Source organism: Arachis duranensis, chromosome 8, assembly GCF_000817695.3.
Source record: "Arachis duranensis cultivar V14167 chromosome 8, aradu.V14167.gnm2.J7QH, whole genome shotgun sequence".
Taxonomy (NCBI): domain Eukaryota; kingdom Viridiplantae; phylum Streptophyta; class Magnoliopsida; order Fabales; family Fabaceae; genus Arachis; species Arachis duranensis.
The window spans coordinates 24,905,512-24,975,214 of NC_029779.3; the positions used below are offsets into that span (position 1 = coordinate 24,905,512).

The 69,703-nt window shown below is 35.2% G+C and overlaps 5 protein-coding genes across 8 annotated transcripts; 3 read left to right on the plus strand and 2 right to left on the minus strand.

The window, feature by feature from the left end:
- Nucleotides 1-11,576: 11,576 nt before the first annotated feature.
- LOC107461371 (RNA polymerase II C-terminal domain phosphatase-like 4) lies at nt 11,577-17,423 on the minus strand. The gene is made up of 10 exons (XM_052253291.1): nt 17,200-17,423; nt 16,754-16,880; nt 16,438-16,636; nt 14,516-14,658; nt 13,794-14,058; nt 13,264-13,444; nt 12,417-12,706; nt 12,122-12,307; nt 11,995-12,030; nt 11,577-11,876 (listed from the first exon to the last, which is right to left on the minus strand). The coding sequence occupies exons 4-10, from the start codon at nt 14,656-14,658 to the stop codon at nt 11,577-11,579; spliced, it is 1,401 nt and encodes a 466-aa protein (XP_052109251.1). The 5' UTR covers nt 16,438-16,636; nt 16,754-16,880; nt 17,200-17,423.
- Nucleotides 17,424-31,759: 14,336 nt separating this feature from the next.
- Nucleotides 31,760-34,442, plus strand: LOC107461531 (AP2-like ethylene-responsive transcription factor PLT1). Its single transcript, XM_016080053.3, has 7 exons — nt 31,760-31,983; nt 32,067-32,463; nt 32,553-32,635; nt 32,752-32,760; nt 32,848-32,936; nt 33,016-33,140; nt 33,235-34,442. Exons 1-7 carry the CDS (start codon nt 31,875-31,877, stop codon nt 34,097-34,099), a joined length of 1,677 nt encoding a protein of 558 aa, XP_015935539.1. The 5' UTR covers nt 31,760-31,874; the 3' UTR covers nt 34,100-34,442.
- Nucleotides 34,443-56,816: 22,374 nt separating this feature from the next.
- LOC107461532 (uncharacterized) lies at nt 56,817-57,721 on the plus strand. Its single transcript, XM_016080055.3, has 2 exons — nt 56,817-56,962; nt 56,996-57,721. Exon 2 carries the CDS (start codon nt 57,003-57,005, stop codon nt 57,558-57,560), a length of 558 nt encoding a protein of 185 aa, XP_015935541.1. The 5' UTR covers nt 56,817-56,962; nt 56,996-57,002; the 3' UTR covers nt 57,561-57,721.
- Nucleotides 57,722-57,936: 215 nt separating this feature from the next.
- On the minus strand, nt 57,937-60,685 carry LOC107461463 (zinc finger A20 and AN1 domain-containing stress-associated protein 8). Of its 4 annotated transcripts, none has more exons than XM_021129112.2 (3): nt 60,532-60,657; nt 60,283-60,378; nt 57,937-58,887 (listed from the first exon to the last, which is right to left on the minus strand). In XM_021129112.2, the coding sequence occupies exon 3, from the start codon at nt 58,875-58,877 to the stop codon at nt 58,359-58,361; it is 519 nt and encodes a 172-aa protein (XP_020984771.1). In that variant the 5' UTR covers nt 58,878-58,887; nt 60,283-60,378; nt 60,532-60,657; the 3' UTR covers nt 57,937-58,358. The 4 variants fall into 4 exon arrangements, with proteins under 4 accessions (XP_020984771.1, XP_015935441.1, XP_015935442.1 ...); XM_016079955.3 differs by having other exon boundaries at nt 57,937-58,892; nt 60,532-60,656; XM_016079956.3 differs by lacking the exon at nt 60,283-60,378 and having other exon boundaries at nt 57,937-58,892; nt 60,532-60,685.
- Nucleotides 60,686-62,215: 1,530 nt separating this feature from the next.
- LOC107461503 (zinc transporter ZTP29) lies at nt 62,216-65,353 on the plus strand. The gene is made up of 11 exons (XM_016080019.3): nt 62,216-62,280; nt 62,383-62,475; nt 62,577-62,666; nt 62,796-62,877; nt 62,953-63,008; nt 63,153-63,209; nt 63,463-63,503; nt 64,189-64,256; nt 64,527-64,583; nt 64,676-64,793; nt 65,053-65,353. Exons 1-11 carry the CDS (start codon nt 62,263-62,265, stop codon nt 65,096-65,098), a joined length of 726 nt encoding a protein of 241 aa, XP_015935505.1. The 5' UTR covers nt 62,216-62,262; the 3' UTR covers nt 65,099-65,353.
- Nucleotides 65,354-69,703: the final 4,350 nt, after the last annotated feature.

Consider the following 69,703-nt stretch of genomic DNA (forward strand, 5'->3'; position numbering starts at 1 on the left):
GGAGTAGATGGTAGCTATTTTGTTTATTCTTTCTATTTTGGTTACCTCTAACAATCAAAGTGCTTTCCGTCAGACCACTACGTGTGCGATAGAGACGAGATAATCACAATATGCTTGATTTCGTTGAGAGAGAAGGGCAGCGAAAATCCCTCTCAAACTGACGACATTGAAGAAAATAAGGAGAAGAGGAAGAGACTGTGTTGGCTTGAGAGAGAAGTAGTCACTGCATGTTAAATCCCTTCTACAAACACGAACCGACGACGTTTCAATGCAATTTGGGCGCCAAATTAAAAACGACGTCGTTTTGGGAGTCCAGCCTGGCTTCTAGCGTGGCATCCGTCAATCCAAGTCATCTTTCTGTCACCGGAAAATGCTTCAGGGACGACCGTGAAACACTTGTGTTAAATTCGGGGATAATATTGAGGCCACTGCAAGCTTAAGGACCACTTTGAGGGTCGAGTGCAAGTTCAGGGACCACTCTGAGGTTTAACTCACAAAAAAATAATATGTATATGAATGTAATATCTAATAAATATGAATTTAATTTTTAGATGTTAGTTGTATGTAATTATGGATGTTATGTATATGTACGTATGAATGTTATGTATATGAACTTAGTTAGTATACAATATAATTATAAAAGCACATAAAAGCACAAAAAAAATAAATCAGTTTATTACCATACCTCATCAAAACTAGTGTGGTTTTTCATATTCTCGAGAATTGGTTGACTGATAACAACATCGTCGGGTGAGTCCGTCTGTTATTCAAATTCTTCATCAGCACCTTCTATCATAGGTACCATATTAAGGTCGAATTCGAATGCCATACTATTTGCAACGATAAACGCGACTTCTTGTAAAATTTCTTGATTTATACACTATCCTGCTTGCAATGGTATTATAGTCATGATTTTTGAATGATCATAATTAAATTAATGTAAGGTATATATTACAAAGAATCAAGTGCAAGTAAATGCCTTAACGGAAACAAAGAGTTAATGATTTTTTCGTTTCTCCATTCATTGATATTAAATGCCTTAAGGAAAATAAAGAATCAAGTGTAATTAACTCAATTAATGTATTTATCATTACCGTCCATTCTTATTATTATTATTTAATATATTCTTAAATAAAAATTAAATTATAAAGGGAATATTAAGTATTGATTACAAAAATGTCTAATAGTAAGGAATATGATATTATAATTAATATTATTAATAAGTAGAATTGATAAGAATATGATAAGTGGAATGATAAGAGAGTGAGATAAAAAATAAAATTGTTATTAAGTGATATAAATGAAGTAAATTATAAAAACTTTTGGCTAATTATAGCTGAAAATTTTTTGTTACTAAACTTTTTTCATTTTAAAAGATAATTTTTAAAAAGCTACGGTACTTATGTTTAGTAAAATTAAATTAAAGATAACTTTTAATAAGTCTAAGTACTATAATCGTGTTTGATAAAACAGTTTTTAATAATTAATAAAAGTAATTTTAAATATTTATTATTATATAAGGTAATATTTAATTTTGATAAGCGAATTTTAAAAAACTCCCTTTTAAATACAAATACCTCTTTAAAAAAAATTACCAAACCAAATCTAATTAAAATGAGAATTACGCATTTAATTAATTAACTTATTTTAATTCTTAGTGATGAATACATGTACAAATAATTTTTTTAACTAAGTTTAATCAAATTCTCACAAATCTAATAAAAAAACATGTACCTTATACATTATTGGTTTTATTTCTTTATACTTACTTCTGCAGCACAAAAAATTATTGGAGATCACAGTGCAAAAAACGTTTAAAATCATCAAATTTACCGGTAAAATTCTTAAAAAATTTGATGATAATAATATTACTGTCAGAATGAATCTAACAATATAAATGTCTATATAACTATTTGTCAAAATTGATGTTCATTGCTGTAAGAATTTTATAATAATAATTACTTTTAGAATGAATATTTTTATTTGTGATTATTGTCGAAAAAATTCTGACTATAGTTTTAGCGTCATTTTAATTTTTTGGCGCTCTAATTAAGGTTGGAATAATATTATTTAATAAAATAAATTAAAAAACTAAATAATATCGTCAAATTTATTTCACGCAAAATTTTATGATAATGTTATTTTTATAAAAACTATTTTTATTTAATATTTTTTAACTATAATTATCATAACTATAACCTAATAAAAACTAAATAATATTATGATAACTAACATTAAAATAAAAAATTATAATATAATTCGAAATAATAACCGCTAAAAATATAATAAAATAATCTCATCAATTAAAAAAAAGATATTAACGTCAAACTACACAAAAAAAAAACCCACTTTTTATAATCGTCGTCGCATCCTCCTCTTGATAATTTTGCTGCCGGTGCTGATTTGGCGACCTTGTGACTTGTGAGTGTCGGTGTTTGTGCTAGCTATCTGTTGCCACATGCACTCTATCTACTCCAATTTTTATCTGAGTTCTTGCTTTAAAGACTTTATCTCCTCATCTCGAATACCCTTAATTTCTGTCATATATATATGCAAGGAGTTCGTTGCATCTCTCTTCAACTAAATGAAATTAGTGACCGCTAATGACCATGATCCTGCAGGTTTTGAGTCAGACTATGAACCTACTAATACAAATCTACGTCTTGCAGGGTTGATCACCGAGGTGAAGAGAGCCCTAAAGGTGATAAAATCTAGCGCATCTGGGTTAGGCTCTTCCTTAACATTTTTTGTAGCTTGAACCCCAACTACATCAAAGATCATCTTATTGTATCTCTCAGGGTTACTCTACTCCTAATTTATGTCTTCCATATTTTTTTCTCTAACCAACTTAACCCTCTTTGACCAACCTTCAGTATTATTGGCAATAGGTGCAAATTGATTGATTTCCTACTCATCAACTTCTCCGTATTCAGTCCACACCTAATACCTATTCTTGAACCTATTATGATTAAGGTGCAGGGTTATATCCAAAATTCTTAGCCACTTAATCAACCGATACTTATAGCATGGACACCTAAATGATCTTTGAGAGCTATATGGTTTTGAACACATATGCAACAAACTGATCAACCCCCTTAAAGAACACATGTTTTATTCTTTTCTATTGTCTATTATCCCTCTTGTACATATACAAACGATGGTAAGAATCATTTTACCACAAACAACTTAAAATTCAACCAACAATACAACTTAATTATTAAGTTTTTTTGAAATTTCAGCAGAATTTTGGCTATAATCAGTGACTTCCACCAAATGTAATTTTCAACTTTTACAAGATAAACATGTCTTTAAAAATTTTAACGAAAATTCGTCAGAGTTTCTTCTTTATTCAGAGACCTCCACCAAAAATCTTTTTTCGTTTTCACAGTTTAAACAATTGCAAACATATAAAACAAACAACCAATACATGTTTTTTTAATTTTTTTTAGAAAATTTAGCAGAGTTTCGACTATAATTAGCAACCTCTATCAAATTTAAGTTTTCAATTTTTACAAATCTAACATGTCTTTAAACAGTTTTAACTCAGCAGAAATTTTTCTTAATTTAGAGACTTACACTAAAAAGTTTTCTTAGTTTTTACAGTTTAATCAATTGCAAGCATATATTAAACAAACAAACATTCAAGCAAATATAAAATCTTAACCATTCTAGGACACATTTTTTTGTTACTCCACAATTTTCTAGCAAACAAAAATTTCGAGAATGCGTTACTAGGCAAATTTTTTCGACGCAAAATTCAACGATAAAAAGTATGTCATTTTAATTTGAATACACGTCATCTGTTACCGTCAGATTTTTTGATGAATTGTTCAATTTGACAGTAAATCTAATAGTTTGAGAAAACTACCACGCTAACCGCCACAAAATCCAATGGTAAAACCACTGATAAAGGTCATTGCAAAATTTTACTGTTTACTGTTCATTTTTGTGTTGAGAAACTTATTGCATGTAGCATAAATTTATATGAAATAGTATGAGAATTTTTACATATAGCACATAAAGTTTTGCTGCAAATATATTTTTTAGTTGAGTGAATCAATATTTTAAATATGTGGTTTTTTAAAAATTTATGTACTAAACACAATTTCTGTATTATTTACCAAAATTTCTGTGTTGTATACCAAAATTTATATACTATGTATATTTTGTTGATTGAGTGTCAATATTTTAAATATATAATATTTTAAAAATTTGTTTAGATATTAAATTTTTTTGTACAATAACACCAAAATTTTAATATTGTACATTAAAATTTCTATACTTTATTTTTTGAATAAAAGAACGTCGTTAAAGAAGTCCGTATATATAGTATATACCAACAAAATTTAATTAGACTTAATTAAAAAAAGGATCCCGCTAGGGAGACAATGGACTATTTGTACAATGGCTATTGAGTTATGAAATGAACATCCTCTACACTATTTAGAATAACCATCCGAGTACAAGGGATAATAAACATCTTCTCGAAAAATTAGTTTAATTTTTAGATTCACCAAGAATCGAACTCTTGACCTTTCGGATCTAGCGCTTTAATACCATGTCATGATACCACTCATCCCAAAAGCTTCAGCTGATGGAAAAATATAACACTAATAATTATATCTCTAATACTCCATAAACCTCCATTGTACACATTGTATAAATATTTCATTGACTCCTCATACTTTCCCTTAAAAAAAAAGACTTAGTTATCCAACTTTATTGTTTAATTTATTTATCTAGTAATAGCCTTATTAATTTATAACGTGGTCGGTACATGATTTGAATATTATAGGCCTAATTTATCGTTAGAAGTGAGGTCAATGGATAAAAATTGTGTATTATCCTTATAAAAATTATAAACACACTAAATAAAAGTCTAATAAATCAAGGGAGTAGTCCATTTTTATCTCATATATAGGCTGTACTATTACAATAATAGGCTAAGTTTCCATAATTTCATATGAGCTATCCTTCCACACAAGGAGTAACATTGTTGAAGGAAACTTTAATTAGGCCACATCATAATGTCCTCTTTTTTTCCTCTATTTTATCTTCAATTAGATTATATATAGACATGTTTGATTTTTCTGGGTAATGCTTGAATCCACCTGGAAGGCTCAACTGAATTTGCAATGGATTATATATAATGATGAAGTAGAAGACAAACAAAAACAACTGAAATATCTGCTTTTTGCTGCCTTTATAGTTCCATTTGCACTACCGCAAATGGTTGAATCTTTGCTTTTCCATTCTTGTATTTATCTTTGCCTTTATTTAATTTCTTCTTCATCAATAATAATGTTATGGTTTTGGAGACTGATGTGTCATAAATGAATTCAAAGTGTATTATCATTACCAAGTTTTGTTGAGGGACATTGTAAATGGACAAATCATAGTGCATGCATGTGATGTGGCTGGGCAACATGTAGGCTAGTTTTCACTTTTCTTAAAAAATTATATTTTTTTTTGTGACTAAATAAAAAAGAAAAAATAGAGACAAAGTCAAATTAATTTGCTAGATTTATATCTAAATCTATTAGATGTTGAAGCTCACTCCATGGTTGGCTCCAATTCGAGTGAATGTCCGCGCCCGAAGCAGCTGCTTTAGCCATACAATCTACAACACTATTTGCATTCCTCTGAATTAAAAGAATAGAAACTCTCCAATCCCAATTCATAGCCTCCTGTATATGTTTTGCCAAATTTCATTCCGGAATATCTTTACCAAGCATTCTTTGGTTTACCAAGAAAAGAGCTTCTAAACAGTCTGTTTCATCAATAACCTCACGAAATTCACTTTCCCAAACAAGAAGTAAACCTCTCAAAATTGCATACAATTCAGCAAAAAGAATACTGCATATTTCGACTTTTCCAGTGAAACCTTTCAACTAACATCCATAAGAATTGTGAATGATACAACCAAAATCAGCATAGCCAAAAGGAGCAAAATAACTAACATCACAATTCAATTTAACAGAATGAAGTGAAGGTGGAATCCAATACAAACAAAACGAGAGAGGAGATAAAGATTGATGCATAACAAAAATAGTGTGAAAATCTCTTACTGAATTACGGATCAAACTCACCATTTTACTAACACTTCAAGAATTATCTATATTAAATAAGTCATGATTCCTACTTCTCCAAATCCACCGGATGTACTTTAGCCATAAAAGAAATGTACTTGGTATTATAGAGTACTCAATAATCATGGTAACTTAGTGTTGATTTATAATAAGTTGTATAGAATAAGAGTAGGTCTATCCCATATGGACATAGAGTACAAGTAAACTAAAAGAGATAGAGAACGAGGAGATATCATTCCTTTGAGTTATAGAAATAATGAACTTTGAGTCTAAAGCGCTATCAATTTTTAATAATTTTAACTATCATTTGATTATATAAATACTAAATTATAATTTATATGTATAATATACAAAAAAATTTTGTATTATATCAATAAATTTTTATACTCTATAACAATTTTTTTGTAGTGCAGAAGTGCAGAAAAGAAGAAATAATGATATATGTGTGCAATTATTTTTTTAGTTGGACTTGGGCCAATTTAATTAGACTTTAGTTATAAAAACACGTGTATATGTAACATCGCTAATTAAATATTTATGTAAAATTTTTATATTATCACTATAAGTAAATTTAATTTTTAAATATATATTACTAATAAAATAGTTTAACTACAACAATGTTATTTACACACTAAAATTAGTTATTAAAATTAACTATTATATATTTGTCTATAAATAAATTCTGCCTATGTTACATTTGCGGTACATAGCCGGTCCCAAACCCGGATAAAGGAGAAGGGTTGTGTTAGGCCTTCGGCAACCAACATAAAAATATAGCCGAACCCCCATGATATGAATCAAAGACATTATTGCGTTAAAGCTAGGTCGTTGCCCGGAAGCAACGCGCCGTATGACTCAAGTACGGTGTCAAAGCAAGAGCCGCTGCATCGGTGCCCGGATGTAATGTTAAATGAGCAAGGGTTCTCACGTTTTCATGAACGGACGAGGGTAAATAAGCTAGTTCACAAAGTAAAAGGTAAAGGTCGAAGCGATAGAAGGTTGAGATTTGGGACATGGAACATAGGCACTCTAACAGGAAAGTCCATGGAGGTGGTGGACACCATGACAAGGAGAAAGATTAACATTATGTGCCTACAAGAAACGAAATGGGTTGGTGCAAAGGCTAGGGAGTTGGATACTTCTGGTTTCAAACTTTGGTATACATGAAAGATGAAGAATAGGAATAGAGTTGGAATAATTGTGGATAAACAGTGGAAGAAGGACGTAGTGGATGTCAAGAGGGTGGGAGATCGGATCATCTCTATCAAACTTGTGGTGGAGGGAGGTGCTTTCCATGTGATTAGCGCCTATGCACCGCAAGTGGGTTCGGACGAACAACACAAGATAAGGTTTTGGGAGGATCTAGAGAGTTTGGTTCAAGGCATATCTTTGGGAGATAAGATTTTCTTAGGAGGAGATTTAAATGGCCATGTTGGGAGAGAAGTGACTGGATATGGGCCATGTTGGGAGAGAAGTGACTGAATATGGGAGTATTCACGAAGGCCATGGTTTCGGGGTGATCAATGCCGAGGGTAAAACTATTTTGGACTTTTTTTCAACCTTTGATCTTCTCATCACAAATACATGTTTTAAAAAGAGAGACGAACATCTTATAACCTATAAGAGTGGCATGACAAGCTCTCAAAAATCGACTTCTTCTTGTTGAGGAGAGTCGACCGGAAATTTTGCATTAACTGTAAAATTATTCCGGGAGAGAGTTTGACAACACAACATAGGGTGCTCGTCATGGATTTTCACGTTGAGCAAAAGTTGAAGAAAAGACATCATACGAAGAACCCAAGGACGAGGTGGTGGCAAATGAAAGGTAAGGAATAAAGAAGCTTCCTAAGACGGATAGGAGAAGAGGCAAAGTGGGATGAAAATGAAAGCACGAAAGAGATATGGAAGGAGATGACAGAAGTTATTAGAAGAATAGCAAAAGAAAGTTTTGGTGAATCTAAAGGAATAGGACCAAGAGACAAGGAGTCCTGGTAGTGGAATGCGAGTATACAAGAAAAGATAAAGATAAAAAGGGAATGCTTTAAAGAGTGGTCTTTATGCCGTAATGCAGATAACTGGGAAAAATATAAGGCGGCTAAGAAAGAGACAAAAGTGGCTGTAAGTGAAGCAAAAACAAGAGCATATGAGGGTCTCTACTAGTCTTTGGGTACGAAAGAAGGAGAAAAAAGTATACATAGAATTACAAAGAGCCGGGAAAGAAGAACGAGAGATTTGGATCAGGTTAAGTGCATAAAGGATAAGCATGGAGAGGTGTTGGCTCAAGAGGAGAAGATTAATGAAAGGTGGAAGAGCTACTTCTACGAGTTATTTAATGAGGGACAGAAGACTCTTCCAAGCCTGGGTGGATTATGCACAAGGGAAGAAGATCAAAACTTTGACTACTATCGAAGGATTCGAGACTTCGAGGTAAAAGAGGCTCTAAAGCAGATGAAAAGTGGCAGGGCAGTAGGACCTGATAATATCCCGATTGAGGTTTGGAAGGGTCTTGGAGAAAAATGCATCAACTGGTTAACCAAGCTTTTTAATGAGATTTTAAGGTCAAAGAAGATGTCTGATGAGTGGAGCACCTTGGTACCTATCTACAAGAATAAGGGGGATATACAAAGTTGCGGAAACTATAGAGGGATTAAGCTTATGAGTCATATTATGAAGTTATGGGAAAGGGTGATAGAACGGAGGTTGAGAAAAGAGACACAAGTAACAGAGAACCAATTTGGATTTATGCCAGGAAGATTATACCACTGAAGCGATATACCTATTAAGAAGGATGATGGAGAGGTATCGTAGTAATAAAATGGATCTACATATAGTGTTTATTGATTTGAAAAAAGCGTATGATAGAGTACCAAGGGAGGTCTTATGGAAGGTTTTAGAAAAGAGGAGAGTAAGAATCGCATATATTCGGGCAATTAAAGACATGTATGATGGGGTCACAACTAGTGTGAAGACTCAAGGTGGTGTGACGGAGGAATTTCCTATTGGTATAGGGTTACACCAGGGATCATCCTTAAGTCCATACCTTTTTACATTAGTCTTAGAAGTACTCACAGAGCACATCCAAGATCCTGTGCCATGGTGCATGCTTTTTGATGATATCTTCCTTATGGAGAGTCAAGGGAAGACCTAAATAAGAAGTTGGAGTTATGGAGAGAAGCTTTAGAAGTGTATGGTCTGCGCATAAGCCGTAGCAAGACGGAATATATGGAATGTAAGTTCAGTTTGAGAAAGGAAAACCCCAATATAGAGGTGAAGATTGGAGAAAATATCCTAGGAAAAGTTAAAAGTTTTAAGTATCTTGGGTGCATCATATAGAATAATGGAGAGATTGAACAGGATGTAAATCATAGGATCTAAGCAGGTTGGTCAAAATGGCGGAGTGCATCTGGTTTTATATGCGACAAAAAAGTGCCTTTAAAACTTAAAGGTAAATATTATCGCACCGCTATAAGACCGGCTATGTTGTATGGTATGGAGTGTTAGGCGGCTAAAGGGGAGCACGAACATAAGTTGGGTGTGGCAGAGATGAAGATGTTGAGATGGATGAGTGGTCATACGCGATTGGATAAAATAAGGAATGAAGATATAAGGGAGAGAGTTGGAGTAGCACCCATTGTGGAAAAGATGGTTGACTCGCGTCTCAGGTGGTTTGGACATGTGAGAAGAAGACCGATAGAACATCCAGTCAGGAGGGTGGATGAGATGGAAGATGGACAAAGGGCGAAAGGTAGAGGAAGACCTAAGAAGATCATCCATGAGATGGTCAAACGAGATTTACATGTAAACGGTCTCTCTGTAAACATAATACATGACAGAGTACAATAGCATCGTTTGATTCATGTAGCCGACTCCATTTAGTGGAACAAGACTTTGTTGTTATTGTTGTTGTATATTTATCTATAAATACATGTATAGTTTAATTTATTTTTAATATATTTTATATTTTAATGTATATTCTATATTAATGACTAATTTTAATATACACCTAATATTATTAATTTAATTATTTTTTATTTTTATAATTTTACTAAATTCACAATTAAATTCTTTCTATTTAAAAGTTTATAATCGAGTATTTATCCATGTAAGAGACACTGAGGGCAAGGACATGAAACACGCGTACACCATTAGTTTCAAATATTTGTTGGACACTTATATTGATATCTTAACAATTTATAGATATTAAAGTACAAATTTACCTTTTTTAATAGTTTTAATGTCTTTTCAGTTAATTAAAATATTTTAAATATTTTTTATTAATAATTAATTATATACATTATTTTTAAATTTTTTTATTTTAAAATAATTTTTTTTTGTTAAGATATAGTTAGATGGACAAACAATTAAAAAAAGTGTCATATTTAAAATATATCTAATAAGCAGATAATTTAGCAAGAGATATGTTATATATATAAGTGTTTTTATAGCTAAATTCAATTAAGTTGGTGTAAGGCCAGCAAAAAAATTGCACGCACTATTGTCTATNNGAAATATAACACATAAAATTTTACACATAACATAAATTTATTAAATATAATACATAAATTTTTGTACATAGCACACAAATTTTCGAACATGACACATTTTTTTATTGCATAAGTATTTTATTAGTTAGATGAGTTAATATTTTGATTATGTAATAATCCTCCAAAAATTTATGTGTGCACATCAAGATTCTGTACTGTGCTTGTGCTATACACCAAAATTTATATGTTGTGCGTATTTTATTAGTATAATATATAATTTTTTGCATATAATACATACATATTTGTATAACACATTTTTTTTGTACATAGCACACAAATTTTTGTTACAAATATATTTTTTTAGTTAGATAAATTAATGTTCTAAGTACGTAATTTTTCAAAGAGAAAGATAAAGACGATGAGGATCATAATGATGATAATAAGAGAGGATGTGGAGGAAAAAAAGAGAAAAAAAAATAAACAACAATAACATTAACAAAAACAAAAAGAAGAGACAGTGGCAGGATGACAATAATGACATTAAAAAAAGTATGAAAAAAGGATGATGATAATGACAATAATAACAAAGGAGGAGAAACAGGAGCGGTAGAAGTAGTGACGACGACAACATTAAAAAAAAGAAGCAAGCAAAAGAAAAGATGAAGAAGACGAGGAAGAAAAATGCACAAGGATTTAATTATGATATTCTTAAATGAAAAAAATAAAAGATAGATTCCCCGGTATATCTATCTAAAGTAAAATTACTTAAAACACCTCTATATTTACGTCTACTTCCATCATTATCATTAGTATAATATAGACTTAAAAGAAACTTCCAATTAATAGTTAATGGATTTAACTAATTTGTATGCTGAGAATATGTATTAAACTTACTAATAATAAAAATTTTAAATCTTTTTAATAAAATTTCTAACTCCTAAAATTTAGTATTCAGTATTCACAGTCACAGACAATACACTACAATTTAAAGATATAGAAAGAATTAAACAATTAAAATGTAAATCGCATCAAAGTTCTCCTCAGGTTGCTTTTCCCAAAAATAATTTGCAGCCTCTATCCATCGCGGATGAACCAAAAACCTCTTCTCTTTCACTGCCCACCGGGCCTTCTCAGTTCCGGCATCAGTAGCAACCACATGTGTCACGGAGGGGTCAAGTTCCGTTAAACAAGTGGCTCCCAACTGCTCAGCCATCTTCCAGAGTGATGGTAATGCTCCATGGAAGATACGGCTGAAAACAATCACGCATCCGCTCAAGACTTCCCTTCGAAGGGATTTCAAAACCTGGGGAAAATGAATTGATTGTAAAAACCAAACTAACTAATTGACTTAAGTTTCACATTAGAATTACAAATTAACCATAAATTTGCAATGAAAAAAGATATATGACCAACATAATTACCTGCCTTACATCTCGTTCAGCAATATCTTCAAGTTCCTGCAAAAGATTCACCACCACACAATTTTAGCTTTATATTAGAGATATCAAACTTTTTTTTTTCAGATTGACAAAGTGAAAAATGACATACATAAAAGAATTTGTAATGAATTTGTTTAAGAACTTTAAGGATTTTAGAGAGTGCTCCTTCAGCTTCATCTTCGTCACTCTTCAATTCAGCTAAAGATTTGCAATTGAAACCAAATTGCCGGCAACTTGAACCAAAAAAGTGGTATCTTTCCATCAGAATCAGATTATCTTTATGCTTCACCCATGCCTACATCATTAGCACCGACATTAAAATGGAAAGATCTTAGCACACATATGTCAAAGAAGCACTTGAATTAAGTAATTCAGCATTACTTGACAAGTGTCGATGCACTTACGTGTTCTGTATCATCAAGAATCACAACAGCACTTTCTTGCCCCAACACAATATCAAGACCCTTCTGATGCTTTTGAGTGCCATCATCTCGAGAAATCACCTTTGCATTGAAGTATTCTCCTTGAGGATCAAGCAGCTTAGCCATCTCTAATGCATAGGGTCGATCACCCATGGTGTATATGTACATCTCAAACATTTCACTTGCTTCTCTTAGAAATGTGCGGACAAAAGGCTTCAACTTGGTCATCATATGCATTTTCTCCAATTTGAAAAGGCTACTCTTGGAAACACCTAGTTGATTTATTACATATAAGTTCAGAAATGCAACATAAATGAAGAGCCATGAAAACCCACGAGGCCAAGCACATAGCGTCAAATAAAGTAATCAACTAATAGTTGTTAGAAAATACACACATCATAAAATGAAGACTGCAAGTGAGTCTAGATGACCCAAATTTAACAAAATACAAGAAATCAAGTTAGCAACATGCCAAACTATTCAACAATTTAAGAAATGCCAGTTTTAGAACATGACTTTAGTTTTATAGTGACACGCTATTCCAAAGATTATTATATATGCACCATAGTCCTTGCAATTGCAAAATAACAAGACATTTGTGTTTATCAACATAGTGACACACTAAACATGAAGAAATCATTCATATGTCCAGAAATTACCAAACAAAATCCAAAAAAGTATATCATGCCAGCATAACAATATTTGACAAACAGATATTCTGATCAGAACACAGCAGAACTATAGCATGCATCTAGCATTCACATTGAACATCAGGGTCTTTGATATAAAAAATACATATCAACAGCAAAGCACATCGAATGACATATACCTCCAACAGAATCTGCCTGGGAAATTAAATGCAACTCTTCAGAGTTTAAATGAGCAAGATGAGTGGAATTTAACAGAGTGTGATCTAAATCGAGGATCAAATAGAGCTTTCTACGACTACGCAGATTATTCGCATCTGTATTGCGCAGTCTAGATATCTCCTGATCATGAAGTCTCAGTCCCTGCAAAATACAGAAAATTTCCATCACTATGTTTTTGTGAACCAACTCAACCACATGGCTGATAAAAACCATGAAAAGGAATATAGGATTTCAGATATCCTAAAACTACGAAATGTATGTGCAGTTCAAAATCCACTAACTTAATAAATGTAAATACCTATAAAGCATAAAGAAGGAATTAACATGGAGCCTCAACAATCTAACTTGGACCTGATTCATTGTTTGTAAACTTATTGAATACACTAGCATATTATGTTTTACTTATATTAGGGACAATTATTTCAAATACACTAGCCAAATTTGTAAATCTACAAACTATTGTGCATCATTCCTTCTGAGATGTGCATACCTTGTGTATGTAGCCAAATGTCACACCAGATTCACCATCCAACTTTTGCCCACAACGTATGCACATGTCTCCAAATGAACCAAGATGTGAGCACACATCTTCTACAGATTCTCCTGCAATAACCAAAAAAAAAAAGCAAAAGCTACAGCACTTCCGAGAAAAGATAGTAACTAAACATTTAAAATTACCTAAACTCTGTTTCACGCTTCCTTCTGAAGTAGACTCCTCAGTTTCCTCGTCACTTTCAAACTTGCGCCTTTTTATTCTGCTTTAAAATTCATTGATTAAATAGTAGCCAAAATTATTAAACAAAAAAAAGGATCCATATAGATATATAATAATAACCCTCTAATGAATCATGACCTGATATATGAATATGTCTTCCAGGACATATACCTAATCAGATACCAAGGGCAAACTGCGGCTAAGATATATTGTAATGTGAGTAGTTATGAAGGTGTGGTTCCTTACTTTCCTTAAGTACTTAACACATACCATCTGATTTACGTAAAAGCAAAACCCTAATGTAACTCAACCCTTAGATCCAAGTCGTATCCAACTAGAGTGTGACAGCTAAAGATATTTACTTAAACATCAGGTATTTAGCCCTCTAATGAATCATGACCTGATATATGAATATGTCTTACGGCACATATACCTAATCCACAGCAATTAATTTGCGAAATTAACATATAAATTGTAACAGCTATAATAAGGATTACCTGACACTTTCCAGCTCATCTTGATTTTCAACTTCTTTATCGGATGATGCATCTGGCAAACTTGCAGCTAATGCTTCATCAAGATAGGCAATGAAGTCATCACTACTGGATGAATGTATCGGAGAGTCTGGTGCACCACTCATCTGCATCCAATAAACCAAATTACAAAGTAAAACCCATAAACAAAGAGATTCCACAAAACAGAACCAAATGGAAAAATATAACAGGACATCACACAGCAGCTAGATTCATAGAAAGCCAAGTGTAAACACAGATAATCTTCAAAGGCAACAAAGACCTACCATAAGATATAACAGTTCAACCATTCATGTATCTCTGCCTATTAGGACAAGGAATTTCATGACATGTATTGCAAATCATTCACCCAAGTGAAGTGGGGTAACAAAAAAACAACAGTCTCGAATAAAAGTTTAAAATAAAATACAAACCAACCCACCAAGCAACCACATTTCTATAATGCCAATCTGAAGATAATTATGCCCAAAAATACAAAATAACAGTGATATGATAGCATGAAGTACATGAAATATGAATGAATAACAATCCATAAACTATATCCAATGAGTAATTTGATTTCAAAGTCTGAGCAACTAAAAAAGTTCAACATCATTACAGCAGCAACAATCAACAATCAACAAAATCACTTCGTATTCACAATCAACAAAACCAATTCATAAACCAATTCAGCAATCAACAAAATCATTCATAAACCAATTCAACACTAAACAAAATCGGTGCATGTTCATAGTCAGCAAACCCAATTCTATTAATTCCCCCACCCCCAAAAGTACTCAGACAAAATAAGCATTGGTAATGTGGTTTTTCATTTATATTTTGTAAAGCAACATATCTCCAAACAGGATCAGTTTTTCCTCGAACATTAGAAGTACGTGATTGACTTTCGTTAGATCCGGGAGGAAGAGAAGGTTCATTCGAAGCCGAGTTATTCTCAACATTATTATTCCTAGGTTCTTGGTTGATACTCTTATGCATACCTAAACAGTACCAGCAATCCAAAATGATTTTTTCCAACTACAATTTACAATATCACAACCCACTCCAACCCAATAATCTCAAGTTCACAACAAACAACATCCAAAATTATTCAAAATTATTCACAATTATTCAACAAACAACAAAATTCAGTTTTGTAAAAGAAAAATCAGTTCAGTAAACAACAACAACAACAACAACAAAGCCTTATCCCACTAAGTGGGGTCGGCTACATGAATCAAACGACGCCATTGTGCTCTGTCATGTATCATGTCTACAGAGAGACCGTTTACATGTAGATCTCGTTTGACCACCTCATGGATGGTCTTCTTAGGTCTTCCTCTGCCTTTCGCCCTTTGTCCATCTTCCATCTCATCCACCCTCCTGACTGGATGTTCTATCGGTCTTCTTCTCACATGTCCAAACCACCTGAGACGCGATTCAACCATCTTTTCCACAATGGGTGCTACTCCAACTCTCTCCCTTATATCTTCATTCCTTATTTTATCCAATCGCGTGTGACCACTCATCCATCTCAACATCTTCATCTCTGCCACACTCAGCTTATGTTCGTGCTCAAATTCAGTTCAGTAAAAGAAAAATCAATTCAGTAAACAACAATTATTAAACAAAGTTCACAGTTCAGTTTTCATAGCTTCACAAACTTCACACTTCACAGTTCAGTATCACTATATCAGATTATCAGTATATCAGACTTCAGACTTCAGACTTCAGACTTCAGTGACTTCAGTTCACAGAGCTTCATAGATTCAAACAATTATTCAATCATACTCATTAGGGAGACAGAGACATGCAACAGTTATTCAATCAAACAATCATTGTAACGAGGGACAGAGACAAGGAGCAGAGTGACCAAGACGCCTTCAGTTCACAGTTCAAAAAATTACCTGAAAGCTCGAAGACGCCTTCAACAGAGCATGCAAGAGGGAGACAGAGACACCGAGTGACCAAGACAAGGAGCAGTGGTGGAGCACCTTCGAACCGAGTGACCAACAGAGCTAGGGACGGCGGCGGCGTGGCTGCGCGACGGAGGCTTCGACGTTCCCACGGTGGCTGCACGATGGAAGGGGAGGAAGCTTGCAAAGTCTAAGCATTATTTTCAGAACCGGTTTTCAGAACATTATTTTCAAAGTCTAAGCATCTAAATTAATTAAGTAAAGAAGGCAGGAGAAATTTAATAAAAGAAAAAATCCGAAAATTTACCTCATGGAAATCACTACTAGGGGAATGATTAAAATTTATCAGCTCGCCATGGGAAGTGGGCTCGGAGTGATGCAAAAGGGTGAGGAGTTGGCTAGGTTCCACGCGATCAGTTTCAAAGTCTGAGCATCTAAAAAATTTCGACATCATTACAGCAGCAACAATCAACAATCAACAAAACCAACTCGTATTCATAATTAGCAAAACCAATTCATAAACTAATTCAACACTCAGCAAAATCATTCATAATCAGCAAACCCATTCATAAACCAATTCAACAATAAAATTAACAACAACGACTTTTTGACCATTTCAGCAGTCCAAGTTGAACCTCTGCCATATTCTAATCAGATTCATAAATCAAACAACAATAAAATTAACAGAAATAACATCAATGAATCAACTATTGACGGGTGTGGCATCAGTAGCATCATTGTTTAGAGACACACCTGAACCGAATTAGGGATTTAACCGGCAACCATAATAGGTCTTTCTCCACCGGTTCGAGAGGGAGAACCCTAGCCTCAGCCTCAGCGGCAGGAAGCACAGCTGCAGGAAGAGAGGCAAGACGCGAGCACTGGAGCACACCAGGCGTTGGGTGCAGTAATGGCAGAAGAGCAGAATACGAGGCAGAGGGAGCAAGACCGCTGGCGACGAGGACGCGAGGGACGACCAGCGGAGGAGACTCGGCGACACGCGACCTTGCGGTGGATCCGGCGAGAGCACAAGTAAAATCTTTAATCAATTAAACATATAACATAATCTAAATTATAACTTAAAATATCTTCAATTATCGTCTTTAATTACAAAAAATGTTGTCCCGTTCTGTCGAAATCCGACAAAGCCCATCGATTTTTGTCAATTTTTTTTTCTTAATCGGTTCCTTGATCTATTCAGATTTATCTCATAGTCAATTTACCAGTTTTTCGATCCAACCGGCGGATCGGTCTGATTCTAACAACTACAGTATTTGTGTATTTCTTGTCAGAAAAGATACAGAGACACTAATAAGAGACAACTTTTTTTATTATTCTCATCAATTTTCCATAATTATATTTTTATTACTATATTTTTCTTCTCAAATTTATTGTATGAAAAAAAAAGAGTAAATTAAAATTTTATAATTTGTTTTAGTTTATCACTAAACAAAATACAAAAATGTGTTAATAGTCAAATTCGTCTATAAAAGATCACTCATTCTTCAAATTAGTCATTAAATGATTTTTTTTAGTCATATTAGTCCTTGAAAGATAAAACGTAAGTCAAATTGATTCTTTTGTTAGTTAGATGATAACGTGTCATGTTAAGTGTTACGTGGCATGATAACATGGTAGGTTAATGCCACATGTCACAAGATGATTGGTTAACGTGTCACTTGACATGTAAAAAAGTTAGGAAAAGTATACGTTACCAAGAGAGAGTCTGCCAACTATTACCAACACGTGATAAATTAGGATTAAATCATGATTAACTTAAATGTGGCTTTATTTAGTAGATGGGCTTCATGTTCAGCCCAACTCAAGTTGACAGATTTTGGCAGATAAAAAGTTGGTAACGTAGCACTACTGAAAAAGTTATTTAGATGTAAGTCATTTTCATTCTTAAAATTTTAAAAAAATTAATCGAATTAATCCTTATATAAATTTTTTTATTTTTTTCATAATATTAAATTTAATTTTTTTATAGTACTAATTTTAATATTATTTTTAGACTTTAATAAACAAAATTCTTTTTACATAAAATAGTAAAAATAATTAAATTATTATAAAATTATTTGTTATTTATATTTTAAAATTTTACATAAAATAATAAAAATTAAGAAACTCAATAATAACTAGACTACAAAATACATACTATTTGATACAATAAACCTAAACTTATGTATGAATTCTCACATTACTGGTAAACAAGTAGTTGTCTCTTTTCTTACAACATGACAAATTATATTGAGGTCTAAAATTTCTCAGATCAGAGAACAATTACAACTGTTTTAATAGTGACATTTTTAAAATTTAGAATTTAATTAATGTTCTCAGCAGAAAATTCAGAAATTAATTGCAAATATTAACATTCAAATAATAAAAAAAACACCAATTTTCTTTCTATAGTTCAATTTAGCCATTAATCAAGAATAAAGTACAAAAAAAAAACATAAAAAAGATGATTGTACAAGATAAATAATACATAATCAATAACTATGTAGTATGTACACATTGTTGGCACCCTTGTAAAATCATAAAAGAGTAAAGTATCGTTTTTGTCCTCAATGTTTGGGATAAATTTTAAAGTTGTCCCTCAATCGTCTTATCTAAGTCCCTACCATTTTAAAATTGACTCAATATTGTCCTGCCGTTAGTGATCCGTTAACAAAATTGACAGCGGGACAAAATTGAGACGATTTTGAAACGTTAGAGACTTAAATAGGACGAAAACGTTGTGGACAAAAATGATACATAGAAATAAATTTTAATTTTATCCTTCAATAATATTAATTTTTTACTATACATAGTATTTAATTATTTTTTAATCACATATAAGTAAATCACACTTAATTATATTACTTTCATTTTAAATAAATTAATTTTTTTATAATTTTACTCTTAAAGATTTTTAGTTATCATAAAATATTTGTAGAATGACTAGTATATAAACTTATAGAAAAGAAAAAAATAATATATATACAATAAAATATAAATTATACTTTTTGTCTCTAATGTATCAAAATTCTTTAAAATTATAAAAAAAATAAATTTATTTAAAATAAAAGTAATGTGATTAAGTATAATTTATTTAGATGTAATTAAAAAAATTGAATATTATATACAGTAAAACATTAATATTATTGAAAGATAAAATTAAATTAAAATTTATTTTTATGTATCGTTTTCGTCCTATTTAAGTTCCTAACGTTTCAAAATCGTCTCAATTTTGTCCCGTCGTCAATTCTGTTAACGGATCCCTAACGGCAAGACAACATTGAGTTAATTTTGAAACGTTAGAGACTTAAATAGGACGATTGAAATGTTAGAGACAACTTTGAGACTTACTCCCAAACATTGAGAACAAAAACGATACTTTACTCATCATAAAATTTGACTAGATGTTTACGGCTAGATCAGATAGAGCTTTTAATAGCTTTACCTCTCTACGAACATCTTCAATTGTTGTTGCCATGGTTGTCTGCCACAAGTCACATATTGATTCAAATATTTAGTCATAAGTGTGAGAATAAAAGAAAGGTTAAGAGCAAACTTAGGGAGTAAAATAAGGTTTGCAAAAAGTTTTAATAGAAAAGAACTTGTAAGGAGTTTTCGTAGGAGGATTTTATTCTCATTCATTAAAATTATAGCATAGATGATAGTATATATATTTCTGTAACAATGTAGTTGATACATCATAAAAAAAACAAGAAAGAAAGTTAATTCACATCCTATTTTCTCGTATTGGCTTTGTTATAGTCAGTGCATTATTGTGGGTAGTGTTCAATTTCATATTACTTTCTATTTATTAGAAGTCAAAATTCCGTTGCAGACTCAACAATTGGTATCAAGAGCCAACGTTATATTATTCATTATTTGAGTGGTAAAATTCAAATTTGAATATAATGACTTCTACTAGTAGTAATGTCAAAGTAGGCAAATATGAAATCAAGAAGTTCAATGGGAAAAATGATTTTTTCTATTGGATGATGCAGATGAAAAATCTGCTTATATCACAAAAGTTACACAAGGCACTAGCGGAAAAAAAAAGTCGGAAGGAATGAAAGATGAGGATTGGGAAGAATTAGATCTTGAGGCACGGGCTGCAATAATCTTATGCCTTGAGAGGGATGTTGCTTTCTTGGTGAATGAAGAAGCAACTGCAGCAGGCGTCTGGTTAAAGTTAGAGAGTAACTTCATGATAAAGACTCTAACTAACAGGATCTACTTAAAATCTAAATTGTATACATGCAAGATGGAGAAAGGCACCTCAATCCGAGAATATATCAATAAGTTTGATAGGATCATATCAAACTTAAAGGATATAGATGTGAAGGTTGATGATGAAGACCAGACACTCATATTGTTACTTTCATTACCAAAGTCCTATAAAAATCTGGTGCAAACATTGATGCTGGTGGGTGATACTCTTACCATGGATGAGATGAGGGCATCACTTTTAGCAGATGATCTACGTAAGGTTGCTACAAGTGTAATGTCATCTTCAAATGGAAGAGAGTATAATGATCAAGTACAAGGATTGTTCGCGGCTAGAGGAAAGACTAATGAAAGAGGAAAAGGTAATAAGCGTGAAAAGTCTAGGCCAAAATCTAGACCTCACGCAGAGAGAACATGCTTTAAATGTGGTGAGGTTGGACATTTCAAAGCAAATTGTCCAAATAAGAAGATAATTTTCAAGAAACAAAACAACGACAACCCAAAAGAAAAGCAAGAAGCAAGCTACGTCTCAAATGATGAGGAGGATTGTTACTCTGTAACAGAACAATCTTATGAAATCTTCAGTAAGTGGATTCTTGATTCAGGAGTCTCTCACCATATGTGTCCAAATAGGAAGTGGTTTATTATTTATGAAAGCATAAATTGTGGCACAATTTTAATGGGCAATGATCATGCTTGTAAAACTGTGGGGTTGAGTACTATAAGAATCAAGATGCATGATGGAGGAGTAAGAACCTTAAAGGATGTGAGGCATATTCCAGACTTACGGAAAAATCTTATCTCCATAGGTTTGTTGGAGAAAAATAGCTGCAAAATAGTTGTGAAAAATGGGGTACTAAAAGTTGTTCGTGGTTCTTTGGTAGTGATGAAGGGAGTTTGTCACGGTAATCTTTATTCTCTTTTGGGGACAACAGTCACAGGTGAGTTAGCAGTTGAAATCGGTGGAAGTAGAGATCAAACAAATTGCATAAGAAGATGGCACATGCGGCTTGGACATATGTCAGAGAAAGGTCTATCATTACTTTGTGGACAAAGTTTGCTAAAGAATATAAAGAAACCACAAATGGAATTTTGTGAGCATTGTGTGTATGGAAAGGCATAGAGGGTGAAGTTTTCTACAAGCAAGCATAAAGTAGAGGGTTGTTAGACTTCGTGCATACTGATGTTTGGGGCCCGGCTAAAGTTACTTCCAAGGGTGGTTCCAGGTATTTTGTTACTTTTGCTGATGATTATTCCAGGTATGTTTGGATTTACTTCCTCAAACATAAGAATGAGGTATTATTCGATACTTTTAAGCGGTGGAGAGCAATGGTTGAAAACCGAACAGGTAGGAAGCTGAAAATACACGGATGGAGCTTTCAAGGAGTTCTGTGACCGAGAAGGCATTACAAGACACTCGACAGTTAGAGAAACACCACAACAGAATGGAGTCGCCGAACGACTGAATCGTACGCTACTTGAGAAGGCAAGGTGTATGCGCTCTAATTCCAGGTTAGGCAGAGAATGGTGGATAGAATCGGTTGCTACAGCTCGCTACATAGTGAATAGATCCACACATTCTTCTCTAGATAGAGACACACCTTATAAGGTGTGGTCAGGGGAACATGTAGATTACGAAAAACTCACAGTCTTTGGATGTACAGCCTATTATCATGTCAAAGATAATAAGCTTGATGATAGAGCTAAGAAGGCAATTTTTTTGAGGTATCTAAGAGGGTTCAAGGTTATCGCCTTTGGAGTGTAAATGATTCTAAGTTTGTAATTAACAGAGATGTTACCTTTGATGAACGATCTATGGTAGCTTTGTCTAAAGATATGGTGCCAGATGATGGTGATGTTGAAAAAACTTCAAATACTCAAGTGGTGGAGATAGAGTCTAAATACCAACAAATAGACTCTAGTAATATTCAAGTGGAGCATCGTAATGCTACTCGAGATGACGCAAAGGATGAACTTGATCATGAGAAAATTCAGCGAAAAAATGCACATGCATTACAACAGCAGCAGCAGGATTTTTTGGCATCTACTAGGCCAAAGAAGAATTATAAATTTGTTCAAAAGTTTGAGTCAGACAAGCCTTTGAGACATTATGGGTAGGTAAACTTGGTAGATTATGCACTCTCAGTGGAGGATGATGAGCCGGTCACCTTCAAACATGCTATCAAATACGAAGATAGAGAGAGTTGGTTTGTCGCTATGGAGGAAGAGATGCAATCTCTTCATAAGAACAAGACATGGGATGTGGTCCCATTGCCCATGGGAAAGACTGCAATTGGTTGTAAGTGGGTGTATAAAAGAAAAGAAGATCCTACTAAGTCAGATGGTACAAGATTCAAAGCTAGGTTAGTACCAAAGGGATTTGCACAGAAAGAAGGTGTTGATTATACTAAGATATTTTTTTCTGTGGTGAAACACACTTCCATACGGGTGTTTTTAAGTCTTGTCGCTCATGGTGATCTTGAGTTAGAACAACTAGACGTGAAGACTGTATTTTTGCATGGTGACTTAGAGGAAGAAATCTACATGTATCAACCTGAGGGTTTCAAGGTTGAGGGTAAAGAAAGTCAGGTATGTCGCTTGAGGAAATTGCTATATGGATTGAAACAATCTCTTCGACAATGGTATAAGCGATTTGAGTCCTTTATGTTAAAACAAGATTTTTCCAGAAGTAATTATGATTGTTGTGTATACATTCGTAAGCTTCTTGGAGGTGATTATATCTATTTTCTATTGTTTGTAGATGACATGCTTATTGCCTCTAAGAGCAAGGTAGAGATAGATATGTTAAAGGTTCAACTTGGTAAATAATTTGAAACAAAAGACTTGGGTGCTGCACGAAAAATATTAGGCATGAAAATTAAAAGAGAGAGATCAAGCCAAAAATTGTTCTTGAGCCAAAGAGGATACATTGAGCGTGTCATTGAAAGGTTTAAAATGAAAAATGCTAAATCGGTGGTAACACCGTTGGCTCCACATTTTAGCCTCTCTGGTAAACAATCTCCCACAATAGTAGAGGATAAGGCTTACATGGAAAGTGTACCTTATGCTAGTGCAGTCGGTAGCCTAATGTATGCTATGGTGTGTACACGCCCAGATATTTTACAGGCAGTTAGCGTTGTTAGCAGGTTCATGGCAAACCCAGATAAGGCACACTGAGAAGCAGTCAAGTGGATATTAAGATACTTGAAGGGTACCATTGACACAAGTTTATGCTTTAGTGAAAAATCATGTCAAATCAGCGGCTTTGTTGATTTTGATTATGCTAGTGATCTAGATAGAAGACGTTCTACGACTGGTTATGTATATAAAATACAAGGTGCTCCAATTAGTTGGCGATCGATGTTACAAGCTACAGTGGCACTATTTACTACAGAAGCTGAGTACATGGTAGTAGCAGAAAGGGTGAAAGAAGCATTGTGGCTAAGGGGCCTTCTAGATGATTTGGGGTTGAAGCAAGATTGCGTGAATCTGAGTTGTGATAGTCAAAGTACAATTCATTTGGCTAAAAATCAGGTCCATTATGCTCGTACCAAGCATATTGATGTAAGATATCACTTCGTGCGCGATGTTATAGAGAAATGTAACATTTCTCTTATAAAAATACACACAGATGAAAATCCTACTGATATGTTGACTAAAGTAGTGTTAGGAAACAAGTTCCAACACTGTTTGAAATTGCTTAATATTATTTCATGTTAGGCATTACATGGAGAAATAGAGGAACTACGATTGGTTTGATCCTGAATAAGGGTACATAGGCAGTCATTATAAAATGATGCAACCATATATGAATACCACACTTTGATCGTCCAAAATTTGAGTAGATTTCAAATTGTGAACGAGGTGGAGAATTGTGAGAATAAAAGAAAGGCTAAGAGCAAACTTAGGAAGTAAAATAAGAGCAAACTTAGGGAGTAAAATAAAATTTGCAAGGAATTTTAATAGAAAGGAACTTATAAGGAGTTTTCATAGGAGGATTTTATTTTCATTCATTAAAATTATAGCATAGATGATACTATATATATTTCTGTAACAATGTAGTTGATACATCATCAAAAAAAAAAAATTAAGTCACATCCTATTTTTTCGTATTGACTTTGTTATAGTTAGTGTATTATTATGATTAGTGTTCAATTTCATATTACTTTCTATCTATTAAAAGTTAAAATTTCACTGCAGACTCAACAATAAGTCACAACAGTTAATCTTTTATGATAGGATGAAGTGAAAATAATACCATAGCTACATAAACATCTAAATTATTTAACCTGAATAACAAATGTATTTTGAGACATATTCTCTAAGATATTTCATGAAGTATGGGACAGAAGGAGTTGCTCCAATTGTTATGTAATTTGCAAATACAATAACTGCAAGTTCATGAACAGAAATTTTAAAGTTTAAAAGGAAAACATAGGTATTTTAAAATCTATAGAATGAACGTATAAAGAAAAAGATCAGATGAATAGTTAAAATAAATATCAATGTCTAAATTTTGAACTCAAATTTAAGACGGATCAACTTATGTTTAAGACCTCTTGTAAGACAAATTTATTATTATTACCTAGCTACCAGTCTACAACTACAATTAGTCCATTGATTATTCATGGTTAATTTTATAGTGTCTATTATTTAGTATTTAATTTTTATTTATTTATTTTTTAATTTTAAATATTTAAAAATAATTTATTTTATATTTAAATTAAATATTAATTTTTAAATTTTTTGACTAGTTAAATCATTTTTTAAACACCATAACAATCACTTCAAATCATTATTAATCACTGTGTGTATAGCATATGCTAAACTTTTTTCGAAGAAGAATTATATAATATTAATCCTTAATAAGTACAACAATAAGCATCTATCAAAATTGTAAACACGGGTTTCGCACGTGCATAATCAATTATATATCTACTTAACTAAGTAATATAGCACTACTGACATTTAATTAGTCTCATCACAACCAATATTTTTGCACCTAATAATATTACAAAAATATAAATTTTTTAAATTACAACAATTTTATTTTACTATTGTAGATTATAATAAAAAAATTTATAAAATCAAATTATTTTTAAAAAAAATCTTATAAAAAAAGGATTCCTATCATCTAAAAAGAATAAATTTTTTGTAGATAAAAATATTAAATAATATATAATTATTAATCACAATATTAATATTCTCTCTGAATTATATGTAATCAATTTTAAAAAGAAGAAAAGTAAAATTATAAATTAAAAATATAAGCGATGAAAATTAGAAACTAAATAAAAAAATTAAAAGGGTATGCATATAATAATAATCTATTTTTATTAAATAATATTATGGAATTATTTTTTAATTATTTTTTACTACAAATTTAATACCTTCCTTATAATTTTATAAATTTATTTAAATGATATTATTTTATTATTTTTTGTAGAATAAAAAAGTAGAGAGATCGGAGATAGATAATAAGATAGAAAAGAGAGAGAAAAATAAAGAATACGAAGACGAGAGGAGCTTGTTAATTTTGGAGGAAAATATTTATTTTAATGGTAATAAAATAATTAATATCTCGTGATGCATTTTGGTTTATCAATTTAGTAATAATATAAAATATAATTATAAGCTATATATAGAATGGAAAGGATAAAAAAAAAGATGAAAGAAGAGACTTTATTAATTTTAGAGGAAAATATTTTATTTATATTTTATTAAAAAAGTGTTATGTGACACATTTTATTAGTTGTTAAATTTTAATATAATATAGTTATATTTTAATTTTAATTTTAATTTTAATTTTAATTGTAATTAAAATAGAATAACATATTTATTTTAGTTGTCAAATTTATAATTAGTCATTAATAGTATGTATACACTAAAATTAATCATCTTAAATATATATTAAAATATAAAATATACAATAAAAATGAGTTAAATAATAACTGATTTTAATAGTTAATTTTAATATATAAATAATATTAAATTTTTATATAAAAATATTACGTAAACAGATTAAGTTTTTAATTAGTTTTTCTAAATAAAGTTATTTTTTTCCCTTTTTCGTCTGTTCTTCTTAGCAAATTAAAGCAACACAGAACATACAATTTTTTTTTGAATAATATACAAAGTTTCAAAATATGTATAAATAACGTAGAAATTAAATTATATATAAAATACAAGAATTCTACAGAAATAACAGAAAAAAATATGTTAAAGCAATATAAATAAGAAGAAAGAAAGAAGAAGAAAAAGGAAAAAGACTACACAGATAAAAGGAGAAGAATAAGAGGAATTAGAAGAAGGAAAAAAAGAAAAAAGACAAAAACAGAACAAATAATAAATTAAAAAGAGAAGAAAAAAGAAGAAGATATAGGAAATAAACATTTTTTTCTTACTAAAAGAATCACTTAACATAACAGAGAATCACATAAAAATCTGAGTCATCAATATAAGAAGAAAATTAAGATTAAAAAAGATAACTAACTATTAATTAAGAAAAAATTACTTTGCAATCTTTTAAATTTTGTTTATTATGTTGGCACAAATAGGAAAAAGGGTTACGTTGAAGCGAGAGATGTGGTAAAATGCTCCCTTATTGTGCTGCACTCTGGTCAAATTAGCCATTTCTTTATGTGCATATGTATCTATATATATATTTGGCGGGAAACGTGTGTCATCAACAATAGGTATTCCCAATTGTTTAACATACACTTCTCTGTCAGTCACTGAGACTAGCTCTCACTTATCTTATTAATTATTTGTTATAATATTTTCTCTTTTAAATTTTTGGATTCATATGGCTTCTCTGCACGCAGGATATATAATTATTGATAAGTTATTAATTTATATAGATTTGAATGTTAATCTGACAAACACACACACATATATACACCTAATGGAATCGTTCTTCTATCTCTATATAGCGGCGCTTAATAATTTTTACACTAGGTCTTCTGATCTCAGTCAAACATACATTTTATATATAATTGTAGGGTGCATGCATGCATGACATAAATGTGAGATTCTCTCATTCTCTCATGAGTAATAATGAAATTTCTCTTATGAATCCCTAAATTATTAACAATACTTTTTTTTTTATCACAGTTATACATACATATCTTTCTTCATAGCAAGGGAATATAGTTTATCTATAGAATCTACCAGCAATAGTAGAAGTGGCAGTTTCATTTATTGAAGGATGATGATGGTAGTTCTATTACATAATTATGATATTTTCTGGTCCAATAAACTAAAAATTAATTTATAAATTAAAGTTTTATTTGTCATTAATCAATAAATTTTGCATATATACGAAATAAAGCTCAAATTTAAAACTTGCTTAAGTATAAAATTAGTAAACTAATTACTAACTCAATCCAAATTAATTTTACTACTGCACTAAACATTGTTGAATACCAAGCGTGAGATATTAGTCACACATATTGGGCCTGTGGCTCCTATCAAACGAAATATTAGTAGCACATTGGAAAAAGGATAAGTAAAGAGTGGACAAAATATTTAATAAAATTAGTCTTTAATTTATAAAAAATAACATAATTATATAGATATAAATTTAGCAATAAGAACAACATTTTGCAATTTATTAAAGGAATAGATGTTATGCTATGATGTATAAACGTTAATATGAATATGGATAGGACACGACTTGGGACATTGACATGGATATGAAACAGGATACGATACGGGACATATTGACATGCAAATTTTAAAATCTTACGAGATACAAAAACATGATGAATACATATAAAATATAAAGTATTTTTAGATAAATTGTAATGATATTTTGATATTTTATTATATTAAAATATAAATTAATTTTTTATATTGTATTTAAATTTATTTTAAGAATATATGTTAAGAATAAGACTACATATGTTGACACATAATGGTATTTAAGTGTGCCCAAATATGTTCGAAGAAAAATTTTTTATTTTTTATTAAAACACAGTTAAATATAACAAACACGCGTGTTAGACGAGTATCAATAAATGTCGTGTCCAAAAAGCGTCTAATACCCAATTGTCAATGCTTCATAGATACTATGTCTACTATGCTGAGCTTATAGAATAAATTAAAACAAAAAAAATATATTTAAAGCTCATATTATTAGAAATTTATTACAAAAACAAAATAAAAAAAAATGGTGAGATATTTGTATGTGCTACTCCAATTGCGTGCGTTACGAGATCCAAGCCTAGGTTGAAACTTGTCCCACACTAGACGTCTACTACTTGAACATTCCACATAAAAAAATTTAGCTAGCTATAGCAAGCAAACTTATTATTAGACATTCCATAAAAATAAAATATATAGTAATATGCCATGTTCTACAATCATTTTTCATTCAGATTATTAGATCAGGATCAGAAGCAGATATGCTAATGCTATTACTGTTCATACATTAGAAGATAGATATGGTTAATTGATCATATCATCACAAGATCTGTCCTAGATTATTTGAAATAATGAACCCAAATCAAATCAGAATAGAATACAACCTTCTTCTAACGTGTGCTTGTGGGACATCAAAACCTGACCACGCACCCTAATAATAAGTATTTAATTAATTAATTAATCTCTTGCTTAGTGGGGTTTTGACCGGTTCGAAAACCGAGTGGGTGGTCAACAGATTTTTACTTGGGCGTAACAAACGAAATCCTTCATTATTCGAATTATTAACATTTTATTATTATTATTATTATTAACAATTTTAATTTTTTTTAAAAATTTGAAATATGGAACACAGCTTAGCTTTGTGTTATATATTTTGAAGAAGGAGTAATTTTTACTCTTAGTTAGAGTACTTTTAATATTTAATATGTCGGATTTTTGTAATATAAAATTGCATGTCCGTACCCATGCATCTTCAACACATGCAGGACTCGGGGATCCACAAATTGGGTAAATATTATTTCACGATCTTCACATACAACTAACCCTAATACATTACTTCAATTCATCTCTATATATATTTGCACATTATTTGAGTTGTTTAATATTATTCATTAAAAAAAAAAGTGTTGGTAGAGAGAGAAGGTCGGTTGTTAGTGTTAATTAACTTTACGTAGAGTCGTCGATTTTGATAGTAAGAGATGATTTGCAGAGTGTGGGAATGCTGGGCTTTCGGGAGTCATTTATTTCGTAGAACGAGGACGTGAGTTCCAATAAACCAAGTGGGAAGACACACACCCACTCTACATTCATTTTCAAATAAATATCTAATTACATACTCACTATTTGCTCTCTCTTTTTTATTCTTAAAAATAAATTTTATCATTTTCATTCTATTTTTTTTTCTAAAAATTATGTAAAAGTAAATAACATTTTTTATCAATGAGATATAACTCAAATAACATAATCTCTCCATATTTATTTAAGAGGTCACAAATTTGAGTCTTCCTATTTTTAATAAAAAAATCAACTTCTTAAATTTTGCCAATAAATTATAGTTCAAATGGCATAATCTCCCTATACTTAAAGTTAAATTATTAACAAAATATCATATTACATAATATAAATAAATGTATTGATACATTCACGGTTAATTTTGTAACTCAAGAGTTTGTATTTATTCTCTAAATTATCGATATTGTTCTTGTATTGTTGTTATGTAAGATATTTCGTTAATTATTTAATTTTGATCTTACGATATAACTATATTGAAGCGGGAGTAGATCCTCTCCAGTGAAAAAAAATTGGATAGTGTGCAGTGTTTAATCTAACCATTCATTATTCTCTTTCTTTTATTTATTTTTGGTCTCACTTATAGAATCAAAGATGAGAGATCACACTGAATTTTGTCAAGTGTTAAAAAAACTGAAAAGAATCCATTTTCTATTGAAGTTAAATATTTTTTTTTAAAATTCAAATAAGATACTTTAAATTAAATTTTAAAGACCAAAATAAAATTATATTCAAATATAAAAAACCAATTTAATATTATATCTTTTTATTAATTACTTGATAAGTTTTTGACCGATTTTTGAATGTATGTATTCCAATAGTAAAGAGTAACTATAGCCATTTTTTAGGTAAAAATGAAATGATAGGATTTAACACTCACACAAAAAGATAATTTAAGATAGCGCTTGTTTTAGAGCATTAGAAATGCGATTATTATAGTGATAGTTTAAAATTAAATTAGTATCTTTAAAAAGTGAGGACACATGAAATTGAATTTTTTAAAAATAAAAATTAAAAACTAATAATTTTTTTAAATAACCTCATTTAAAATTTATATTTTAAGTCTATTTTTCACTTTCACAACCTTTGTTTCTCACTTCCAATCTTATCCCACCTCTTACCCTACAAAATAAATATAAAACATATTAATTATTTAATTTTTTTAAAGACAAATATTAAACTAAATTTATTTATAAGCATGAAACACTAAAATAATAACATAAAAATACAAAAATATAAAATTATATTTGATAAATAAAATATATATATATATATTGTGTTTAAAAATATTGAAAAATAATAAAAATTAAAATACTAATAAAAGATATAATTTTTTTATTTTTATTAAATTTTTTTAAATCTTTGATATTAAAAATAAATTAAATTTTTATAATTTATTTTAATTTATTATTAAATAAAATATAAAAATATTAATGTTTATGTGTTTATTTTTAAAATTTTTATCCTTTTTATTCTGTTTTATCTCATTCTTAGAATCAAATACCGCTTAGGTTGGCAAATGGAATGGTAGGTTAGAAGAATGAAAATGAAAAATATAGGCTCCTAATATAACACTCGCTAGTGTCGTGTAGAGTAGATAATATAATTTAATAATGATTATAGGGAGATTATAAGTTTGTATTCTTGTGTTGGAAAGGGATGAGTCTACAAAAGGGGTAAAACAGTCACATCCAATTTGATTCATTTATTAATAGTTCTAATAATTCAAATTTAATGTAAATAAGAGAAAACGGAAGAGATCATGTATGTAATGCAATGTATCCATGGTGACTTTAAATATATATTGTGTGGCTCACTAAATGTTTTCCCTTTTCTCTTCACCACCCCTTCCTCTTCTCTCTTCTCTCTTACAATTAAAGCCTGAAACTTCAAACCTCATCACTTCACTATATATACTCCTTTAAACCCTACCCAGTTTTATTTATTTTCTTACACTAACCCTATAACTATTCTTCTATTCTGATCTTTGAACAATGAATTCAAACAACTGGCTATCATTCCCACTCTCTCCAACTCATTCATCACTACCACCTCTGGGAACATTGGTGAATGACAACATCGATAACTCCTTTCAAAATCATGGTACTATGTTTTGTTTTGTTTTGTTTTGTTTTATGTGAGGTGATGATATATATAAACATGATGATTGTGTGCACTAAATACAGATTGGAATCTGATAAACAATGAGAGCAGCAGCAGTAGTCAAGTTCCGAAGGTAGCAGATTTTCTTGGTGTGAGTAACAAGTCTGAGAATGAGTCAGATCTTGCAGGCTTGGATGATGACTCGGATTACTTGTTCAACGCAAACACTACCCTTTTGCCTCTGCAAGTTCTTTCTAATAATAGCAGCTATGACTACCAACAACAACAAGAAGAGAGTAACAACAATAACAGTAGTAATCTTCATCAGTCACTCACACTCTCCATGGCTACTGCCAACAAGGACTCCACTACTTCCGACAACACTTGTGCCACTGCCATCGTTGAAGCTTCAGCCGCTGCCCCGAGAAGAGCTTTGGATACCTTTGGTCAGAGAACTTCTATTTATCGTGGTGTAACAAGGTGCTACATAATAATCAATATTCAATAATCTCTTTCAAACAATAATTTCTAGCCTCTAATTAGTTACTTATTTATTATATTATATATAGACATAGGTGGACTGGAAGGTATGAAGCTCATCTATGGGATAATAGTTGTAGAAGGGAGGGTCAATCAAGAAAAGGTCGCCAAGGTAATTAAATTAATTAATTAATTAGCTTCTCTTCTATATATCTAGGTCTCTTGCTAACACCTCTTTCCTTTTTTTTATGTTGTCATGCTTAATTTAATTACATCATGGATCATCAGTGTATTTGGGTAAGTGTGTTCGTTGCTTGTGTTTTCAATTTTCATTCCCTCTCTTTTTCATTACCGGAGATAGAGAAATGATAAAGTGAAGTGTAGGTGGATACGACAAAGAAGAGAAAGCAGCAAGGGCTTATGATTTAGCCGCACTTAAGTACTGGGGAACTTCCACCACTACCAACTTTCCCGTAAGATTTAAATAAATTGTTCCAATTAAGATTATTAAGTGTTGTTGTTGTTTATATATAATAATAACCCTACATTCAGATGAGTAACTACGAGAAAGAGTTGGAAGACATGAAGCACATGACAAGACAGGAATTCGTAGCAGCCATTAGAAGGAAGAGCAGTGGATTCTCAAGGGGAGCATCAATGTATCGTGGAGTCACAAGGTACAATGCAGTTTGTTGATAAATCTGTCAAATCACTTGTATGAATAAATAATGTACGAGTTTATTCTGTTAATGTTAATTAATAATAATGAAGGCATCACCAACATGGAAGATGGCAAGCAAGGATAGGAAGAGTGGCCGGAAACAAAGATCTGTACTTGGGAACTTTCAGTACCGAAGAAGAAGCTGCAGAAGCTTATGACATTGCAGCCATAAAGTTCAGAGGTCTAAACGCAGTTACAAACTTCGACATGAGTCGCTACGATGTGAAAGCCATTCTTGAAAGCAACACACTTCCCATTGGAGGAGGTGCTGCAAAACGCTTAAAGGAAGCTCAGGCTCTAGAATCTTCTAGAAAGACTAATAGAGATGACATCATAGCATTGGGATCCACCTTTCCATACGGATCTTCTTCATCAACCACAACCGCCACCAGATTTTTGCAGCAAGCAACTGCTTATCCTTTAATGCCACAGCACCACTTCGATCATCATCATCATCAACCATTGTTAACGTTACAGAACCATGACATATCACAACATTACAACACTGATCCTGCTTCTTCTTCGTTTCATCATACTAATTCTTATCTCCAAACGCAGCTTCAACTCCATCATCAACAGCATCAAACTACTTCTTCTTCTTCATCTTCATACAATAATAATAATGCTCAATTTTACAGCAGCTACCTTCAGGGATTCATGGACCATAACAATGGGAATGGAGGAGGAGGTTACCATCATCATCATCATAACACTAATAATATGCTTGGGATTGGAATGGGTTCTAATAATAACTCCTCATCGAGCAATGCCACAGCAGTGGGATCAGCGGAGGAGCTTGCTCTTGTGAAGGTTGATTATGACATGCCTTCCGCGGGATACGGCGGCTGGTCGCCGGCAGCAGACACCATGCACGGTTCAAACGGCGGTGGTGTCTTCACAATGTGGAATGAATGAATGAATGAGTGGAAGCCTTTGAGGGAAAAAGAGAGGGACTCAACACAACACAACGCAACACAAAACACCACACCCTAGCCTATTATTAGCTACCTAACCTTTTAATTAATTTTCTAATTTTTCTTGTAATCTTTCTCATTGTCTTTTTCTTCTTTTTAATTATGGTATTATGGTGACAAGTGGATTAAGGTAAAGGCCAAATAGGAGGAGTTTTGTCTGCTACTGATTGATGATCGATGATCATGCATGCATGCTGATATGATATATCATATCTCAGCTCATATAATATCCTATTATCCTATTCTATGCTTATATATATTCACCGATATTTAACTTTATTATGGGTCTGTAATTTAAACCCAAATTTTGTATGCAGACTGGCTCAATTTTCTTGTTATCTATCAAAATCTACAACTTCTAATACTTTTTTTTGTTATTTGCATGTGATTCAATGAGATTAATTAAGCTAAGCTAAGGTATTACCTTTTTTTAGGTTCTTTCATATTTTATTTCTGTTCTTGATATATGTATATCTTATTATAAACTTTTTATTTCCATCCCTCTAGGCTTGAATATGAGTTCTTGACTGGTGCCAAACCCACATTAATTTTTATTTAAAAAGAAAATAGAACTCATGCTTTGCTCCTCCATATATCATTTATAGAACATTATGATCACATGAGGTTTTAATACATAGGAATAATAGGATGTTAGTTTATTTTGTGGATATGCATGGATCACTACATGTTATGTCCATACTCACATGGAGTGATTCTATGATCATTCCTGATATAAATAATTCAATTAAGTATCATCGACATGAGTTGGTTTTTATATTTCGAACATAATTTTCGTCAAATTCTTTTTCTTTTTATTGATCAACCACAATCGTATTATATATGAACAAGATAAAATTAAGATTGTTAAAGTTGCAGTAAATTAAATATGTATTACTTCAACAACTGATATTAGCCATATTTGTATTTGATTACTTAGCTTTCTTATGATAAGGAGCGAGTGATGATATCCAATTTTCTACCATGAAAACTTTAAGAAAAATTTACTTGTACAACAAAATTTAGATTTTAGTCCATCTTTAATACACATTTATAATTAAAAAAATTTAAATTTTAAAAACTAAAATTTTTCTAACTTTATATCTGTTACGTTGGGTAATCGGAGGTAATGGACTTAACTCGTTAAGTTGGCCCAATCGTTAGTGGAGAGAAACCTTCGAAGAGAATCATGCTTCTTGGGCTTCCGTCCGACTTGTGAGTACGACTGAATGGGAATGGTACCTGTAAAGACACTCCGACGCTTAAGTCAGCAAGGGTGCAAGCAGGTCTAGAGAGTATTGGGACTTAGAGATACCTGAGGGATGTCAGTGTATTTATAGTGGTGAACTAATAACCACCGTTGGAGTAGTTTCACTTTTTAGGGTGTATAACCGTCCCTTTATCTTAGGGAGGTTACGATATGGCTTCTGGAAGTAGATAGAGAGATTTTAGGGGCAGTTACTCATTTGAATGAGTGTTTATCGGCCAGCTAATCTTCGTCCCCGACTTCTTTGGGGTAAGTCGTGGTGAGAACCGACTTCGTAGGGAGAAGGTCGGTATAGGGTGAGGCTCAATTCTTTGGATTGGGCCTTTCGTTGGGTCTTGGGCCTTATCATTGGGTCAGGGTATGAACAGTGCCCCTACTCGAGCCCAATTTCTTTTAAGACTTGGGTTCAAATATTTTACTTGGGGTCGTAGCCGACTTGTGAGGGAACCGACGTGATTCGACGTGACTTTCCGTGACTTTTGATTTTCACAGTTACGTCTAATCAAACGTCGCGTCCGTTAGAGGTTCGCATAGGGATTGATTACCTTGGTAACAGTGCACTCATTAATGACCACTTCTGTTTTTACCATTATGCCTCTAACGTGTTTATAAATACTTTCCCTTTCTGTCGTTGTTTCGTTTCTGCGATTTTTCAAATTTGCTTCTCATCTGTTCGTGGGAAATTCTTGTTTGAAGGCTTTCATCTTCCTCTACCTTTTTCTGGACAAAGGTTCGTTCTTTCTCCCCTTCTCTTTTACTAAGTGCTTTTGTTTGCATGCCTTTTATTATTTAGAGGGAGAGAAGGTGACGTTGTAGGCTTCTGTTTAATTCCATGCCCCCTTAGGAACTCTCGTTTTTGATTCTTTTTCTTTTCCCTTTGTAGGTTTTCATCATACCTTAGGAAAGAATGTCTTCTGTAGAAGTTCTTACTCAATGGGTCGATGTCACGATCTTAGGGGAGGAACCTTTGGTCGATACCAAATTTTTCACCAACCTTCGCACTCATCACCGAATTTGTACTTCTAAGGAGGATGAGCCAAAGTATGAATTGGTGGTCCCGGGTCCGGAAGACCGGGTTTGTTTTGGGAGGGACACTGAGGTGGTCTCTCATTTTTTCTACATGTATGAGAGCATGGTTACACGTTTGGGTGTTTTTCTTCCATTTTCTGATTTTGAAATGGCTGTCTTACGTCACTGCCGAGTTGCTCCTACCCAACTTCACCCCAACTCTTGGGGTTTTCTGAAAATCTACCAGTTTATCAGCCATGCTTTAGACTTTCCGACTTCCTTGAGGATTTTCTTTTATCTTTTCCACATGACCAAGCCCTTCAGTGGGCAAAATAACAAGCAACAATGGGTGTCTTTCCGAGCTATACAAGGTCGGAGAGTTTTCACCCTTTTTGATGAATCCTTCCATGACTTCAAAAAATATTTTTTCAAAGTTCAAGGCGTAGAGGGTCACCACCCCTTCTTCTTAGACGAGAGTTCTTCCCTTCGCTTTCCTCTGTACTGGCTAGAGTCCTCCCCCTGTGAGAAATATGGTTTGGACGATCTAGATGAAGTGGAGGCAGCCATTGTGGGGTTCCTCCCAGAAGTGTGGGGGAGGGTCTCATATCTGGATACCAAAAAATTTCTCTAAGGGTCGCCGACCTTTGTCCAGACACAACTACGTAGCTTTTATTTTTCTTCTTTGTTTCTGACTTGCGACTTGTTTTTGTCGACTTGTCTGACTTTTTTGGCTACTAATTGTTTTTTTACAGAGATGGCGAAGAAGAATTCCAGTGAATCTTACCAGAGAGTCCAGGAGGCCAAGGCGAGGTCCCGTGCCAGGGCTGGCGGCGCCAGGGTAGCTAGCTCTCCTCTTCCTTCTCCTCCCCCTTCTTCCCGAAGTTTGGAGACTCCTTCTCAACCCATCGTCATTTCCTCCTCGGCTTCTTCTCAGCTGCCCCCTCCCCCTCCCGACCTTCTCCTGAGTCAGAGAAGAAGAAGCGTAAGACTTTAGAGTCTAGCTCTTCTTTTGAAGGTGAGGCTAAGGTGGATGCTCCTGCATTTATCCGAAAATACATCTATCCCCATACCCGTATAGGTATGGATGATGTTTCTATCCGGAACCACCTCACTATTCTGGCTCAGGAGAATATCAGGGCAGCGGCGGTGTGCACCAAATTTCTTGATATTTTTGAGAAGACTCCTCTTAGTTCTTTGGGTTCAACCTCGAGGGTTGAAGAGTTGGAGGAAATGCTTCTCATATATCAGAAACATGAGGAGGAGTTGAAGGAGGAGGTTGCTAAGTTGAAGGAGGAGAGGGATGGCCTTCGGGAGAAGGAGAGCAAGTTACAAGCCCAATGCAATATGGAGGAGGGCTTGAGGAAGAAGGCGCAGGAGAGTTATTCGAGCTTGTTCGAGGACCTCGTGGGGGTGAGGAAGGACTTGTTGAATTCTTGGAATGCTTACGCCGAGTTGGAGGACTCTGTTGCTGAAGGAGCCGAGGAGGCCTGGAGGATTTTTAAGGAGCAGGTCGGAGTCCTTGCTCTCGACCTGGATCTCTCTCCTTTGGATCCTGACAAGGTCGTCATTGATGGTGCCATAGTTTCCCCTCCTGCTCCCGAGGTTGTCTCTGAGTCAGATTTGAAGACTCGAGGGCAGAGAATCATTGAGTCCCCTCCTCGTCCAAAGGATGCTCCGAGTTCCTCAAGGTCTCACAGAACCTCCTCTCCGTCTCCTATGGACACTTCTTTCCCTGGTCCTGATGGCGCTCCGACTACTCTTCCCGACTTTGGTGGTGATGTTCTCTAAAAAAATTGTTGGCTATATGGGGGCCCGGCCTGTGGGTCCCCTCTTTTTCAAACTCTCTTTTTTTTTTATGTTTGTAGTGGTGACTTAGTTGACATTTTCCTTGGCCTCTTAAGGCCGTAAACAAAAAATACTTAGAAATACCCTTTTTGGATAAGGGTTTAAGTTTAACAAAAAATACCCTTTTTTGGATAAGGGTTTTAGTTACCTTTTGGTGTGCATGCTTTTCTGATTTTGGCGTTTTTGAAAAACACCTTTGATCTTTTGAAAACCTTTTTCTAGGCTGTCTGTCCCTTTTGAGCCTTTTTGTTTTAAGGGCTTAGGACAACCTTTAGCTTTGGCTTTTTAATAGATTTTTTGATCTCTTTTTGGTATTCCTTATACTCAATTTTTTGATTCATTGAGTTCCTATGACTTAGGTTATTTTTGCGATGCGTTTTTTCTCCTACTCGATTTTTCATCTCGACTTATGAGTCGGAGTGTCTCCGAGTTTCTCACGATCAACTTTTATAACCTCTTTACACCGACTTGTACCTCGTCGTTTATCCTGACGACCATCTAGGTCGGTTCATGGGATTTTCACGCTTTGTCGAGCTTAAGTCAGCGCGTTTCGTAGAAAGAAAAATAGACGAGGAGGAATTTATAAGAGATATTGTAAGGTACCTTACTGCTACTAAGGGTTTTTAATAATCTATTCCCCCTTAGTCCCTACCGTGATGCCTCGTTAAAAACCCTTCTTCAGAAAAAATCCTTTGATTTTTGGGAAAAAATCGTGAAGTTGGGAAAAGAGTACATCAGGGAGTAGAGTTCGCATTTAACTATAGTACCTTTTCATGTTACAAGCATGCCACGACCTTGGTAACTCGGTGCCGTTTAGGTCGGTCACCTTATAATAGCCTTTTCCTAGGACTTCCCTAATCTTGTATGGTCCCTTCCAATTAGCGGCGAGCTTTCCTTCCCCAGACTTGTTGACTCCTATGTCATTTCTGATTAAGACCAAGTCGTCTGCGGCGAAACTCCTTCGAATGACTTTTATGTTGTACCTGATAGTCATCCTTTGTTTCAATGCTGCTTCTCTTATCTGGGCTTGCTCTCGGACTTCGGGGAGTAAATCAAGTTCCTCTTTGTTCCCCTGTATGTTCCCGATTTCATCATGGAGGATCACCCTTGTGCTTTGTTCACTGATTTCCACTGGTATCATAGCTTCTACACCATAGACAAGTCGGAAGGGCATTTCTCTAGTGGCAGATTGTGGTGTCGTCCGGTAAGCCCACAACACTTGGGGGAGCTCCTCTGTCCAGGCTCCTTTTGCATCTTGTAGTCTTTTCTTTAGCCCTGCCAATATGACTTTGTTGGTTGCCTCGGCTTGTCGATTTGCTTGGGGATGTTCCACCGAGGTGAACTGGTGTTTGATCTTCATACTGGCCACTAGGTTTCTAAAGGTGGAGTCGGTGAACTGGGTTCTGTTATCTGTAGTAATGGAATAAGGTATTCCATACCTTGTGATGATATTTTTGTAGAGGAACCTCCGACTTCTTTGGGTTGTGATGGTGGCTAATGGTTCAGCTTCTATCCACTTTGTGAAGTAATCTATTCCCACGATTAAGTATTTGACTTGTCCTGGCGCCTGGGGAAAAGGACCTAACAAATCCATTGCCCACTTTGCGAAGGACCATGGAGAAGTTATACTAATGAGCTCCTCGGGGGGAGCCATGTGGAAATTTGCATGCATTTGGCATAGTTGGCACTTTTTCACAAATTCTGTGGCATCTTTCTGCAAGGTCGGCCAGTAGAATCCAGCTCGGATTACTTTCCTAGCTAGCGACCTGGCTCCGAGATGGTTTCCACAGATCCCATTATGAACCTCCTCTAGTACTTCAGTGGTCCTTGAGGTCGGTACGCACTTCAACAATGGCGTTGATATTCCTCTTTTATAAAGGATATTTTTCACCAGAGTGTAATGTTGTGCTTCCCTCCAGATTTTCTTAATCTTTTTTTCCTCTTTGGGGAGGATGTCGAATTTTAGGTATTCGACCAAGGGATTCATCCATCCGAGGTTTAGCCCAGTTACTTCAAGGACATCTCGTTTGTCCTCTACTTTTACCACAGAGGGTTCTTGGAGAGTTTCCTGGATCAAGCTTCTATTATTCCCTCCTGGCTTGGTACTTGCTAACTTGGAGAGGGCGTCTGCTCTGCTATTGAGATCCCGGGTTATGTGCTTAACCTCGGTTTCCGCAAAGTGCCTGAGGTACTCCAGAGTTCTTTCCAAGTATCTTTTCATGTTCGGGTCTTTAGCCTGATACTCTCCATTTATCTGGGAGGTCACCACTTGAGAGTCATTGTATATCATCACTTTTGTTGCACCGACTTCTTCTGTCAGCTTCAATCCTGCAATCAGGGCTTCATATTCTGCCTAATTATTTGAAGCTGGGAATTCAAATTTGAGGGATACCTCTATTTGGGTTCCCCTTTCGTCTGCCAGTATTATGCCTGCACGGCTTCTTGTCTTGTTTGAGTATCCATCTACATAGAGTTCCCATGCAGTTGGCTTTTCCTCTTGATCTCCCCGTATTCTGCTATGAAGTCGGTGAGGCATTGGGCTTTGATTGATGTCCGAGTTTCATACTTCAAGTCGAACTCGGAGAGCTCTATTGCCTATTGAACCATTCTCCTTGCAACATCCGTCTTTTGGAGGATTTGCTTCATGGGTTGGTTCGTTCGGACTCTTATCGTATGAGCTTGAAAGTAAGGCCGTAGCCTCCGTGAGGCTATTACTAAGGAGTAAGCAAATTTCTCCAGTTTGTGGTACCTTAGTTCGGGGCCTTGTAGAACTTTGCTGATGAAGTACACTGGATGTTGTCCGACCTCGTCCTCCCTTATCAGGGCTGATGCGACAGCTTTGTCTACTACGGACAGATATAGGACGAGATCTTCCCCAACAAGAGGTCGAGTTAGGATTGGAGGTTGGCTCAAGAACCTTTTGAACTCCTGGAACGCTCCTTCGCATTCTGGAGTCCATTCAAACTGGCATCCCTTTCTTAATAAAGAGAATAGTGGAAGGGATTTTAATGCTGATCCTGCCAAGAACCTGGAGAGGGCTGCAAGTCGGCCATTTAGTTGTTGAACCTCCCTTAAGCAAGTCGGGGGCTCTTCATTTCCAGTATAGCTTGACACTTATCGGTATTTGCTTCAATCCCTCTTTGTGTCAGCATAAACCCTAGGAATTTTCCGGCCTCCACTGCGAAGGTACACTTTGTGGGATTTAGCTTCATCCCGTGTAACCTTATGGTGTCGAAGACTTGCGAGAGGTCTGTCAAGAGATCAGCTTCTTCCTTAGTTTTTACTAGCATGTCGTCTACGTAGACTTCCATTAAGCTCCCGAGGTGAGGGGCGAACACCTTGTTCATCAGCCTTTGGTATGTGGCCCCTGCATTTTTTAATTCAAATGGCATGACCACGTAGCAGAAATTTGGTCGGGGCGTGATGAACGATGTTTTCTCTTGGTCTGGCTCATACATAGGGATTTGATTATATCCCGAGTAGGCATCCATGAACGACAAGTATTGATACCCCGAGCTAGAGTTTACTAGAGTATCAATACTTGGGAGTGGATAAGGGTCCTTGGGACACGCCTTATTTAAGCCGGTGTAGTCGACGCACATCCTCCATTAGCCGTTTTGCTTCTTAACTAGCACTACATTTGCTAGCAATGTTGGATATTTAACTTCTCTGATGAAGCCAGCTTCTAGGAGTGCCTGTACTTGCTCCTCCACCACTAGGGCTCGTTCCGGGCCGAGCTTGCGCCTTCGCTGTTGTACAGGTCGGGATCCTGGATACACCGAGAGCTTATGGGACATAAGCTCGGGATCTATCCCAGGCATGTCGGGGGCTTTCCAGGCAAAGAAGTCAGAATTGCCTCTTAGGAGCTTAGTCAACCCTTGCTTCAGGGTTTCCCCTAGGTTGGCTCCTATGTTGGTATTTTTCCCCTCCTCTTTGCCGACCTGTATTTCCTCAGTTTTTCTTCCTGGCTGTGGTCGCAACTCTTCTTTGGCCCTTGCACCGCCGAGCTCTATGGTGTGAACCTCTTTGCCTTTTCCCCTCAGGTTCAGGCTTTCATTGTAGCACTTTCTTGCCAATTTCTGGTCTCCCCGCACCGTTGCTATCCCGCTGTTGTCGGAAATTTCATGCAGAGATGGGGGGTGGATACCACCGCTCCGAGTCGATTTAGGGTAGCTCTTCCAATTAGGGCATTATATGCTGACCCCATGTCAATGACTATGAAGTCTATACTCAGAGTTTTGGATTTTTCCCCCTTTCCAAAGGTAGTATAAAGGGGTAAGAATCCCAGTGGCTTTAGTGGCGTGTCGCCTAACCCGTATAAGGTGTCGGGGTAGGCTCTTAGCTCCCTCTCATCCAACCCTAGCTTGTCAAATGCGGGTTTGAAAAGGATGTCCGCCGAGCTTCCTTGATCTACTAGAGTTCTATGGAGATGGGCATTGGCTATGATCATGGTTATCACCACTGGATCGTCGTGTCCAGGAAAAGGATGTCCGCCGAGCTTCCTTGATCTACTAGAGTTCTGTGGAGATGGGCATTGGCTAGGATCATGGTTATCACCACTGGATCGTCGTGTCCAGGGATTACTCCTTGCCCATCCTCCTTTGTAAATGAGATGGTGGGAAGGTCGGGCAATTCGCTCCCGACCTGGTAGACTCGCTTGAGGTGTCTCTTGCGAGAGGACTTGGTTAGTCCCCCTCCCGCGAATCCACCTGAGATCATATGTATATGTCTCTCCGGAGTCTGCGGTGGTGGGTCTCTTCTATCCGCGTCATCTCGCTTTCTCTTCCCAGGATTGTCCGACCTTTTCATGAGATATATGTCAAGTTGGCCTTCTCTGGCCAGCTTTTCTATCACATTTTTGAGGTCGTAACAGTCGTTTGTTGAGTGACCATATATTTTATGGTACTCGCAGTAATCGTTGCGACTCCCTCCTTTTTTTATTTTTAATGGGCCTGGGAGGCGGCAGCCTTTCAGTATTGCAAATTTCTCTGTATACGTCCATTATAGAAACCTTTAGAGGAGTATAAGAGTGATATTTCCTAGGTCTGTCGAGACCGAGGTCTTCTTTCTTCTTGGGCTCCCTCTCCCTCTCTTTTATCGAGGGAGGGTGCCCAAGTCGCCAACTCGACTCTCTCAGTCTGGCATTTTCCTCCATGTTGATGTACTTTTTCGCTCTCTCCTATACATCACTCAAAGAGGTCGGGTGCCTTTATAATATGGACTGTGAGAAGGGTCCTTCCCTAAGTCCATTTACTAATCCCATGATAACTGCCTCTGTGGGCAGATCTTGAATTTCCAAACACGCTTTGTTGAACCTTTCCATGTAATCACGCAGAGGTTCCCCGACCTCCTATTTAACTCCCAAGAGGCTCGGTGCGTGTTTTACTTTATCCTTCTGGATGGAGAATCGCATAAAAAATTTTCTTAAGAGGTCCTCAAAGCTGGTAATCGACCTTGGGGGGAGGCTATCGAACCACTTTATCGCCACTTTTGACAGGGTGGTCAGAAAAGCCTTGCAACGTGTTGCATCAGAAGCATCAGCCAGATACATCCGACTTTTGAAATTGCTTAAATGATGCTTTGGGTCTGTGGTTCCATCATAGAGGTTTATATCAGGGCTTTTGAAGTTTCTTGGAACCTTTGCCCTCATTATGTCCTCGCTGAACGGGTCCTCTCCTCCCAAAGGCGACTCTTCTCGGTTGCCGCGGGAGTTTTGGCCTTTAAGGGAGGATTCAAGCTTTGTGAGTTTTTCTTCCAACTCTTTTCGTCGTTCTATTTCCTCCCTGAGGTTTCGCTCTGCCTCTCGTTGTCATTCTAGTTCTTGTTCTTGTTGCTCCAGACAACCTTGGTGGCCGTGGACCAGCCCCATTAGCTCGGTTGCATGGGGTGGCCCTTTCTTTCCGGACTCTCGTCCTTTCGAGGAATTTGCCTTTGGGTTTTTGAGCCCAGAGGTGCCTTCTTTATGCTGGTCACTGGTTCCTTGATGAAGGGTCAGGTCTGCGTCATTGTTTCTGGTATCTGGATTTTCTTGCTCGGAATCAGATGCTGTATGTCCATCTTCTGGTGAGTTGTCCGCCATTACTGGTTGATCTCTCAGTTCCCCGGCAACGGCGCCAATGTTACGTTGGGTAACCAGAGGTAATGGGCTTGACTCATTAGGTTGGCCCAATCGTTAGTGGAGAGAAACCTCCGAAGAGAATCGTGCTTCTTGGGCTTCCGTCCGACTTGTGAGTACGAGTGAATGGGGGTGGTACCTGCAAAGACACTCCGACGCTTAAGTCAGCAAGGGTGCAAGCAGGTCTAGAGAGTATTGGGACTTAGAGATACCTAAGGGATGTCAGTGTATTTATAGTGGTGAACCAATAACCACCGTTGAAGTAGTTCCACTTTTTAGTGTGTATAACCGTCCCTTTATCTTAGGGAGGTTACGATATGGCTTATGGAAGTGGGTAGAGAGATTTTAGGGGCAGTGACTCATTTGAATGAGTGTTTATCGGCCAGCTAATCTTCATCCCCGACTTCTTTGGGGTAAGTCGTGGTGAGAACCGACTTTGTAGGGAGAAGGTCGGTATAGGGCGAGGCTCAATCCTTTGGATTGGGCCTTTCGTTGGGTCCTGAGCCTTATCATTGGGTCAGGGTATGAACAATATCCATTTTATAGTTAGTTATTATTTCCTTCTTTTACGTTCTTTTTTTTTTCTGTAACACGATTTTTTTTCTATTCCTCTATCTCATTTTTCACTTCTTTTTTATAGGGGCCATAATTTCTTTTTCAATTGTAACACATCTTAAATTATTAACTTATATAGAAAATATTTTTAAAACACATCCAAAATCATAAATCTAAAATTTAAATTTAAACATTAAAAAATAATTGTAACACATCTAAAATTATGAAGTGATACACAAAATATTTCTAAAACACATTCAAAATCGTAAATAAAAAATTTAAACTCTTGCAGTGACCGTAATTACAGATATAACAGTGTTAATAATTTGAGAATTGTGATTCTTTAAGTTGTTCTTTTGCCTAAATCATTCTCCAATGCAAATTAGGATGCTGTACATGACATGCAAAATCAATGTAATTGAATAACTAAACAGATACATACTATTAACTATGAATCACTTTCTCTTAAACACATCCAAAATACCTGAGGTCCGAAGAAGGATTAACGACGCTGATGAGGACTAACGCGACGAGGAGTAGGACGAAGCAAGGCTACGGACTGAGCGACAAGGAGGAAGGCGATGTCAAGGACGAGCGAGGCGGACGACGGCATTGCAGAGGAACGGCGAAGCGGAAGAACAGTGCTGGAGATGACGCGGCGACACCGAGGAAGATGGCGGCTCGGACGAGTAATTACACAAATGAATTAAAATCTTCAATGTGACTGAATTTATATTTTTGGAAGTATATTTAAATGATAATATGTTAATAATTAAAATAATAAAACTGAAAGAAAAATTTTAAATTTTAGTTTTATTTAATTTGTACTTTAGATGTATATTCAACTTTAAAAAGATATTATATCTATTTAAATGTGTTTATTTTATTTTTTTTAAAATTATTGTAATAAAAGACTGAATATTATACTATTTTTAAAAAATACCTAGTTGAATTGAATCTTTAATTTAACCATGGATAATAATTATCTTGAAAATGATAGACATGTCACATGTATAATGTTATAACGTGATTCTTGAATAGTGTAAAACATTACCCTGTTTTATTTTATTGAAAATTAGAAAAAATATGCAATATATTTGAATAAATAATAGATCTGTTTAAAATGATATATATATATATATTATTGCATTTTTATAAATGTAAATCCAAAATATTAAGACTAAAAAAGTAAATTCTACGATGTTTTTTATTTTGATATCTAAATTATTTTTAAAAATAAAAAAATATTTAAATTTTATTAAATATTAATTAATTACCTATATATTTTAGTAAATTAGAGATCATTAATGAGGCACCATCGCCATCACCCTCACATAATAAAGAAAGACATTCTTTAAAGTGACATTTATTTTGCAATGCAAGTAGCTGTATATAGAGTACATTTGGGAAAAAATAAATGTTTTTTTTTATTTTTAAATTATGAAAAGTCATAATATTTTAAAAGAAATTTTTAACTTTTCGAAAAGTTAATTCACAATTTTTTTAAAAAGTAGAAATGATTTTCAATAAGTTATTCGACCACTTTCTTAAAAAAATTGACTTTAAAATAAAAAAATCTATTTTTATTGTTGGCTCTATGAAAATATTTTCTATTTTTACTGGAAATACTGGCCCTCCACTACCATTTTCACGCAAGTTTTCATTTCTTAAAAGCACTGTCCTTCCACTACCATTTTCACGTAATGATTGATCTCTTGAAAATATTGACCCTACATCACAATTTTTAAAACAAACTACTTACTGCATATATTTCTTCTAGTTATTTTCTTTTTATCATTTTACCACTCTATTTTTATTATGAAATTTGTATTTAATTGTGTGTAGTATGAAATCTCAGTTTTAGTTTTATTTTTTCACATGTAATTTTATTTTTATATAGCTTCTTACTATTTTTATAGTTAGTTATAACAAATTAACAAGTTCTTGACTCCAATAAAGGAGGAGGCTAATAGGAGTAAAAAAATAAAAAAATAAAAATAAAATATACATTGACACACATTTTATATTTATTTTTTATGTTTACCTACCATATCATACACAATAAAACAGCAAATACTAATGTTACGATGGGTTATCGGAGATTAGTGGACTGGACTCGTGGGGTTGGCTGAGGGAGGAAGTCTCTGACTAGGTCTGCGTCAGGGAGCCTCCGTCCGACTAGCGTGTGTGAAGGAATGGGGGGTGGTACCTGCAAAGACACTTCGATGCTTAAGTTAGCAAGAGTCTAAGCAGGTTTAGAGAGTATTTGAACTTAGAAATACCTGAGGGGTGTCAGTGTATTTATAGTGGTGAACCAATAACCATCGTTGGAGTAGTTCCATCTTTTAAGGAGGATAACCGTCCCTTTATCTTAGGGAAGTTGAGATATGGCTCCTGGAAGTGGGTTGAGAGATTTTAGGGGCAGTTACTTATTCAAATAAGTGATATTTGCCAGCTATCTATCAAGCCTGACTTCTTTGGAGTGGAGCCTGCATCGAATCCGACCTCTTCTAAGGAGGTCGGTTGTGAGGGAAGGCCAATCTATGGATTAGGCCTTTTTATCTTATTTGAACTTGGACCTTAGTGTTAGGTCAGGGTATGAACAGTTCCACTACTCGAGTCCGATCTCATTAATTAATGATTTGGATTCGAGTATTTGAACTCGGGCTTATAGCCGATGTGAAGTGGGAACCGACGTGATTTTCAGAACCGACGTGTTTTTTTTTTAAATTCAAACAGTCACGTCTAATCAAACGTCGCGTCTGTTAAAGTTTTTCGTATTCACACGTGGGGTAGCAGTTACATTGGTAACGGTGCGCTCCTTAAATGATCGCGTCGATTTACCGTTGTGCCCTTAACGAGTTTATAAATACTTTTTTCTCTCTTTCTTTGTTTTCTTTCTGAAAAAAAAAACTTTTTGCCTACACCCTCTGTTCGAAAGAAAACTTTTTCCTTCTTTGAGTGCCTTGGTTGCTGTCGCACCTGTCCTTCTTCGCAAGCAAAGGTCAGTTCTTTCTCCTCTTTTCTCTTATTAATGAATGCTTTTGTTTGCATGTTTGTTTAGAGGAGCGTTTTATAGCGTCTTCGTAGTGAACCAGATTGTAGGCCTAGTGACTCTATTTTATTGAAGAACTTACTTAGGCCTTTTTAGAGACCTATTTTTGATCCTTCCAATTTTTTCTTTGTAAGTTTTGTTGTCTTTTTACCTACTATAAAAGATGTCTTTCCTTGAGTCTTTATCGCTATGGGTGGATGTTACAATTCTTGGGGAGAGCCCCTTAGTAGACACAGACTATATCACTGACCTTCGTACCCACCATAGGATTTGCGGCTCTGATGATGATGAGTCGAAGTATGAGTTGATTTCCCCGGGCCCAGAAGACCGGGTTTGCTTTAGGAGGGCTTCTGATGCTAGCCCTCATTTCTTTTTTATATACGAAAACCTTTTTACCCGCCTGGGAGTTTTTCTGCCTTTTTCTAATTTTGAAATAGTTGTTTTGTCTCACTGCCGTGTCGCTCCTACTCAGCTTCACCCCAATTCTTGGGATTTCCTGAAGATTTACCAACTTGTTAGCCAGTCACTGGATTTCCAAATAGGTAGATTTGTTCGAACCCAAATAGGTAGATTTGTTGACTTTCGATAATTCCCGACTTGATTTTGTTGCTTCCGACTTTAATATCTTTGAGTTGTGATTTTTGACTTGTAGACTAAAACCAAATTATTTTTTTCTTTTTTTTCAGAGATGGTGAAGAAAGCTTCTAACTCCTCTTACCAGAAAGTTCAAGATGCCAAAAAAAGGTCTCGGGCGCAGGTCGATGCTGCCAGGGCTGCTGGCACTCTTCCTCCTCCTCCTCCTCCTCCTCCTCCTCATAACTTGGGGACCTCCTCTCTTCCCATTATGGTATCTTCTTCTTCTGCTTCTTCTCTTCCTTCTCCTTCGCCCCGATCTTCTCCTAAACCCGAGAAGAGGAAACACAAGACTTCAAAGTCTGGCTCTTCTTTTTCTGGGGAAGCTAATTTTGATGGCCCCAAGTTTGTTTGGAATCATATCTATCCTTACACTCGAATTAATATGGATGATGCTTCCGTTCGAAACCATCTTAATTGCTTAGTTCAGGGGAGTGTTCGTGCGGGTGGGGTATGTATGAAGCTCCTTGATATTTTGGAGAAGACTCCCCTTAGCTCTTTGGGTTCTGCCTAAAAGGTGGAAGAGCTTGAGGGGATGATCTTCCTTTATCAAGAGGAGGAGAAGAGGCTGAAGGGGGAGGTCACCGAGTTGAAGGAGGAGATGGATCAACTTTGGGAGAGGGAGAAGAAATTGATGGGCCAATGTGCCATGGCGGAGGGCCTTAAGGAGAAGGCGGAGAAAAATTATATTAGGCTCTTTGGGGAGAACCTTGACTTAAAGAAGGAGTTGGCAGGATGTCGGGAGGCTTTCCAGCATCTGGAGGACTCGGTGGCTAAAGGTGCGAAGGAGGCTTGGAGGGTTTTCAAGGAGCAGATCGGGGTCATTGCTCCTGACCTGGACCTTTCTCCCCTTGATCCCGACAAGATTGTAGTGGATGGGGCCATTGTCTCTCCTCCCCGACCTGAGACTGATTCCGACCTGAAGACTCAAGGGCAAAGGATAATGGAGTCTCCTCCTCCTGAGGAGCGACAAGACGGGAATCTTCCGAGTTCTTCTGGGATTCCTTCTCAAGGACAAGAACAGCCTGCTCCGTCCTCCCCTGTTGCTGCTCCGACTTCTCTCCCTGTTGATCCTTCTTCTAGTGTTGGTGATCCTCTTTCTGGTGGTGATGCTGATCTTCCTTCTAAATGATTCTGGCTATTTGGGGTTTAAACACTTTATGTTTTGCTTGTTGATGGTTGTTTCCTCCTCACGTTTCTTGGCCTTTTTTGGCCGTAAACAAAATTAGAAATACCCTTTTTTGGACAAGGGTTTAGCATATCTTTGGTGTGTGCATGCTTTTGACTTTTATTCTGTTAGGATTTTCGTAAAACCTTTTTGATCTTTTTCTTTTGGAAAAACCCCTTATCTGGGCGAGCTATGTTTTGAATTTTCAAAGACTTGACACAGCTTCTGCCTTTTCTCTCTTATCTCTTTTTGACATTCCTTACTCATTCAAATTTTCTTTATTTGAATTGTTTGTAACTTAGGTTATTTTTGTGATGCATTTTCATTCTTCTCGGCTTTTATGACTTGTGAGTCGATAATTTTTTGAGTTTATCATTATCTGCTTTCATAACCTCTTTACACCGACTTGTTCCTCGTTGTTTTTTCATGACGACCTGCTAGGTCAGTTCATGGGATTTTCATGTTTTTTTGAGCTTAAGTCGGCGCGTTTTGTAGAAATAATAACTTAATGGAATTTACAAAGAGATGAAAAAGATCTTTATTTGTTTTTAAAGGTACTTTTGCTACCGAGGGATTAAAAATAGTTTCCCCTTAGCCTCCACTTTGATGCCTCGTTAAAAACCCCGTCAGGAAAACCCTTTCTTTGGGAAGAAACCTTGAAGTCGGGAAAAGAGTACATCAATAAATGGAGTTCGCTTTTAACTATAGTACCTTTTCATATTACAAGCATGCCACGACCTAGGTAGCTCGGTGACGTTTAAGTCGGTCACCTTGTAGTAGCCTTTTCCTAAGACTTCACTAATTTTGTATGGCCCTTTCCAATTAGTAGCAAGCTTTCCTTTCCCAGACTTGTTAACTCCAATGTCATTTCTAATCAAGACCAAGTCGTCTGGAGTGAAGCTTCTTCGAATGACTTTCTTATTATATCTATTTGTCATCCTTTGTTTTAAGGCTGCTTCTCTTATCTGGTCTTGTTCTCGGACTTTAGGGAGTAGCTCGAGTTCTTCTTTGTGTCCCTGTATATTTCCATCCTCATCGTAGAAGCTCACCCTTGGATTTTGCTCGTTAATTTCAATTGGTATCATGGCTTCTATGCCATAAGCAAGTCGGAAGGGTGTTTCTCCTGTGGCAGACTGAGGTGTAGTCCGATAAGCCCATGATACTTGAGGGAGCTCTTCAGCCAAGACTCTCTTTGCGTCTTGCAACCTTTTCTTCAACCCCCAGTATGACCTTGTTAGCCGCTTCAGGTTGCCCATTTGCTTGTGGGTGCTCTACCGAGGTGAACTGATGCTTGATCTTCATGCTGGCTATTAGGTTTCTGAAGGTAGAGTCGGTGAACTGAGTGCCATTATCAGTGGTGATGGAGTGAGGTACCTCATACCTTGTGATAATGTTCTTGTAGAGGAACTTCTGACTTCTTTGAGCCGTGATGGTGTCTAATAGTTCTGCTTCTATCTACTTCGTGAAGTAGTCTACTCCCACTATTAGGTATTTTACTTGTCCAGGTGCTTGGGGAAAGGGTCCTAGCATGTCCAATCCCCATTTCGCGAAAGGTCATGGAAAAGTTATACTGATGAGCTCTTTGGGGGGAGTGACATGGAAGTTTGAGTGCATTTGGCATGGCTGGCATTTCTTCACGAACTCAATGGCATCTTTCTGCAAGGTCGGCCAGTAGAATCCTGCTTGGATAACTTTTCTAGCTAATGACCTTGCTCCGAGATGATTCCCGCAGATACCATTGTGGACCTCTTCCAAGACTTCTGTTGTCCTTGAGGTCGGGACGCACTTTAATAATGGTGTTGATATCCCCCTTTTATAGAGCATATTTTTCACCAAAGTGTAGTTTTGTGCTTCCCTCTAGATTTTCTTGGCCTCTTTTTTCTCTTTGGGTAGGATGTCGAATTTTAGGTACTCGATTAATGGGTTCATCTACCCGAGGTCTAATCCGGAGACTTTAAGGATGTCTTGCTTGGCCTCTGCTTTTTCCACAAAGGGTTCTTGGAGAGTTTCCTGGATCAGACTTCTATTGCTCCCCCTGACTTGGTACTTGCTAGTTTGGAGAGGGCGTCTGCTCTATTATTGGGATTCCGAGTTATGTGTTTGACCTCGGTCTCTGCAAAACGTCTGAGATACTCCAAGATTTTATCTAAGTACCTCTTCATATTGGGGTCTTTAGCCTGATATTCTCCATTTATTTGGGAGATCACCACCTGGTAGTAGCTGAACACAACTACTCTGGTTGCGCCGACTTCTTCTGCCAGTTTTAACCCTGCAATCAAGACTTCATATTCTGCCTGATTGTTAGAGGCTAGAAATTCGAATCTAAGGGAGACTTCTATTTGTGTTTCCTCTTGGTTGACTAATATTTTGCCTGCACCACTTCCGATTTTGTTGGAGGATCCATCTACATATAGTTCCCATGTAGTAGAGGCTTCCTCTTAGTCTCCTGCATATTCTGCCACGAAGTCAGTGAGGCATTGAGCTTTAATTGCTGTCCGAGTTTCGTATTTTAAGTTGAACTCAGATAGCTCTATTGCTCATTGAACCATTCTGCCCGCAATATCCGTCTTCTAGAGGATTTGCTTCATGGGATGGTTTGTTCGAACTCTTATAATGCGAGCTTGAAAATAAGGTCGTAACCTTCGAGAGGCTACAATTAAGGCGTATGCAAACTTCTCAAGTTTTTGATACCTCAATTCAGGGCCTTGTAGAACTTTACTGGTGAAGTATACGGGATGCTGCCTGACCTCGTCTTCCTGTATTAGAGCTGATGCTGCAGCTTTGTCTGCTACAGACAAATACAAGATGAGTTCTTCCCTAACTTTGGGTCGGGTTAGAATGGGAGGTTGGCTTAAAAACCTTTTGAACTTCTGGAATGCTTCTTTGAATTCGGGAGTCCATTCGAACTGGCATCCTTTTCTTAGTAGAGAGAAGAGTGGTAGGGATCTTAACGCTGATCCTGCCAAGAACCTGGAGAGAGCTGCAAGTCGGCCATTCAACTGTTGGACCTCCCTTAAGCAAGTCGGACTTTTCATTTCTAGGATTTCTTTATACTTATCGGGGTTGGCTTCAATCCCTCTTTGTGTACACATAAATCCTAAAAAATTTTCAGCCTCCACCACGAAGGTGCATTTTGCAGGATTTAGCCTCATCCCATGCATCCTTATGGTGCTGAAAACTTGCGAGAGGTCGGTCAGGATCGACCTCATTCCTGGTTTTTTTCTAGCATGTCATCTACGTAGACTTCCATCAAACTCCCAAGGTGAGGTGCAAACACCTTATTCATCAGCCTTTGATATGTGGCTCATGCATTTTTTAGCCGAAAAGCATGACCACATAGTAATAGTTTGCTCTTGGCGTGATGAAAGATGTCTTTTCTTGATCTGACTTATATATCAGAATTTGATTATATCCCGAGTACGCGTCCATAAACAACAAGTATTGATACCCTGAGCTGGAGTCTACTAGGGTATCAATGTTTGGTAGTGGATATGGGTCTTTAGGACACGCCTTGTTCAAGTCAGTGTAATCGACGCACATCCTCCACTTGTCGTTTTACTTTTTGACCAGCACCACATTTTCCAGCCACGCCAGATATTTAACCTCTTTGATGAAGTCAGCTTCTAGAAGGGCTTGTACTTGTTCTTCCACACTTAGGCCCGCTCTAGTCCGAGCTTTCGTCTTCTTTGTTGAACAGGTCGCGATCCGGAGTACACTGACAGTTTATGCGACATGAGTTCGGGATCTATCTCTGGCATGTCGGAGGCTTTCCAAGCGAAGAGGTCAAAATTTTCTTCTAGGAGCCTTATAAGTTCCTGTTTCTGATCTTCTTTCAGGTTGGCTCCTATGTTGGTGTTTTTTCCTTCCTCTTCTCCAATCTGCACCTCTTTAGTTTTTTTTCCCGGGCTATGGGTGCAACTCATCCTTAGCTCTGACTCCTTCGAGCTGTATAGTGTGAACCTCTTTGCCCTTTCCCCTCAGGTTCAGGCTTTCATTGTAACATTTTCTTGCCAATTTCTGGTCTCCCCTGATGGTTGGTATTCCATCAGGTGTTGAGAATTTCATGCAAAGGTGGGGGATGGACACGACAGCTCCGAGCTGATTTAGGGTAGTTCTGCCTATTAAAGCATTGTAGGTACTAGGCTGAACCTACATCGACGACTATGAAGTCGATACTCAGAGTTTTAGATTTTTCCCCTTTTTCAAAAGTTATATGTAGGGGTATGAATCCTAGTGGTTTTATTGGGATATACCCCAACCCATACAGAGTGTTGGGGTAAGCTCTTAACTCCTTTTCATCTAGTCCTAGCTTATCAAATGCCGGTTTGAACAAGATGTCGGCTGACCTTCCCTGATCCACCAGGGTTCTATGAAGATGGGCATTGGCAAGGATCATGGTTATCCCAACTAGATCGTCATGTCCAGGAACGATACCTTGTCCGTCTTCTTTAGTAAATGAGATGGTTGGGAGGTCGGGAGCTTCGCTTCCGACCTGGTAGACTTCTTTCAAGTGCCTCTTGCGAGATGACTTTGTGAGGCCGCCTTTACCGAATCCCCCCGAGATCATATGTATATGTCCTTCCGGGGTCTATGGTGGTGGATCTCTTCGGCCCTCGTCATCTCGCTTTCTCTTGCCGTGATGATCCGACCTTTCTACGAGATATCTATCCAGCCGACTTTCTTTGGCCAGCTTTTCTATCACGTTTTTCAGGTTGTAACACTCATTTGTTGAGTGACCATATAACTTATGGTACTCACAGTAGTAACCACGATCCTTCCCCTTTTTATTTTTGATGGGCCTAGGGGGAGGTAGTCTTTTAGTATGATAAATTTTCTTATAGACATCAACTAGGGAGACTCGTAGAGGAGTATAGGAGTGATATCTCCTTGGCCTTTTCGGGCCGACTTCCTCCTTTTTCTTGGGCTCTCCCTCTCTTTCTCTTTTAACGAGTGAGAGTGCCTAGGTCACCAATTTGGCTCTCGAATCCTGGTATTTTTCTCTATGTTGATGTACTTCTCAGCTATTTCCTGTACATCACTCAAAGAGGTCGGGTGCCTTTTCGAGATAGACTGGGAGAATGGGCCTTCCTGAAGTCCATTTACTAGGACCATGATCACTACCTCCATGGGTAGGTCTTGAATCTCCAGGCATGCTTTGTTGAACCTTTCCATATAATCTCTCAGAGGTTCTCCAACCTCCTGTTTTACTCCCAGGAGGCTTGGTGCGTGCTTTACTTTGTCCTTCTAGATGGAGAATCACATCAGGAACTTTCGCAAGAGGTCGTCGAAGCTAGTTACCAACTTTGGGGGAAGACTGTCGAACCACTTCATCGCTGCTTTCGTCAAGGTGGTCGGGAAAGCCTTGCAGCGAGTAGCATCAGAAGCGTCAGCCAGGTACATCTGACTTTTAAAGTTGCTTAAATGATGCTTTGGATCTGTGGTTCCATCGTAGAGGTCCATATCGGGGCTTTTAAAGTTCTTTGAAACTTTTACCCTCATTATGTCCTCGCTGAATGGGTCTTCTCCTCCCAAGGGAGAATCTTCTCGATCGCTACGAGAGCTTTTACTTTTAAGAGCAGACTCCAGCCTTAGGAGCTTTTCTTCTAGCTCTTTTCGTCGCTCGATCTCGTTTCTTAAGTTTCTTTCTGCCTCTCGCTGTCGCTCCAGTTCTTGTTTTCAACTGTTCCAGGCGCCCTTGGTGGCTGTGGAACAATCCCATGAAATCAGCTGCATGAGGTTGTCCCTTCAGAAGAGTTTGCCTTTGGGTCTTTCAACCCAGAGGTGCCCTCTCTATGTTGGTTGGTTACCCCTTGATGGGTGAGTATATCCGTGTCATGGTTTCCAACGTCCTGGTTCTCTTGCTCAGAATCGGACGCTATGTGGCCATCTTCGTGTGAATCGTTACTGGTTGATCTCGCGGGTCCCCGGCAATGGCGCCAATGTTGCGATGGGTAACCGGAGATTAGTGGGCTGGACTCGTGGGGTTGGCCCAATCGTTTGAGGGAGGAAGTCTCCGACTAGGTCTGCGTCAAGGAGCCTCTGTCCGACTAGCGTGTGTGAAGGAATGAGGGGTGGTACCTGCAAAGACACTCCGATACTTAAGTTAGCAAGAGCCTAAGCAGGTTTAGAGAGTATTGAAACTTAGAGATACCTGATGGGTGTCAGTGTATTTATAGTGGAGAACCAATAACCACCGTTGGAGTAGTTCCACCTTTTAAGGAGGATAACCGTCCCTTTATCTTAGGAAAATTGAGATATGGCTCCTGGAAGTAGGTTGAGAGATTTTAGGGGCAGTTACTTATTCAAATAAGTGGTATCTGTCAGCTATCTATCAAGCCCGACTTCTTTGGAGTGGAGCCTGTGTCGAATCCGACCTCTTCTGAAGAGGTCCGTTGTGAAGGAAGGCCAATCTATGGATTGGGCCTTTTTATCTTATTTGGACTTGGGCCTTAACGTCGGGGTAGGATATGAACAACTAACTATATAATAATTTCTTTGGTATTATCATCAAGATTATTGTGAATTAAAATTTTATTACTATTCACCACATACAATAACACCATTATGGGCGAAGGAGAAATAGAAGAATCAATTTCTAATGATATTACATGGTAAAAATCAATTGTCTAAAAAATGGAATTAATAAAAGAACAAATAAGAATCAATTGCCTAAACAATTATAATCTTAGTGATTAGGTTATGTAAACATTCAATATTGAAAAGTATTTATTATCATCAGTATTTTAATTTTTATTTTCTTGTATAAAAAAATTATTTTTTTTTAGTTATTTATCCAAACACTATAACTTTAAAATAAGTACTTATATAACTAAAAATCCAAATACAAAATAACTTATTTATAAATTGCTATTAATAAAAGTTTTTATTCTTTAAACTTTTTTTTCAAAAAAGCTTATTTAAGAGCCTTAGTATGAAACAAGTTGGGCCAGGCTCTCTAAGGTGTAGTTGGGCCGAGCCCGCTAAGCAACTGGAGTATTCAGACCGGGTGATCTGTTCTGTTGTGTTGTGGAAAACAGAAAACTGTGGGCGGAGAAAGGTAGGATGGAAAACAAGAGTAACAGTCAATCTGCATCTGCCTCTGGAACTTGTATAAAATTCAATCTGTTGTGTTGTTAAGATCGTATTCGCTTCTCTTGCTCGGTACGGTAAGCTTCTGAACCCTTGGGGGTTTAGGAGAAGAATGGTGACAGGCTACAAACAAGAATATGTGTACAAGCACCCGTGGGAAAGGGTAACATCTGCATCCTGGCGCAAGTTCGCAGACGCTGAGAACAAGCGAATTTTGTCGCACATTCTGGAGGTTGACATGCTGAATCATAGTCTGGACTCTTCCAATGGAATTCTTCGAACCACGAGGGCGATAACGGTGCACTGTCCGGGGCCGTGGTTTGTGCGGAAGATTGTTGGTCAGGATATGTGCCATTGTGTGGAATCAACGGTTGTGGATGCGCGATCTCGTTCGATGCAACTGATTTCCAAGAACATCAGCCTCCAGAAGTTCATAGAGGTTCAAGAGATGACTCGCTACGATCCGCATCCGGATAACCCTGCGGGATGGACGCTCTGTCGCCAGGAGACTTCCATCCGGATCAAGCCTTTTTCGGCACTCGCATCCATGGCGGAGAAGGTGGAGCAGCGATGCGCCGAGAGGTTCCTTCAGAATAGTGGCAAGAGTAAGGAGGTTATGGAGAGAATTTGTAAATATCTTGAAGCAGAATCTAGTGGATTCTCCTTGTGATTCTATATTTGCCATTTAGCACTTTGTTACATTATTTCCTTCTCCTGTTTGTTACATTATTTCCTTCTCCTTCAAGGGATGGCGGTGATTTGTTCTCTCTTTCTTTGACATGGCAAAGAAGCACTGTGAAATGATAAATAAATGACTGACCTTTTTGTTAATTGTTATGGTTTATGGGTTAAATTTCGATCCTATCATTGCCTTAACTCGTCCACATTACCGTTTACTTCTGTTTCTCAACTCGAATCGCACTTGTATACAACACTACAATTAAATCTACACCTGATTCGAAATTCTAACATTGATTCTCAAAACAGATCGAACTTCTAACGCTGATAATTCAAGTGTTGAAAAGTACGGTTCCAACTAAGCTGGATACATTTGTTACCGTGAAATTCATAGATAGGCATGAAACCATAATAATAATAATTTACAATCTAGCCGAACATCCATGGATGCTCCTTAAATCATCTGTAAATTGCACATACCATTCTGACATGTACTACTACAGAGATACGGAACAAAGTAGACGCATTACAGTGTTACTAAGTACTAACACCACCAACACCCACCAAAACCAGCAGACATTTAAAGAACTTAAAAACACTCGGGCATATATTTTCGCCAATCACATGAAATAGAGTCCTTCAAACTGCAGAGATGTCCTATAACTCCAAGTCCCCCCTCACATAACAATATAATAAGAACACCACTAAAAATATGCAGGAAACTCGGAACATCTCATCATGAAATTCAGCATAACAGCATCGCAGGGCATGAAACTTCAACACACCAAACCTAGATCTTATCAAGCTTCTCGGCCTTCACAACTGGGTTCGCTTTCGCTATAGCATCCCGTGCAGCAGTACGGTAATCATACGGGCAGTCATGCTTGTCTGAGTAGCGATGTACGGCACAGAAAAGGTTACCACATCGACAATTAAATCCTGTCAAACCAACCCTCTTATTGCAGCTGCTGCAACGTTTTGGACCGTCCTTGGGCTTTGCCTCACCACTCTCCTCTGAGACTGAAGCAGATAAAGGTTGCGTGGAAATAGCTTTTGGTTCTGTTGAATTGACTGGAATATCCACATTGGCAGCAATAACAGGTTCATTTCCACTGCTACTTGATGACCCATTCATAAGATTTCCTATGGAAGATGCTGCAAGCTTGGCCTGCTCCTGTTTCAGCATCATGTCCTTGTGGCACTTGGAACACATGTTCATGGTAGCTGGACTCCCGAAAAATCCACAGTTGTTAATGCATAATATAGGACCTTCTGGGGGAGCTTGGCATCCAGTTTTGTCATGGTCCATCTTTTTTCAGCTTTCCTGCACCAAATTTTCCTTTTTTTAGTTTACATCATTAAAGATCAAATCATGACTAGCTTCCAAACATCTACATTACTCAAAACATGCAAACTGGCCAATTAATATACAGCATAAATATAAGCTCAGTCTCATTAATTACGGGTAAATTTTCCAACACAATCTCCTGAGCTAATGAGCATTCACTTAAACAAGGAGAGAACAGAGAGATAGTTCTTTGTTCATCTCTTAATGCATGCATATATACATTCATTTTCTACTTGAAACCAATTCTGGAACAGGAAATATGATCATTCCCATTCAATAAAGTGAATTTACTTGCCAAGCATACTAGAGAGCAATTTAACATCAGAAAAAAGGGATCAACCAGTATACTTCAAATAAGAAATGTATTAAAAGCGGTTCGTAAACTAATGTGACCTAGACAAGCTATTATACAGATGGTCTTCCTTAAAACCTCAAAAGGAAAGTTTGCAACAATCACACCATCCTGACCCCTAGACCCAAACTGAAAAGTGAAATGCTAATGAATTTATAAATTTGAACACTCGGGTTGCACAAAAGACATAACTCTACATCAGGACAAACAGTAGACCAAACTCATAGCATCATGCACAATGGGTAGTTGGTTCAATCAAACAACATCATCGGTAGCACAAAAGCATAGCAGTCAGCAAACAGCAGGAAAATAGTTTTACAGAACTCCATTTTAATAAGCATATAACAAAGCAAGCTTAAGGATGTTGACCCATTTAATAATTAATCATGAGTTAATAAAAATGAATACGTTTTCTGTGATGTGATATATGAATCATCAGCTCAAATCTCTCTTTAATATACATTCGATCACAGAATTTACCAGATCAAGCAAATTTAAAATGACAGTATCTATAGCTGATTCGAACTTAACCATCACTTAAGATATTCAAAACCATTTGAAAAGTATTCATCTCTGCTAAATGCAAAAACTACATGAATCTATCTCCTCTTATTCAACAAGAAAGGAAGGAAGGTTGACGAAAAGATAAAATGAAAGAAGAGGATGGAAGAATCAAAAGGAAAAAAAGTTCGGTTTGACGAAATTCCTTAAAGAGACAGCATAAAACAATAAGCAGGCCCAAAAAGCATTAAAGTATTAATTATAGTAGCAGCAATTAGGGCATAGCTCGCAATTCAAAAAACACCGAAAATTTAATAAAATTAATTGCAAAATTTGCCAGCATCTCAGAACACGGCCCTAAATCTTTACCTTTACTACAAATTTGCATGTACAGATTAGTGTTTCCAAAATTCACCCAGCAAAAACTTAGATTCCTTAAAAAAGGTGATATAATATAAAACAGAAACGGAAAAAAAAAAGAAGAAGAAACATCCAGAAGGTGAATAATCTAACCTGATTGCCAGGAAAAACAAACAATTTTTTAAAAAATTCCGGAAACAAAAGCTTCAGGCCGATCTATAAGCCTCAGAATTGCAACGAATAAATATCCTGGGTAAATGAAATAGAAGCAAATTAAAAGAATAACAAAAAAAAAACACAAACACACACACGCACAAATTAATACTTAATACTCGAACAATAGAACAGAATAACAGAAAAAGAAAAAACTGAAATCGAAAGACAAGGTAACAGAACCCTAACCCTAGCAGATTTGGGATCGACGAGGAGAGAGAGACAGCAAAGCCCGATGGACGGAGAAGAGCGAGAGAGAGAGTCTCTCTCTTTCTCTGTGTTTTGGCATTTAAAAGGGCTTTGCCAACGATGATTGGAGGTGACGTGGAAGTTTATTATTGGGTGCGCGTGTTCCTCGTATATTTCCCAATTTGTCCTTTCCCATGTTCCTAATGACGATTTTACCAGCTTTGGAATATTACCCCTTCAGCACAATTTCTGTTTCTGATGCGCAAGGGCAGCACTGTCCAGTTATTATTTTGTGAAGTGCTCATTACGTTAATTGAAAGATTTGGTGAGGTGGAAGGTTAATCATGGCCATAACACCTGTATTTGTTTTTCTAGTTTTTTATATTCTTAAGATGTAATCATATTTTCATTATTTTGCTTTCCATGTGAAACCAAATTTTAACAACTTAATCACCTAAATCTAACACAACACTTTGGGTTTAGACACATTTACATGAAAGCCAAATCTCACATATTTTATATTGGTAAATTCTAGTAGGACTATATTATGGTGATTATAATAATTATACAACTATTGTTAAAATTATATTTTTTTATATTTTGATAACACTTTTTTTTAAATAATATTTTTAAAAAATATTGTTTAATAATAAAAAATATTACTTTAATTTTAGCCACACTTTTAAAAACACTATAATAATAATCACTATAACATAGTCATATTAAAAAAATTTAAGAGGAGTAGCCTGAGTCAAGCACCAGCACCTTCACTTTATCTTTTTCTCAAAAACTTGCAACATTCTAACTAACTTTGCCTAGAAGAAATTTAATCAATATACTTCCACCTACTAATTACAAAAGAAAAGGATTTTGCTCCAAAGTATACTACTATAAATATGTTCATCATGACATTGTATTATAGGCCATTGTATTGTTGGGTCTAAATAATGTAATGCAAGTGTATAAAGGCCTCATAGTATAAGTAGTTCTATAAGCCCATAAAAATATCAACAAGTACAAGCACTATTTTAAATTTATAGTTTAACATTTAGATAACTTTTTAAAAGATAAATTTAAGAATTAATTTTTTTGTTTATATATTAATATATAAATAATTATTAATATAAACTCTTTTATATTAACAGTAAATAAAATTTTATTTATTTATTATTGTTTTAATCAAACTACCAATATTATCAAATATGAGTATATGTCAAATTCATCCTAACTAAAACTCCACATAAATCTTATAGAAGGAGTAAACCTTTTCCAATAAACTTTTTTTTTTAATTCAGTACTCCAACAATTAAATATGATTATAAATTAGATCATAATTTAATAATGACAAAGGATAAAATAGATAATATAAATTAACCAATGTATTCGGTAGGTGAAAGTATGCTACTACTATGATCTAACATAAAAAAAAATGGAAATGGATGCAAGAATCATCACCAGCATCATCATCAAAATAAAATAGAAAGAAAAAAAATATTAAAAAAGTATTATTTTTGGGAGTAAATACAATTAGATAAATAAACCGGCGACCAGCAAATGCGATTCAGCGTCGGCTGCGAAGTTTGGAGTGACTCTAAGACGGTGTTGGGCGTGACACGGTGAACCTCCGTTCAGGGAGAGAGAGAGAGAGAGAGAGAGAGAGAGGGCAATGGATTCTCAGTCTCTTTTACAGGTGCCCTTTTTGTAGTTATCAATCCAGCTCCTAATTTGAAGATGCTTGGCTTATTACAGGTGCCCCTTTTTTCACTTCAAAATTTGGAATTGGAATGCATGTATGGTGTTTGTTGATTTGCTTAACTGAAAATGCCTTTCATTTCATTCCTTGCAATGAAGGGTTTTGCAGCTGGTTTGATGCTTAGTATTTCCTTCTTTGACCTTGCTCATAATGCTCTCAACTCACTTGGCTTCCTCAAAGGGAATCTCTGGGTGGGTAACCTTCTCTTTCTCTGCACTTAACTACTTGGTGATTCATGTCATGTTCTCTCATTTTAGTTGACTAAATTGTTTTTATCTTCTCACTCCTGTAGTTTTTTGCTGGCGTAGTATTCTTTGGTGTTGTTGCCAATTTTATCCCTGAGCCAACACTTGCTCCCGCTTCCAGTGACAAGAGTAGAAAGGTTTATATCAAATGATTGTACTGTTTCCCGCTCTATTGTTGAATTTGCAAACTGCCATTGCACCACTCATCTTGTATATTTCATAGAGATATCAAATTTTCATGAATATTATCGCGTCCTTGAAATTAGAAAAATGGGGATGGAGGAGGCAAAGATATCATGAAAAAGCATCGCCGCCAAGTTTTATTCAGTGGAATTATTACCGCAGTAGGTATGATCATCTTGTCTCTATAAATTTATTTTCAGTGTCTTTTAAAGTTTAATGTTTACTTAATTCATTTACCAGGTATAAGTTTGCACAATTTTCCAGAGGGAATGGCAGTGTTCCTTGGTTCAATTAAGGTACCCAACAAACTATTCATGTGCATATGCATCTGCAAGACCGCAACTTTTATCAACAATTGTTGAATTATTGCTTTTATAATTGCTGATATGCTTGTTAATGTTGCTTCCATTTGATGTTTGTTTCATGATTCCTTTCCATAGGGCCTTCGTGTTGGCCTCAACTTGGCATTGGCCATTGCTCTGCACAATATCCCAGAGGTATAGATCTTGTGAGAGAACCTGTTTACTGTAGACATGGTAGATATATTTCAGTGGTGCAATTAGAAATGAATGAAGAGCAATGGTCATTATGATAATTTCTTTTTTCCAATATTTTAAGTTTCATTTGAATAAATTTTTTACTATGTTTAGATACACATTTTCTGAAAAAATACAGTATTTTTCTTTTTTGTTTTCAAATCTCCCATAGGCCATAGCTGTGATTGTTCTATAATGAGCTTCTGCTTTCCAGGGTGTTGCTGTTGCACTTCCTGTTTATTTTGCTACAGAAAGGTAAGAAGTTTTTAGCACCTCTGTTGCTTTAGTTTCTTGAACCAACTGGAAGATGACATATGCATTCAACTGTAAAGTGCTTACTAGTGATCTTTGCCACTGTTATCTGAAATAGTGAATTCATCAATGATCTATATATAGAGTAAAGATGTCAGATTTGGGAAATTTATTCTTAGTGACTCTGAGAAGTTGATATTGGGATCATTATCTTAATAGTTTTCTGATGTATATAATTACCATCTGATGGATTTCCATGATACCAATGGTGCTAAAGGCAGGGATGTAGGCAATGCAGATGATGGGATAGTTCTGATTTTGATGGTTGTTCTTGAAGAACATCCTTTTCAGGGTCATGATGCTATTGTTTACCTATGGAGGCTGTTTTTGTTGTTTCTTTGCTTCAGTAGAAAAGTTATTAAGAAAGTCAAACAAATAAATAGAAGAAAAGAAGCTTGACCATCATTTTCAATTTTGATGTTGGTATCTAATATCTATACAAATGCAATTGAAGTTTATGGCATTCTAGTTCAAGGATCTGATTATGCTACATTTGCAAATTTGTATGTTATCGGTAACTCGTGTCACCATGTGGACTGCAGTTATGTCAATAATTACTGTAAACTTGAATTAGATCTGTAATTTTTTTTTAAAAAATGTTTTGATTTTTATTCTGGATGTTTTGTAGTAAATGGCAGGCATTCAAATTGGCATCACTTTCTGGATTTGCTGAACCCTTGGGTGTTATAATTGTAGGTAAGACATATGATTTTATGTTGCTTTACACAGTACAGCTTTATTTTATTTTCAAACAGAAAGCTATGTATTATTGGTTTATACTTTATAACAAAATGAAGTGGTTTACACCTATTTCAATCCTGAACATTGAATCTCTCAATCAACTAGAAATTTGGCTTTTATGCTATAATAATGTGATTTCGTTATTTTGTTAACACTTAGAAATTTTAGATATTGTGAATTTACTAAGGTGAACCTACTGTGATGATTTCTTTTCCTTCACTGTAGCCTATCTATTCCCTAGCAGCTTAGATCCTGAGATTTTGGAGGGTTTGCTTGGATCAGGTTCGCCTAACACAACTTGTTGTCTTCTAGATGCCCCAGTTAGATTTTAGCATCCATGTTTTACATGCATATTTGTTTTATAATGATTCCAGTTGGTGGAGTTATGGCCTTTCTGACCCTTCATGAAATGCTGCCATTGGCTTTTGATTATGCGGGACAGAAGCAATCTGTTAAAGCTGTCTTCTTTGGGATGGCTTTCATGTCTGCAAGGTGACACCGATAACCTCGTTCATTCTATTGTTTTTTGTTATTCTGATGAAAGATTTGACGCTTTCGAGCTTCCAATTTCATGTCTTCATGTAAACTTATTTGATTGTTATGGTCTGTTTAATGCATGTCTGTCTGTACATATTGAAATGTGAAAATTAACATTATCTTATATCACAAAATCTTTGGTTAATGTTTCTACCTGCCTTTTCTCTCTGTATCCGCTTAATGGTGTAAAGTGTAAACATTGTTGAATGTGCAGCCTATACTTTCTGAGTATCAGCTTGCCAGAGGACATGAGCTTGTAGAGGAACAATCTTAGTTTCTTTTTCTGAATGTGATGAATCGATTTCAAAGTATTAACGTGGTGTGGCGTCTTGCTGATTCTGTCACCAGTGGCATGGCAGCAATATTCCTTCACCGGTGAGTATCTCAGTGACAATAATGCACAACCATCAACCATGTCTAACCTATGACTATAGGTTTCCATTGTAGAACGAATGTACAGAGAAAAACAATATATATAAAGAATAAGAATATTCTGTCTTTATTCTTTAACCGAATTCCTGCGCTACTGTCTCATCAATTAAAACTTAAAAGTCTGCGGACGCTAAATTGCACAATTTGCTGATTATTATATCATGTTTGGTTATTTGTGGCATTGGGGTGTCACAAACTTCATATACCATTTCCCAAAACTATGTTGCATATCAAAATACAAAGTGGTACCTATGCTTAACATCTTATGGGCCTATTTTGTTACTATTATATGGAACTTGATGAATAGTAACTATGATGAATCTTTCAATGTGCCAATGTGGATTGGAAGATTATGTGCATGTTTGGTTCCACGTTTCATCATCCAAATCTCCGATTATTTTTCTCCAACGACGAGTTCAGATGTTTGGCCCATTCTCCTCTCTTCCTTATCAACATTGAGTTACTTTAAAACGGACGTTCCTAAAAAGCAAGAAAATGTTGCTTCGGTTTGGTGTCCATTTTTTCCATTCAACTTTCAAAGTACGTGATTAAAGTCTTGTATACACTTCTTAAATTTATTCCTTGTAATATTATGTTGTTATTGTTTCTTCTTGCTTACAATTCTAATTTTATTATTTTTTAATAAATAAATTTATTCACTATTAACTCTTTCTGTCTAATGTTGGCTTCTTCAACTAGGAATTGCACAACCTCCTATAATTCATGCACTTCGTGTTATAAATATATGAAAAGTTCAAAAAGTTAAAATATTCATATACTTTATGTAAATATACTTAAATAATAAATAGAAAGGTAAAATCAAAACAATAATACATATTATGCTCTTTTTTTATCAATATGATATTTAATTAAAAAAAATCCAAATACAAAACACATTGACATCAATTCAGTTTTAATCAAAATTAACTCTCTAAAAGCACATTAGCCAACGCCCTTTTGTAAATACTAATCCTCTCCTAAGTCCTAACACACCCTATCTTGGATACCAATGTAATTTTATGTTTTATAGGTTGAGGGTATATAGGGTGTGTTTTGGACAAGGGCATTGGTGAAATTTGTTGAGAAATGATGGATTACCCTTTCTTTTTCAATGAAGCTTTTGGATGTGTCAAGATTTTATGCTTAGATAAGGACTGGGAGAGTAAAGATCCCTAAACGAAATAAGGAGACAAAAGTGTTCAATCAACCAAAGGCGCATCTAATTAAAGCAAAACAACTAGGATAAGCAACCAATTTTTCCTTTAATAATTCTACCCCAGTACCCTTTTTCCTCTCCCCTTTATATCTCTATCTATCCTTTACAATACAATGTGTTTTTGAGTTGTTTGCATGAGACTAGAAATTCAGATCACACTGTTCAAAAGTAAAAAATTAACTGCATGTATGGTATCTATAAATTTGCTAAAACTATGTCTACTTTTTATGGATAATGATTCAGCTGCTTTTTATCATGTAAAGTACCCAATTTCCTTTATTCATACACTGCTTAATTAACCAGATGCACCGACAATCTCAACAGTGGCTTCAGAATTGGAATAAAATTAACAAAACATTGGGTTAGTTATTAGTTAATTAGGCAAATAAGGGTGGGATATGTTTATTGCCTTAAATAGGAGTGTGTTGGTATATATGTGCATCAATTCCTATTTTTCTCATTTCAATGAATAAAAAAACTTTGAAAATATATCTATCAATTATGATCATACAATGTTTTAATTTTTGAATAATGTTACACATTTAATATTTTTATTAAGGTGAAAATTTACGTGCAGTCAATTTTATAGGAAATTGATAATTGAGAACCGTTAAATGATTTGAATGATTTGACTAAATTTTTATCTCATGACTCTCAACTATCAATTTTACGTAAAGTTGACTGTACCTGAATTTTTACATTTATTAATTACGTCTAACTAAATTAATTTAACATCAACAAAAATCGGTTATGGATAATATTATTTCAAATTTTATTATTTAATTTAATTAAACTTAGTTCATAAAAAGACTTGGACGTGTAGTATTACTTTTATTTTTTTTCATTTCTAGTAGTAAATTACATAAATGAGAAGAATTTGAGTTTTCTTAATTAATTAACAATATATAATAATAGTAATGCTAGGAAAATAAAAAATAGTCAAAATTTATCTTATTTGACTAATTTTTTTATTATTAAATATTTTCGATATAATAATAAAATGAGTGAGATATAGCCTATAGGAGCCAACTTGGTTTCACATAAACTCAAATGTTTGCAGGAGGCACATCAATATGTATAAATAGTTAAATACATTACATGCACTTTGATGTTCGAAACTACAATCTTTTTGAAATTGATATCCTTAGCAAGATCACAGGAACTATGCAATTTTTTTAAATATTTCTTTTATCAATTTTTATTTTGAAAATAATAGAAATATAAATTTATATATTATCTATTATATTATTAACTTAATTTTTTTTTTCAAAAAAGTGATTACATGACATTGTATTAAAATTTTTATGACTACAAAAAATTTAAAATTTAATTCTTATTGACCTCTAAAATTTTCTAGCATAAATTATATAGAAAAAAGTCTATGCAAATATCAGATACTCCAACAAGAGAATTATTATTTTGATTGAATTATTATTTTACTTAAATCAGCCTTATTAGCTTCTAAAGACTTTGAAGGGTTTGTTAATCAATGACACGTAAGAGTAAGAAGTTAATTAAGAAATCATTTCTACTCCTTGAAGTTATTATATATATAAGAATGAATATAAATAAATTAACAGCAAAAATCCAAAAGCAATATTTCTAGACGTTGACGCTAGATATGAAGATCAAGATCAAATTAAATGAGAAGCCTAATAATTTTATATGGAAGATTCACATGCGAACAGAGACACTATCATCTAAGGTAATATCACCGTGGGTTCTCTCTACGTATATATTATTATTACAAAAAACTATATAAACCTTTCCAAAGAATTTTGTCCACACCTTTATAAATTATACTTAATTATACTCTTAATTAAACTCATAATTGAAATGTATATAGCTTACCCTATTTCATAATTTTGCGCACACGATCATATGAAACGTCATGTTACCCTTAAATACATTTGTTTCATTGATATGAGATATTATTAGGGAGACAAAATTGTCCCACAATGACAGAAAATGAAGCATATAATAATACCACTATTCCTCCTAAGAGTATTAATGTTATGTTGCAACAATAATGACGCCAAATAGTGAACCCTACCTACACCGTTGGCCATTGCTTTGCAACATTCATGGAATTTTAGTTGCAATGCAAATTTAAATCACTAACTTTAATTTATTCGATCTAATTTCTAGAGACATTGCTTTCACAATGGTCCCCGAGTTTGCAATATTCTCTACATCAGTACTTTTATATATACACCATTATTGGACATGAACGGCAGAAATATTATTAAGGTTGAAGCTAAATTAAATAAATATCCAAAATAATATATTATTACTTCTTTTAATTATATATATGAGGCTACATTATAATAATAATTCATACACACATGTGTGGTTGTGGTCTTGTAGATGATGAATATTCCACCTAGTAGATTTTCTTTTGCGCCTACATACACACATTTAATTTCTATCATATATTATACCGAATCATATTCTTCATTTTTTTTAAAAAATTATTAATGTCTACAAGGTTCCATCACATCTTCTCTGATCTATCTTTCTTATAATCTGACAGGTTTGTGTTCATTGGGGGATATTGCATTGTGACAGATTGACGTTACACGGATACCGTAGATAACAAGAAAAGAATCACATACATATGTTAAGAAATCAATTAATTCCTTTTTCAAAACTAAACATGTATTAAGAATTTCAATTTAATAACTTTTATTCACTAACAAATAACTAATCGTATAAAAAAATTTATGTTATTAATATATTAAAATTAAACACTAAAGTTTTTGTCAAATATTATTAAGTGCGTTTGATCATGATTTAAATTCTTTACTAGCGAATATAGTTTTTATTTTATATCCTATATATGAAATAATGCACATAGATACAGTAAAAGAGAATAGATGAAAAGAAAAAATAAGAAAAGAAGAGAGGGAATAAGGGACAGAGAACGTGGAGTCCCGTTTTTCTGGGTTTGAATTTTGGAGTGATGAGAGAAAGAAATTGAAGGCACACTCTCTCACTCTCATAGCTTCTCTTCTTGCATTGTACTTTGATCATATTTGGATATATGATTATGACATGACATCTCAATGCACTCTCTCTCCCCCTCTCCCGGCCCCTTCAATTTCCACTATTCTCATCATTTTAATATTATTCATTGCATGCCCATTTCATCTTAACTTTTAATTTTATTAAATAAAATGGAATATAGACTTTACTTTTGAAAATTTGCATGGGGAAA

Coding starts and splice junctions, on each gene's coding strand:
- LOC107461371 (XM_052253291.1), bottom strand. CDS start 14,658: ATGAGTGGTGCACCAGACTCTCCGATACATTCATCCAGTAGTGATGAC. Junction 13,445..13,793: donor CATTTGGCTACATACACAAG/GTATGCACATCT, acceptor TGTATTTTGCAG/GGACTGAGACTTCATGATCA. Junction 12,308..12,416: donor TTCTTGATGATACAGAACAC/GTAAGTGCATCG, acceptor CTAATGATGTAG/GCATGGGTGAAGCATAAAGA.
- LOC107461531 (XM_016080053.3), top strand. CDS start 31,875: ATGAATTCAAACAACTGGCTATCATTCCCACTCTCTCCAACTCATTCA. Junction 32,464..32,552: donor ATTTATCGTGGTGTAACAAG/GTGCTACATAAT, acceptor TATTATATATAG/ACATAGGTGGACTGGAAGGT. Junction 33,141..33,234: donor ATGTATCGTGGAGTCACAAG/GTACAATGCAGT, acceptor ATAATAATGAAG/GCATCACCAACATGGAAGAT.
- LOC107461532 (XM_016080055.3), top strand. CDS start 57,003: ATGGTGACAGGCTACAAACAAGAATATGTGTACAAGCACCCGTGGGAA.
- LOC107461463 (XM_016079956.3), bottom strand. CDS start 58,877: ATGGACCATGACAAAACTGGATGCCAAGCTCCCCCAGAAGGTCCTATA.
- LOC107461503 (XM_016080019.3), top strand. Junction 62,476..62,576: donor TCCTCAAAGGGAATCTCTGG/GTGGGTAACCTT, acceptor TCACTCCTGTAG/TTTTTTGCTGGCGTAGTATT. Junction 64,257..64,526: donor CTTGGGTGTTATAATTGTAG/GTAAGACATATG, acceptor CCTTCACTGTAG/CCTATCTATTCCCTAGCAGC.